This window comes from Lathyrus oleraceus, chromosome 6 (genome assembly GCF_024323335.1).
Source record: "Lathyrus oleraceus cultivar Zhongwan6 chromosome 6, CAAS_Psat_ZW6_1.0, whole genome shotgun sequence".
Lineage (NCBI taxonomy): Eukaryota > Viridiplantae > Streptophyta > Magnoliopsida > Fabales > Fabaceae > Lathyrus > Lathyrus oleraceus.
Genome location: NC_066584.1, coordinates 86,116,645 through 86,183,667, shown reverse-complemented (window position 1 = coordinate 86,183,667; position 67,023 = coordinate 86,116,645). Strand labels below are relative to the sequence as shown.

The 67,023-nt window shown below is 34.2% G+C and overlaps 3 protein-coding genes across 3 annotated transcripts; all 3 read left to right on the top strand.

The window, feature by feature from the left end:
- Positions 1–1,274: 1,274 nt before the first annotated feature.
- LOC127092516 (probable glutathione peroxidase 4) lies at positions 1,275–2,702 on the top strand. The gene is made up of 6 exons (XM_051031409.1): positions 1,275–1,378; positions 1,488–1,564; positions 1,658–1,719; positions 1,815–1,933; positions 2,136–2,306; positions 2,415–2,702. The coding sequence occupies exons 1-6, from the start codon at positions 1,325–1,327 to the stop codon at positions 2,445–2,447; spliced, it is 516 nt and encodes a 171-aa protein (XP_050887366.1). The 5' UTR covers positions 1,275–1,324; the 3' UTR covers positions 2,448–2,702.
- A 7,177-nt stretch (positions 2,703–9,879) lies between these two features.
- Positions 9,880–16,810, top strand: LOC127094145 (pollen-specific leucine-rich repeat extensin-like protein 2). The gene is made up of 5 exons (XM_051033009.1): positions 9,880–10,021; positions 10,113–10,229; positions 15,671–16,278; positions 16,507–16,633; positions 16,736–16,810. Exons 3-5 carry the CDS (start codon positions 15,671–15,673, stop codon positions 16,808–16,810), a joined length of 810 nt encoding a protein of 269 aa, XP_050888966.1. The 5' UTR covers positions 9,880–10,021; positions 10,113–10,229.
- Positions 16,811–16,815: 5 nt separating this feature from the next.
- Positions 16,816–21,186, top strand: LOC127094144 (uncharacterized). The gene is made up of 3 exons (XM_051033008.1): positions 16,816–17,013; positions 17,120–17,221; positions 20,764–21,186. The coding sequence occupies exons 1-3, from the start codon at positions 16,816–16,818 to the stop codon at positions 21,184–21,186; spliced, it is 723 nt and encodes a 240-aa protein (XP_050888965.1).
- The last annotated feature ends 45,837 nt before the right edge of the window (positions 21,187–67,023 follow it).

Sequence of the window (67,023 nt, the reverse complement as noted above, 5' to 3'; positions counted from 1 at the left end):
TGTTGTCCATCAATCATAATTTTGTAAATACATTGAATGAAAAAGGATAGTTGGAGTCTAGCATTTCAATAATACCCCAAATAATTGGTCTCGAGACTCACGGCTCGTTCTCACTAAACATTCATCATTCGTCTAAAAACATTCAAACACATCAAACTTATCTTTTTCTCGTCTCCGCATGATCAAAATCTTTTTACAAAAGAACATTGTTTACTCAGTCCTAACGTGTATACAAGCTAGCGCTTAAATCTCCACCCCGAGAACGCTAGCTAGCGTTTAACCGTTAGAACGTGATCTAAACACTTGTTTAATAAAACAAATAAGCCAAAACATAGTATTCTACCCGAACTCCGAAGCTTTGAGTTCCTCATTGTACCCAAGGATACGTAGGAGCGAGACCCGCAATCTCGTCAAACACCCTAATAAATACTTTTTTGCAACCCATTTTATTTTCCTTTTGCACTCTTATTTACTTGAAGAAAAACAATTAACATAAGTTAACATTCAATCGCAAGTTTAACTAAAAGGTTTCCGTTGAGTACAGCGGACGTGAGAGGTACTGATACCTTCCCATTGCGTAATCGACTCCCGAACCCGAATATGTTTGCGAAAACCACCTTCTTCTTTTTTAAGAGTTTTATCGATATTTTCTCTTTCCTTCTTTTGAATAAATAAAATTCGATAATGACTCTGTTCGATATCATTTTTCACGAGCACGTGAACGTCCGTGAAAGATCGTATTTATCGATATACAACACACAATTATTAATATAGTTATACATAAAATAAAGAAAATTAATCACCTTTAACTAGTTTTTCTTAATCAGTAAAAATAGTTAGTTTTCTTTTCATAGTTAGTTTTTCTTTTAATATTATACAAAATTAAAAAGAAATCCTAGCTTGGGATCTTTATTTATATGTAATAAAACTTTGATATGGCATATCCTCTTCTCTGACTTTTGAAGTATAATTAAAACAATCCAAAACAAATTAATAAACTATTTTTGTAATAATAGATTTCTTCATCCTAATCCAAAATCCAAGATCATGGTAGCCATGTTAGGATTCCAGGGTGTAAAGCTGACCAATCAATAGTTTTAAAAACATGAAGTGCGCAACATTAATGAAATAAACATTGATTCTGGTCCTGTTAAAAAACCAATTATCATTAAAATATTGGTAAATGTTGATTCATGTTTATCAATCAATTGAAAAATGTTGGAATTAAAAGCTTTTGTTGAATGCTATAAATAATTGAAATGTGTAGTATGCAAGACATACACATAATAAAACCAAAGTCTAACTCTTGAAGACAGACACAGAAATGGGTGCTTCACAATCAATTTCAGAAAATTCTATTCATGAATTCAAAGTAAAGGTATATAACTTTATATACTTTCGCTAAACAAAAACATTTAATAACTTTAACAAAAATATATTTTATCATGATAATTAACATCATATATTGGTGGTGATTAATGTGATAGGATGCTAGGGGCAAAGAAGTGAACCTTGGAAGCTATAGGGGGAAGGTTCTTTTAGTAATTAACGTTGCATCAAAATGGTTACTATCTTCATTTTCTAACTCTACTTTTCTTATTGTATCCTATTTAATTCCATGGCTAATCAATTTCATGCATGTTTGAAAAAAAAATAGTAACTTTGCTGAAGCGAATTACACTCAGTTAACTCAGCTTTACTCGCGATACAAGGACATGGGTATGGAAATTATATCGTTGTTTGATTCATGTATCAGACTCCACCGAAAAAGAATTTGAGAATACTAATTATATATGTCTGTTGATTGTTATTAGGTCTTGAGATATTGGCATTTCCATGCAACCAATTTTTGAGGAAAGAACCAGGAACTAGTCAGGAGGCTGAAGATTTTGCATGTAACACATACAAAGCTGAGTATCCCATTCTGGGAAAGGTATTGCTTCTTCTTTGATTATTTGTATTATTTGTCTTTTATCAGCACTGAAACAGACACCAGACAAAACATTAACACTAACACGACAAAACATTAACACTGACACATTGTAATCACACTTGTGAATGTCATGTCAGAGATACAGACGCGTATCAAACACTACTGATCTATCTATGCAATAATTTGTTTTAATATTGTGTAGATACGTGTGAATGGACAAGATGCAGCACCTGTATATAAATACTTGAAAGCACAAAAATGTGGAAGTTTGGGATCAAGGAGAATAAAGTGGAATTTCACTAAGTTTTTAGTTGATGAGAAAGGCCATGTGATCCAGCGATATAGTCCAACAACACAACCATTGGCCATCGAGGTAATTATGTTTCCTCTCAAATTTCTTATACATTCAATTATTAATTTATGCATTTTTATATATACTTGAGAAGTTAAATTAATTTGCTTTGTTACTTATCTTTGACAGAATGATATCAAGAAGGCATTGAAAGTGGCTTAAGAGAATGTACAAGTATTTCAAAGTATATTGCTTGTGTTGAAGATATATGAATTTTTGTATTAATTGCATATATTCACGTCTAAAGTTTGATATTATTTGATTGTATGAATATTTTTCTTTGTATGTTAAAGATGATTCCACTAGGGAATTGAAATCCATTCAATTTGTTTTTTTGTCAACTAAAAATCAACGTGGCTTGCGGTGGTGTAATGATTTACAAGTTGACTAATGTGAAAAATAAAACGTGTTTGCTCATTTTTACATGCCTGCTCACTTATTCTATGCTAGAGGTGTCAATTATTTTGGCCAAAAAGAATAAATAATTAAAAAGTATAAAATTAATATGAAGAACAAAAAGATGATTGCACTTGGTTTGAATCGCAGATTAAGTCTTTCTTTAAAATGTTTCACGATACAATTTAAAATTGTATAAAGTAGTCAATCAACAACGATTCTCTAGGATAAAATAATTGTGTTCTATACTTTACGATTACTACTTGTACAGTAGATAATCGGTTTAGAATTATATCATTTGATGATATAATGATCAGTCGAATACGATATAAATATCATTTTTAATATCTGATTTTATACTAGTCGTATATGACGACCCGAAGAAGTCACTAAAAAATAAAAGCAGAAAAAGAAAATTCTAGATGAAGTAGAGTTGTGAGAGAAGAAAGATTTCGGAATATAGAAATATGAAGTGAAGAGAATAAGATGAGAATGCCTCTATTTATAGGCGAAATTTCAACCCGAATAAAAGAAAATGTGACAGGAGTGGATGGGATTCAGATCCAAAACAAACAGTTAAGAAACTTGATTGGAAAGGAAACTAACTGTTATGAAACTTCCTCAATAAGAAAATTTGGAAACTTGAAACTTCCTCTATTTATAGGCGAAATTTCAACCCGAATAAAAGAAAATGTGAGGGGAGTGGATTGGATCCAGATCCAAAACAAACAGTTAAGAAACTTGGTTGGAAAGGAAACTAACTGTTATGAAACTTCCTCAATAAGAAAATAAGAAAATGTGGAAACTTGAAAGGCAAGGCAAATCATGGAAACTTGGTAAAAAAATATGGGACAACACATCAATAAATAATTAATATGCAGTACACTACTAATTAAATTAGTTAATATTAAATAATTTATCATCATTTCTAGTATCCAAATATAATGAATCACCCATATCTAAGTCCGAGCCGAATCAAATTGATGGCGGGCGCGCATGTGTGAGGATTCATGGTAGTGTGCCCTTACTTTTTCACAAAATTGCGTACTCCTTGGAAAACCCCAAAAGACAAACCTTCCATATATTTGCACTACTATAGCATGGTATCCCTCCGATGTATGATTTCAATGAATTTTTTCAAATTCCCCTCTACCCACACTAGCTCATACATGTGATTATTTATTACCAACTTAAAGCCAACAATCCCTTCTAATTCTCTAATTCCCCGCCAATTCTTTGATTTCCAACAACACTCCAAAGAGACACTTAAGTTTGATTTCACTAATTTATTTATAACCCATCACATAGTTTGCTTTAGGATAGGAGAGTAGTAAAAAGTACAAGGGTATGAAGAACAATCAAGTTGGAGAGAAAAGAAAAAAAAAGTTTTTAAAAAATCAAGTTATAATTGGTGAAACCAAAGAAAATAATATACTTTGACAAAAGAAAAAGAAAAAGAAAAAGAAAAAAACACTATTATAAAAAGCACATATTACCTCGAGCGCAAATGAAATTGTACCTCGATGATCCAAGCGAGGTAACGAAAGATATCATGAAAATTTGTCACTTTAACTCTCGGTTTCTGATTAACCGAGGAGATAGTTGTAATGGTCATTGGTTCGATCCCCAACAACATCATTTTTATATTTTCAAAACTAACGTCACATACCTCTTAGTTTATGACAAAAACCGAGGGGAAACATATTTTAAAAAAATACAAATTACATTATTTACACAGAATATTAAATTAAATTATTTACAAATTATATTGTTTACGCAAAATATTACGTTGTTTACACAAAATGTTAAAGTATAAATATATAACAAACTTTGAATCTGATTCATCTTCATTACTTTCAGTGAAGAGTAAATGATAGATCTTGGGAAAGATCAAATGTTGGATCCTCGTTTCATTGAATCTTAAGGAAAATCAAATGTTGAATATTTCATGTGTTTCTAATATAAAACAAAAAATGATTAGATAAATAAAATAGATATTCAGTTATATGATTATGTAAGAACACAAACCTTGAACCCAACTATTTTTTTGTTATTGCAATCCATCATAGGGAACTTTTCCAAGCTTCTATAAGCTTCACTGTTTTCATGACAAATGATTTCGCGCAGATCAATTTTTGATATTCAGAATGTTCTTATAATGTTCCATGAGCCTTCTCAATGAATGTCTTTTAGGTTTTCACGCGGATCATGAATGATAGTGTCTTGAATGTTGCTACTCACTAAATCGACGACAAAGATTTGTTTAAGGACTCTGAAAAACTCAATAAACACACTTAATTTTCCCTTCGATTATGACTTAAACCCGAGGTAAAAAAAATCTTTTAAATAAAAAATACAATAAATTTGATACTTTTAACCCCGATTTCTAAAAGAACCGAGGTAATAGATTACTTCTATTGCCAAAAAAAGGTGAATTGTAAAAAATTAAAGTAACATGTATTGTTTCCTTTTTCAATTTTTTACCATTCATCAATTTCTTTGTGTGTTGCAATATGATTATAAATAAATTTCTCAATTTTTTTCAACCGAAGAAATCAATATATATTATATAAATTCTTATTTGATTAAAAACATTGGAAAGTTATTCCATTAAACATTGGCATGAGGTGGAAACAATAACAACGACAACAACAAGAACAACAACAAAAATAATACTATTACGTGAGATAGATTGTAAGAACAAAAAATGAGTTGTTAAAGGTTGGTGCAAGAAGAACAATAACACATAATCAACTTTTTTTCTGTCTCGCAATTCATCTGAAAGAATGATGTTTAAGAGTATGGTGCGGTTGAACATGTGAGTTAGGTTTAGGGTAAAACTTAGTGAAAGAATCCTTTTATAATAAAATATGGGAATCATACCCCTCAGTTATTTGACAAACCGAGAGAATAAAATATTTAATAATAAAATAAAATCTTAAATAATAAGAAATATGTCACGGTTAAAGAAAAAAAATAAAAACTGCAGTTGTTGGGACTCAAAGCATGTATCCTGAATTAGTTTACCCCTCGGTTTTGTTCTTAAACCGAGAGAATAAATGATACTTTCTTGGAAAAAAAATTACTTACGTCTTGGAATTTTAACTCATATTTTTGTTGGGTGAAGTGAAAATTTTATCGTAAAATGTAATATTTGTAGTAGTGAAGAATCGAGTTGCCGATGTATACAAAAGAAAGTCCCCAAAAGGAATTGTTGTAAAGTGGAAAGAAAAGGAAAAACATTTTTTTGAAAAACAAAATGATAAACCTAAAAATAATTTTCTCTCTTATTTTTAGGTTTTTTGAATCCAAACAAAAACCAATATTTTTTGTAACCTCAATCACGTTACACCCAAAAGAAAGACCTGAGTGATCCATGACTGATAATTCTTGTGATATTGCTTATAGATAAAATGTATAATGTTTCTATATTTTATACATTTTTCAACAAAGAGGATAACACAAAACCTTTTTGAGAGATAAATCTGGTAGACTACGATTCTAATGATAAATTGATTGTTGATATAGACATGTTTTAAAATCTTACTTTGAAAAAGATTTTTTTTAACATTTATGCTATGATTTGATTATAATTATAATATTAATTATGAACTTGTATTATAAAAACAATCATGTCATAAAATAACATTTTTTCAAAAATTCATGATCAAGTCATTTAACTTCTTCTGAAACATGCATTTTGAACTTCTTCTGAACCATTTGAATGAATTTTCTCTTAGGTCAAACAAAAAGATAAGTTAGGAAAAGTTGATAAGTTCCAAAAATACGTTAAAAATATAGGCACTTATTAACTTGCTTTATAAGAAATCAAATGAAAAACCTTAATTTATCAATGAAAAGTTATAAAACACATGTCTCGATATTTTAACCGTGCATTGATTAAAATTAGGGAAAAAATGATAAAAAAAACCACCAAAACAACACAAGAGACCAAGCTAAAGACTTTTCCAACAAATCAAGGCTCACTAGGCCAAAAATATAAACGCGCTTAGCGAGCAAAGGTGCAACCTCGCAATGCCATGAAAAATAACTGCGCTTAGCGAGAAAAGGTGGTTCAAAGACTTCAGGGTTAAGCTATTTCAAGGTGAAGGAATGGTTTTGTGGGTGACCAAGCATGGGCGGTTTGCTTAGTGAGCATATCTGATAAGGCTAATCCTAGGATAACTGGAATTACTTAAACTATTATAAAGTAGGCACGCTAAGTGAGCATGGGTGGTGCATTTAGAGAGCATACCTTTCTCAACTTTATAAATAGGGGTTCCAGGAAGTTATTTGGGGAGATCAGAAGTTGGTGGATTCGAGGTGGTTCCTTAGAGAAACTAGGTTCTCACCACAAATTACAATAACAGCGAATAGGAGAAGAAGATTGATGGAGGAATCTCCAACATATATTTTTCAACTTCTTTCTTCTAGGGCTTGATTGAAAAGCTACGATGAGTAAACATAGCTAATTTTATCTTTTGTCGGGGTTAGATGTAGTTATCCTATTACTTATGTTTTGATCCTGACCATGGCGCTCTAAGTAATTCTTCTTAAATTTTAATGTTGATGGATTCTTTAATATTAATGCTTGTTTTAGATTAGATACTTAAAGCATATTGTCATATCCTAATTTTTAACCCTAAGATCCCACATCTCATTTACATATTTTGCATACAAACAAGGTCACATCTTGATCCTTCCCTCATCCATCTTCTGGTTTGCTTCTTGCAAAGATCACCAAGCACCTCTTTGTTTAATTTTGTGCTTATTTCTTATCTAACCACTAATCAAAATACCAAAAATATGTCTTGTTTACCTTAAGTTTATTGTGCAAGGTAGGGATTCTCAAGTCAAAAGCATCTCAAAGTTTATTGGCTTACTTCTCAAGAAAAGTCAAAGGTTCATGTGTTTATTTTGAAATCTTCATATTTGCTAACTTGGTTGTTCACGTGATATTTTTTTTAAATTTTCTTTAAATTCACTTGAATTTTTTATTTATTTAAAAGATAATAATTTTTTATTTAATGTTTTAAACATTTTTAATTTTTTTAAAATTGTTTTTTACCTGGGGAATGAATTTGTTGTAAAATGATTAATATTCTAGTTCGATCCATGACGACTCCCTAAACGAAAAGAGGTATTATATTGTTTAATTGAAACACATAATTTAAGAAAAATATTGCATAATAAATCAGTTTTATTTTTAATTTAAATATAATAATATTATAAAAAACCAGAATTTTAAGCAACACTATTATTTATTACAAATTGCTATACCAATAGCACACTCAACCTTGTGGTTGGAGCGCCCTTTTGCATAACAAATGTCTAAGGTTCAAACCAAAATTCATTCACATTGCAAGGGTGAAGTGTATTTAACCCATGGATTTCTTATTAATCGTGTAATTTTGATTAAAATGTTTGGTGAATTCAATCTCTTGTTTAATTAGGGGTAATAATTTGAAACTTTGTTTTGATGTTGTTGGTAATATTAAGTGAGTTTTTTTCTCATAGTTGGAGTTAATATTTTATTATTATTATAAAGGCGGCAATTATATAAATTAAGCTCTCTAATAAGTTTTAAGAGTTTTTGAGTAATTCAAGTGTTGTAACTGGTTAACACGGGATGTAACCAGTTACAAATGTGAAAATAAGTCAAATAAGCAGTAGAAAAGTGCTTATGCAGTTGGTGTAACCAGTTACACATTCATAGTAACTAGTTACCACTGGTAGTTAATTTCAATTTATTTTAGTTGTAACTAATTCCATGTTCGAGTTTTTGATTTTTCTGTTATATGACTTATGTAAATTGTGTCTCAATCATTGTGTAATACTTGTATATATGCCTTGGAGGCATCCTCGTCAATTGTTAATGAAAATATTCTCACCCTTAACTCTTTATCTCTCTCTCTCTCTCTTTCTCTCTCTCTCAATTACCTATCTCCCTCTCCAGAGTCTAATTTTCTCCATTATTCACTAATCTTGTGGTTGCAAGTTCTAACATTTGGCAAAAAAAGTCTGGTTCTGATCCACAAACACCTAGTGTTCAACATGAATTATGTCTCAAATAAAAGAATTCATGCAAACCTACCCATCTGTGATGCGAAGAATTACAACAAATAGTGCGAACAAATGAAATTTTGTTTGGCTATCAATATGTTCTTGAAGTGATAAAAAACAAGGTGAATCCACATGTCCAAAGTGCAACGGATGCATAACAAGCAACACATAAGGAAGAGAAGAAGAAAGATTTCAAGGCACTGTTTTTTATCCATCAATGTGTGGGTGGTGACAACTTGAGAAAGTTGGTAATTTCGAATCGTCAAAGCAAGCGTGTGAAATCTTGGAGAAGGCATACACAAGGGTTGACAAGAAGAAGGTGGTGAGGTTACAAATTCACAAGCGTCAACTTGAATTGATTCAAATGGAAGAAAAGGAGACAATCAACAATTTCACTATAAAAATCACTCGATTAGTGAATCAAAGTGAAGGCATGTGGAGAAACAGTCACAGAGCATTATGTTGTCGCAAAAATAATGTGTTCTTTAGCACCAAGATTTAAAAATGTTTGGTGAACACTACTAGAATAAGTCATTTTAGCCTCCTAGTTTAGAGTCGGCCACCGACACGGACACTATTAGTGTCGGCTAAGCCTACACTAACGGACTCTATCTACGTACATCATTTAAGACAAGTTATTTTTTTTATCAGTGTCGGCAAAACCGACACTACTTGTTATGTTACCTTTGAAGAATGTTTGATTAATTTATTTAGAGTCGGTGTGACCGACTCTATCTAGTAGCATTATTTTTTAATTAGTATTTATTTACTTAGAGTCCGCGTAGCTGACGCTATTATTATAACATATTATTTTTCCATTTATTTATCTATAATATGTATATATATTTAAGGTTTAAGTATTTTATTTATTAATTAGAGTCCGCTTGGCGGACGCTATGGAATTTTCTATTTCTGACCAAAAATTGCGCGACAGCTTATTTCCCTCTTTCCTTTTCCCTCGTCATTTTTCACTCTCCCTCCATTTCATTTCACAACACGAAAACCCTAATTCCATGCTAAATCGTGAATCCGTTTTTTTCCAATTTCGTGAACCGATTCGTGAATCCCTAATCCGTGAATCCATTGAAGAATCCCTAATTCAAAATCCCTCGTTAAAGGGTTTCTGAATCATCAAAGGTAATGCATATTCATCTCAAGTGATTTCCATGGAGTTTTGGTTTAATGAGTATGAGATAGTCATATGTTTTATGTTTTCTGAATGTAGGTTTTCCAGAACTATCGGCTTTGTGGATGCTGGAATCAACTTTTCTTTGCAAGTTTAGTATTGTTTCCAAATATGTTTAAAGTCTCCTTTAAGTTTGAAACTACAAAAATCAAATTATTTGCTAATTGGTTTTCTGAATGTAGGTTTTCAAGAATGCTCATCTTACTTAGTGGAGGCAGTAAGCAGTTGTTGAATGCAAGTTAATTTGGAACCGAAGCACTATATCATCCGGGATTTTGCAAAGACAACTCTTTCTCAAGGTTAGTCATCCCTATGTTAATTTGGAACCAGACTGAACTATTAGTGTTTGCAATAGTTAGTGTTTGCATCAGTTAGTATTTCTCAAGGTTGAGAATTATTTATGAATTGATTTTGTGGTTATGAGGAGGCTATGGAATTTCCTAAGTTCTGCTTAATTATTTCTTATGGGGTCAAACTAAAAGAGCTGAAAAAGTTTGTGCTGGTTTAGATTTGTTTTTGTGGAACCAAGGTTTCTGGTATGTTGATGATATTGATGCATGTTTTCATCCTTCCTCTTATCTTGAATGTCCTTCATGTGGTTCTCTTGATGATGTTGCCTCCGAGTAATTTCCAGTTGTTGCATTGTGTATTGATGATGCGGCTGCTTGAGTGCTTTATAGATGAACTCATATCTGTAGTTTAGTTTCCCTTTGTTGCTTGATGTATGTCCTCTAATGCTCTAGATTGTCCTGTTCTTGATGAGATATTTGCTGTTGAGCCTTCCTTGCTTCAGGCTGAAGGTGATGTTTTCATTGTGCCACCTGATTTGGCTGTTGTGCTTCTTGAATTATCTGCTGTGCCTGCATTCCATAACTGAATTATCTGCTTCTTGAATTATCCTGTTCTTGATTATCTGGCTGTTGTGACCTGATTATTAGTGCTTGTTTTCTAACTGTTGTTGATGTGTCTTAGTTAGTGCTTTGCTTGCTTCTAGTGACTGCAATTGAGAAGTGTTCCTTTGTTCTGTCTTGTGTTGTTGTCCTGTTGTGCATTCCACGAATTCGCGATATAGGGTTCGAAGAGGTTAGAATGGTGATTTATGTTAGAACGTTCGAAGAAGCCGCAAAGTTATGAGAGAGTGAGGTTATAGTCATTTTTCAATTCTGTTTGCAGGTGATTTGCTTGAGAAGTTTGTTGGGAAAAGTTGTTAGGTAACGGTTTAGAATTTGTTGTGAAATTCGGTTAGTTGATTTTGGTCATGAGAGAATGATGGTTCTGTTAGTTGGTTCCGTTAGTTGTGAAGAGTGAAGGTTCAGTTCTGTTATAGGTTGGGAAGAGGAGTTTTGAAGTTTGTTATTTTCGGAGCGGTTGTTGAAGAAACCTGGAAGTTAGAAGTTGGTTAGTGAGGTTCAGTTTCTATTAACAAAGTTAGTTATTAGTGAAAGTGGGATGCTTTCAAAACCGTGCGTCTCATTGACATTCATACGAAAATAACAATAAGTCAGTGTGGTTTACAAACCTGTGGAGAAACCAATAGGAACTAACTGAATTAATATTACTAATACCAAAATTCAATTACAGTGGTTTTAACGGAAATGTACAAGAAATCCAAGTGTATTCTAACTGACTTGCTAATTAACATGCCGCATCATACATTGACAAGCTTTTAACGACAATATAACCGGAATTTCAAGCATTTCACATAAGCAAATTAACAAATAAAAAAACAAACATAGACTAACAGGGAGAATAATTACTAATAATTTTTTAATAACAGGAAGTCACTAACCCAATCATTTCAATAACAGTTCCAAATTTCCACTTAACTGTTTCTTAGTGTCCTAACAGGAATTTTAACAAATTAACATCCTCACAGTCTTTTTTACTAACTGAAATTAACCTGCATAACTACATTCACATAAAACAAGGAGGGAAAATTTTACAATTTTCATTTCAGTTACATTCCACTTAAATCTCAATTTCGATTCAACTAACTTTTGAATTTCTAAACTAACTGAATTTACAATGGAATTTAATTTCAAAACAGAATTTGAGTTAAACATTTCACTCACCAAATCCACCTCTAACAGATTTTATAACTTCTCATAATAGATCCTAACTAACTAATAACCTCTAACAGAAACAAAATTGCTGCACAGTTTCTGTTATGAACTTCTTAGCTAATTAAGTGTTAGGAAATTAATTAGTTGAATGTGTTATTACTTATTAGTAATGTCAGCTGTGAACTATTGTTGAAAGTCTAATAGTTTGCTTCTGTTAATGTTAATGTTGAGTTGTTATGACTTAAATGAAACCATGATATGCTTTTATTGTGGACTGCTATTAGCGAACTGTTTGGTGATTACTGAATTTCTGTTAGGATGGAGTTAAGTTTCTGTTAGATTTCTTACTTGAGTTAAGTCTGCTATCAGTTAGTAGGTTGTTTTGAATTCTGTTATGACTGTTAATGTTTGTTAAATTTCGGTTAAGTGAAAATTGTGAGAGTTAATTAGTTAGGAAAACAGAATTGAAAAATGACTATAACCTCACTCTCTCATAACTTTGCGGCTTCTTCGAACGTTCTAACATAAATCACCATTCTAACCTCTTCGAACCCTATATCGCGAATTCGTGGAATTGTGAACCCTACAAATTTTTGAACTTTATTTTGATTTCGAACACGCATTGGCTATGTTGTGTTTTTCTCTTTTCGGTTTCCCTTGGATTGCGAATTGGTTATGTTGTAAATGAAATTCTAGCATCGGGATATAACCTTTCACCTTTGTGGCATTTGATTCGCATAGATTTTGTTTATATTTCGAATTAAGTTCTATTCTGTTGTTGTGATCACTGTCCCAGTGTTGTGTTTTTTTTTCTGGTTTCGAGGCGGTTGCTTTGTGTATCGGCTAGCTTATGCGTTTTGGTTGCGTATGTTTGTAGGTAGAAGTTTTGTTTTGGTTTGTATGTTGATTTGTGTTGGCATGGTAATAATTTGGTACTACTGTACATGACAGTCTATATAGTGACTACATCACAATTGGAAAAAGCGAAGTATTTTTTGGGATCTCCCATATTGGAAGGATAATTTGTTAAGGCATAACCTCGATGTGATGCACATAGAAAAAAACGTCTTCGATAATATATTTAATAATGTCATGAATGTTAAGGATAAAACAAAGGATAATGAAAAGGCAAGAGAAGACTTGGCTAAATTATGCTTTCGCGGGGACTTGGAGCTCCAACCCTTAGAAAACGGAAAGAATGGTAAACCAAAGGCTAGTTACACTCTAACCAAATCTGAAGCCAAGTTGGTTTGTAAATGGCTTAAGGAATTGAGAATGCCAGATGGCTATGCTTCAAACCTCAGTAGGTGTGCCAATGTAGAAAAGGGTACGGTGCATGGGATGAAGAGCCATGATTGTCATGTTTTCATGGAATGTTTACTCCCAATTGCATTCCATTCATTGCCAGATTTGGTTTGGAAACCATTAACTGAGCTAAGTCGATTCTTTAAAGATCTTTGTTGCAATACATTGAGGATGGACGACTTAATTAAGTTGGATGAGAATATTCCAATTATCATATGCAAGTTGGAAAGGATTTTTCCACCAGGTTTCTTTGACTCAATGGAGCATCTTCCAATCCATCTTGCCAAAGAAGCAATTCTAGGTGGTCTAGTACAGTACCGATGGATGTATCCATTCGAAAGGTAATTGTTGTGGTTGATTTTATTAAGTTATTGCATGTTTATCATAAATTAATAAACGTGGAATGATTGAATGTACAGATTTATGGGAGTCTCAAAGAGGGCAGTGACAAATAAGGCTAGAGTTGAAGGTTCCATATGCAGTGATTATATACATCGCGAGACAAATTACTTTTGCTCTCATTATTTCAACTCTTTCCGTTTGTTGCCAACCATAAATCTTAGTAACAAACCTCATTTAGACAATGATGACATTCTACCTACAATGTCCATTCTACAAAGTGGCGGTCGACCAAGTGGGAAGTCACGAAAATATTTTCTATCTGATAAGGAATGGAAGTCTTCACATGTGCATGTCTTGATAAATTGTGATGAGGTTAAACCATATCTTGAGTAAGTGTGCATCATAATATATTCAATCAAATTATTGATGCATATCATAATAGATATTTACTTATGAATCGTGTGATTTATTTCAGCATATTCTTAGAGAACCACTCTCTAGATATAGAAGATTCATCTGGGCGCATACATATAGAGTTTCCCATATGGCTGAAGAAATATGTAAATGAGGAGACAAATGGAGTTACTAACCAAGATATAATTGCCTTGTCTCGCAGTCCTGCATCAATGGCCATATCATGGAACATGTATTTTATCAATGGGTACAAGTTTCATACTGAAGGATGGAGCAAAGGTAGAAAAACTAGCAATTGTGGTGTGCACGTGAAAGGTCTTGCAGAAGGAGGAAATACTGATTTTTATGGAATAATCAAACATATCTTTGAGCTAGATTACTTTGGTCTGAAGCATAAGATTCCAGTTTTTTATTGTGAATGGTTTGATCCAACAAGGAATACGGGCACAAAGGTTCACCCACAATATAAAACTGTGGATATTAAGATGGATAAACGTTATCGTCCTTATGATCCTTTCATCCTTGCGCAAAATGCAAGACAAGTGTATTATGTCCCATATCCAGAAATGTGTAGAGATATGCGTGGATGGTGTGCGGCAATCACCACAAAACCAAGGGGTCGCGTAGAGATTGACAACATAGAGGATGAAGTACCTTATCAATCTGATGGGATGTTACCGACGCTACCCAATGTAGAAATTGAAGCAATATCTTGTTTGCGTGACATGTCACAATTAGATGTGTTTGAAGAGATTTTTGATTGCTCTACTAGTGAAGCAGATAGAGGGCATTGATGAAGATAAATTAAGTCGCTGTGCATTTATCTTTTCCCTGTAGAGAACTTTTTCTTTGTTTACCCCTCCTTTGTTAGCAGCATTCCTTTGTATTTGAAATGGCTCCATTTCTAATATCCTTGAATTACTTGATGCTTAGGCAGATATTTGCATCCTTGAATTACTCAACACTTTTTTTGATATTGGTGAACCTGAAAATACTGGTATGTATGATATGATTACAGGGTTTCTATAATGGAATATTTGAACACTGTAGATTTCCTTGATTAATTGATTTTCTGATGACTTGTGAGTACTTTCTATTTTGTCCTTTTTCGGTTGCATTTCTGTTTCCCACTTTGCAACCTTTTCCTTCAATCAGATGCAGGTAGGATATCGTACTAAACTTTTCATTTTGATATATCATTGTAACTTGATGCTGCCAAGTATAGACTGTTAAATTACATTTGCGAGGAATTATTTTATATTATCATATCCACTGTTGTGTAAATGTATCTTATGCATTCTTTCCAACATGATAGTTTTCACGCTCCTTTGTTGCATCTTCCAAATGTCTATGGTATCTTCTATGTAGTTCTATGCACATACCCAAGATATTTTGCAGGATGTGTGCTTTTTGTTGTTTTCAGAAGTGATGCTTTCACAATTGATGAAATAATTTGCAGTGACTTTACTATGCATTTGTTGAACTAAAATTAATTTAATATTATACTCGCCACATCTTTTCTTTTACTTTTAATTTTATCAGAAACTGCATTTGATAATGTTATGATACTGTTAAGAGTGTGAGACTGACTAATCCTTTTATTTTTATGACAACAGATGACTAAAAGAGGTGGAAAAGCTAAGGTATTAGCACCAGGAAAACTTCAAGAAGAACGAAATCGCATAATTAACAAGAAGCATATCGTTAGGAAACCTGCTCAAACAACATTGTCTATGCAGGATGCATCATCGGCACCAACACCAGCTCAGGCAGCACCGTCCGTGCAGGTTGCATCGTCGATGCCGACATCAGCTTCGAAAAAATCATCTGTGCAGGCTGCATCGTCGATGCCAACACCAGCTCAGGAAGCATCGTCCGTGCAGGTTGCATCATCAATGCCAACATCAGCTTCTAAAAAATCGTGTGTGCAGGCTGCATCGTTGATGCCAACACCAGCTCAGGCAGCATCGTCCGTGCAGGATGCATCGTCGATGCCAACACCAGCTCAGGCAGCATCGTCTGTGCAGGCTGCATCGTCGATGCCAACACCAGCTCCAACTGTAGTACCTGTTCATGCCACTACCTCTGAGAAATTCAGTTTTATGCCTACTCCAACTTTAAGCCATCAAACAATGGCTGGCCCTCAAAGTATAAACCTTCAAACAATGGCTAGCCCTTCAATTTGGCAGAGGAGGAAGATGTGGATGCTGATGAGGATGAGGCGGTGGGTCAAGAAACTATTACCCCTCTTGTGCCAACAATAGATGAGAATGGGAAAGTTATTATAAAACCATCTGGTACTGGGTAAGTCATATATATTCTCATAATTTAATAATTTAGTAGTTTTATTATTGTATTTTGTCTAAAATATATATAACCTGTTAAGAAAGTTGAGAATATTACTATCCATATGATTCTTAATAATTAGTAGTTTTATTATTGTATTTTGTAGGCTAGTTCCTGCCAAAGAAGTTGCTGGTGCCATTAATTATGCGATACGCAAACAATTTTATAAACCTATACATCATTGGTCTGCACTCGATCCTGATATGAAAGCTGATTGGTTTAAGTTGTTTGGAGTAAGTATTTATTGACTTTTGTCACTTAAGTTGATCAAATTATATTTAAAAAAGTAACTAATTGGTTATTAATATTAATTATGTGATTTTAATTATTTTTAGGAGAAGGTTTCGTGGGATCCTTTCGATCATGCATTTGTCTATAGTGCATTTGAAAAAAAAGAAGAAAACGATTAAACGACATGTTGGGGAAGGCGAGGAGAAAAGGGACTCGACCTTCATGGATTGGTGATGATGCTTGGGTTGAACTTCAAACTTATTGGAAAAAGACCGAGTTTTGGGCTGTGTCTTCTCAAAACAAGACCAATCGAGCTTCCGCAAGAGGCGGAGCAGTCCACACCACAGGCCGTAAGGCTCATATTGATGTTGCACTTCAACTTGTAAGTAATAAAATCCTAACAAATTATTATTATTATGAAGATTCTTTATATCTTGACAGTTTTACTCGTATTCTGTATTGATTATTGGATTATTTGATTTTTGTAGTCACGTGAACTTCAAAGGGATCTGCGTCCCGATGAGTTATTTTTAAAAACACACAAGAGGAAAAATGGTGAATGGGTTGACAGTCGTGCTGCATCTACTTATGTAAGTTCTCGTAAATTTTACTGCATCAATATTTGCATCCATGCTTTCAGAAGCAGACTTATTCAAATTAAACTCTCCAAAAAGGATCTAGTTATCCATTTTTATAGTCTAATGTAAGTTAGATATAATAGCACAAGTCCTATGTTTAACTATCAGTTTGAAATTCCTGCAATCAGTTTGCTGTGCTGTTTGATATTTATTTTACTTGCAGTCCTAATGTAACACCCTTCTAAAATACCCCAAATATTTAATTTACAACAACAAATATATAAATCAGAGTAATTATTGCAGTTAAGGGTGTCACACAACACTTCACACATTTCACCATAAAAATCAGTCATGCTCATTATTTAATTCAACATAAACACTTCTTGCAAAATACGCAGCAGATAGAGATCATTCAACATATGTAATACATTACACCTAAAATTATTCAACAAGTTAAAACATCCCGTCCCGATGTTACATCTATCAGAGCATGACCCACTAAGGAGACCACACTAGACTCCAAGCACTAGCTTCTACTCACTCACTGCTCGTTACCTGAAAAATAGTTGTAAGGGTGAGTTCCTCAATCGATATAATAAGCATTATAAATCATCATGTAATGCTAAGTAAATTTACACGTTAATCACCCTAATCATATCATGCATTCAGTAACGGCACATCAACTCAATTATCATACTCAATAACAACGTAAAATGCAACTCAATAACAACATAAAATGCAACTCAAATGAGACTCGACTCGTCATGCATGTGGTACCAATCGGAGTAAAACTCCCAACTTAAAATCATTGCCATTTTATTGGGCATCAAGGCATAAGCCTTCAACTTTCAACTTAAAATTTGCCAATCTAGGCCAACGTGGTGTGAGCAAAGCTCCGACTTAATGCATATGAATGTACATGGCATACACGACTTTACAATTCCGACAACATAATAATAATAGCAACACAACAAGGTTTTCAACATAATCAACTTATAATCAACTTTGGCTCATCAAGCCTACAACTCAGTATTTTTAACAACTTTCCGTACACGGAACAACTTAACAACTCAGTCATACTTGCATCGACACTTTATAACACAAACCAACAAATTTTACTCATCAAAATTGACTACAATATTACTTCATAACATAACTCAATCCCTACTATGTCACACACCAACCTAGGCAAATCACCAATTATGCTCACAACATTAAAATATCAATTTTTCACTTTTCCAACAGTGTTAACCGGTTAACGCCCTAGGTTAACCGGTTAACGCAGGACAAAACACACTTCCTGGAAAAACGCAACAGTGTTAACCGGTTAACGCCCTGGGTTAACCGGTTAACGCAGGCAAAACAACACATTTCCATAAAATATAACAGTGTTAACCGGTTAACGCCCTGGGTTAACCGGTTAACGCAGACAAAACAGCAGTTCCTGCGCTAACACAAGGCAGAATGCAGAGTTCTCCGCATTTTCCGCCGTTGGAGGACTTCCGGACCTCCGATTCAATTTCCGTAAAAAGCTATACGTTCGGGGGAACACGACTCACACAATTACGGACTCAATTACAGCTTTAATACAACTTATTCATCACAATATTTCAGCATTCAACATCCCAATTAGGGTCACTTCAACGGTTTATCACTACCCATGACATGTTAATCTATAATACCCATTAAACGACGATAAACCCCCCTTACCTGAGATAATCCGGCAATCTCTAAGCTTCAAGCTTTTCCGTTCTTCAACCTTTGCTCTCTAGCTCTTCCTCTTTGCCCTTTCTCCACTTTCCACTTTTCAGCCGCTTCTCTGTTTCACGTGAAAACTCTTTACCAAAAATGAAAACCCTTTTCTCTTATTCCAACTTATATATTTTCCACTAATTATTATTCCAAATAATAATAATAATAATAATCCAATAATTCAATTTATTTAATTAAATTAATAAATATATTATTAACTTAATTTAAATAATTCTCTTATTTTATTCGGGGTGTTACACCTAACACTAACAGTCCTAACACTAACAAATATTTGCTGCAACAAGTATAGATATCAGTTTTACTTGCAGTCCTAACACTAACAAATATTTGCTGCAACAAGTATAGATATCATTGATTCAAGTCAAAAACAGAAGTGTGATTACTCATTAGAACACCTTTTAATATATCCAACTATTTATCTGAATGAAAATGAATAGTACATCATACGATTCCATATACACATTATGTTACTGGTTTTTCATAATACAACATCCATTAATTAAAGAGAGATGATTTGGTGAGAGCATAATAAAACTAATGATAAACTAGGCTTCCAATTAAACAATATAACAGTAAAATAAAACGAAAAAACAGGCAAATGGCATAAATTTAAGAAAAGTAATAAATCCATTAGAAATATCCGAACAAAAATCTCAAACAACAACTGCAAAATCAAAAAGACAGGGATTTGAACAATAGAAAAACACAGTTATACTGTAAAATTCTAATCCACCACCTAAAACAGAGATGTTCCCTTTCCCTTCTTATCACCACCAATTTCAAAATGCTTGCACCTCTGCAAAAAAAAACTCCTAACACTAACAGAAATCAAACATTCAATTAACCATATGCTAACCACTAATTCGAACTATTTTTTTTACTTGCAGTCCAATTAAGGTTGGTATATAATTCTAATAGAGTTTCAAAACTGCTAACTCTATCCATGTAAACTAACTCTAACTTTTGTGATAATTCGTTCTATTAATCAACAAGGAGCATAGTTAGTAATATTTTTTATTAGTTTTTTTGTTTGGTTGTTACACTGTGAGTGAAGTTAGGAAAGAGTTGTTAAAATGCAATTAATTATAACTTCTGTTAGATGACAGTTGGAATGTTAATTCGGTTAGAGTTAATTTGTTAGATGTTTGGACAAGTTGAATTCTGCTAGGGAATCGATTCCATTGAAAATGAAATTCTGTCACATATATTACCTTCTAGATGCATGAGTTTACTAAGTCGATTTTGATCAAATGGAAACTAGCTTAATTAGTTCAGTCACATGAAAATGCTAGCAATCTTGTGGTGCAAATTGATTTGATTCATGATTTATGAAAACCTACTGTTAATTGATTATGCATTATTGTCACACTTATTTGAATATTAAATAGGATGGTTATTACTGTTGGCATTTTATTGAATTACGAAGTTATTGAATCAATTAGGAAATGAATGTGATTGAACAAATTTGGTTAAGTTGTTGTTGCTGCAGTTTTTTGAAATTGAAACGCAGGTTGAAAATCAATTAGGAAACTAACTATTACTAACTATGTAACTCAAACAAACTTAGCATTATAAATAGTTAACTGATTCAACCTTTTACAACATTTAACAAATTCTAACAATTCTTAACAGAGCACTAACTTCTAACCAACATATCATCTCTAAATTCTTAACAGAGCACTAACTTAGCATTATAATGTTTTGTTATGCAGAAGACTTTTAAAGAGAAGTTTGATGCAGAACTTCAGCCAACTGAAGAAGGGAAATGAGAGGTTGTTCAGGTGTTAGATGGAGAGCGTGTAAATCAGCTATGGACAGAGGCTGCTGGGGGCCGTAACCGTGGTCGGGTTTATGGCGCTGCAGATTTAGCTATTAATCTAAAACGTGGATCAAAAAGTTTTACCCAACAATCTCAAACTCCTCAACACTCTATGTTTGGGATGTCATTAGAAGCTGAAAGAGCAGCTAGAATTAGAGCTGAACAAATTGCCGAGGCTGCAACGACCCAATTACAAGAGGCTAACGAAGCAATGCGAGCTGCTACCGAGGCTGCAAAAGCTGCTACCGAGACTGCACAAAGGATGGAGAGGGAGATGAATGCTTGGAAGGAATTTATGATGAAGAAATTTGACACTTCAACTTTTGTATCACATTCTCATCATTATGATGACGATTTGGATGATCAATCATTAGATGAAGATTGATCTTGTACTTTTAGTAGAACGAATTAATCTCGGATGTGATTACTTTTTGTGTATGTTTTTTGAAAGTTAATGTGGGTAGAACTTTTGTAGTTACTTTCACGAATGTTTAAAATTTTTCCAAATGTTTTACCATAAATATGATATTGTGGATTGAAAAAATTTGTTCGAGTGAGGTTGTCATGTTGCAACCCGTTATTGTCCTTTTTTGTTGACTTTAGAGTCGGTGTATGCAAGGCTAAATATTAGTATAGACTTTTCTATGTTGACTTTAGTGTCGGTGACACGGACGCTATCTGTTGACTTTTTTTGTTGACTTTAGAGTCGGACCGGCCAACGCTAAACATAATATTGACTTTTCATGGTTTTGAAACAACATAGCGTCGGTTCCATTAGTGTCCGCTTTATGCAAGGCTAAATATTAGTATAGACTTTTCTATGTTGACTTTAGTGTCGGTGATACGGACGCTATCTGTTGACTTTTTTTGGTGACTTTAGAGTCGGACCGGCCAACGCTAAACAATATATTGACTTTTCATGGTTTTGAAACAACATAGCGTCGGTTCCATTAGTGTCCGCTTTAGCCTCCGTCTCCCCGAGGCTACGTAGCGTCGGTGTATCTTTAGCCGACGTTACACAGTAGCTTCGCAACTTTTATTCAAGGCCCGACACCGACGCTAAACCGACGCTAACCACATATTAGTGTCTGTTTTTTCACCGTTAGCGTCTGTAAATGGCCGACGCTAAAAACAGTTTTTCTAGTAGTGGAATTCAATCTCTTGTTTAATTAGGGGTAATAATTTGAAACTTTGTTTTGATGTTGTTGGTAATATTAAGTGAGTTTTTTTCTCATAGTTGGAGTTAATATTTTATTATTATTATAAAGACGACAATTATATAAATTAAGCTCTCTAATAAGTTTTAAGAGTTTTTGAGTAATTCAAGTGTTGTAACTGGTTAACACGGGATGTAACCAGTTACAAATGTGAAAATAAGTCAAATAAGCAGTAGAAAAGTGCTTATGGAGTTGGTGTAACCGGTTACACATTCATAGTAACTAGTTACCACTGGTAGTTAATTTCAATTTATTTCAGTTGTAACTAGTTCCATGTTCGAGTTTTTGATTTTTCTGTTATATGACTTATGTAAATTGTGTCTCAATCATTGTGTAATACTTGTATATATGCCTTGGAGGCATCCTCATCAATTGTTAATGAAAATATTCTCACCCTTAACTCTCTCTCTCTCTCTCTCTCTCTCTCTCTCTCAATTACCTATCTCCCTCTCCAGAGTCTAATTTTCTCCATTATTCACTAATCTTGTGGTTGCAAGTTCTAACATTTGGCAAAAAAAGTCTGGTTCTGATCCACAAACACCTAGTGTTCAACATGAATTATGTCTCAAATAAAAGAATTCATGCAAACCTACCCATCTGTGATGCGAAGAATTACAACAAATAGTGCGAACAAATGAAATTTTGTTTGGCTATCAATATGTTCTTGAAGTGATAAAAAACAAGGTGAATCCACATGTCCAAAGTGCAACGGATGCATAACAAGCAACACATAAGGAAGAGAAGAAGAAAGATTTCAAACTGTTTTTTATCCATCAATGTGTGGGTGGTGACAACTTGAGAAAGTTGGTAATTTCAAATCGTCAAAGCAAGCGTGGGAAATCTTGGAGAAGGCATACACAAGGGTTGACAAGAAGAAGGTGGTGAGGTTACAAATTCACAAGCGTCAACTTGAATTGATTCAAATGGAAGAAAAGGAGACAATCAACAATTTCACTATAAAAATCACTCGATTAGTGAATCAAAGTGAAGGCATGTGGAGAAACAGTCACAGAGCATTATGCTGTCGCAAAAATAATGTGTTCTTTAGCTCCAAGATTTAAAAATGTTTGGTGAATTCAATCTCTTGTTTAATTAGGGGTAATAATTTGAAACTTTGTTTTGATGTTGTTGGTAATATTAAGTGAGTTTTTTTCTCATAGTTGGAGTTAATATTTTATTATTATTATAAAGACGAAAATATATAAATTAAGGTCTCTAATAAGTTTTAAGAGTTTTTGAGTAATTCAAGTGTTGTAACTGGTTAACACGGGATGTAACCAGTTACAAATGTGAAAATAAGTCAAATAAGCAGTAGAAAAGTGCTTATGGAGTTGGTGTAACCGGTTACACATTCATAGTAACTAGTTACCACTGGTAGTTAATTTTAATTTATTTCAGTTGTAACTAGTTCCATGTTCGAGTTTTTGATTTTTCTGTTATATGACTTATGTAAATTGTGTCTCAATCATTGCGTAATACTTGTATATATGCCTTGGAGGCATCCTCATCAATTGTTAATGAAAATATTCTCACCCTTAACTCTCTATCTCTCTCTCTCTCTTTCTCTCTCTCTCTCTCAATTACCTATCTCCCTCTCCAGAGTCTAATTTTCTCCATTATTCACTAATCTTGTGGTTGCAAGTTCTAACATTTGGCAAAAAAAGTCTGGTTCTGATCCACAAACACCTAGTGTTCAACATGAATTATGTCTCAAATAAAAGAATTCATGCAAACCTACCCATCTGTGATGCGAAGAATTACAACAAATAGTGCAAACAAATGAAATTTTGTTTGGCTATCAATATGTTCTTGAAGTGATAAAAAACAAGGTGAATCCACATGTCCAAAGTGCAACGGATGCATAACAAGCAGCACATAAGGAAGAGAAGAAGAAAGATTTCAAGGCACTGTTTTTTATCCATCAATGTGTGGGTGGTGACAACTTGAGAAAGTTGGTAATTTCAAATCGTCAAAGCAAGCGTGGGAAATCTTGGAGAAGGCATACACAAGGGTTGACAAGAAGAAGGTGGTGAGGTTACAAATTCACAAGCGTCAACTTGAATTGATTCAAATGGAAGAAAAGGAGACAATCAACAATTTCACTATAAAAATCACTCGATTAGTGAATCAAAGTGAAGGCATGTGGAGAAACAGTCACAGAGCATTATGCTGTCGCAAAAATAATGTGTTCTTTAGCACCAAGATTTAAAAATGTTTGGTGAATTCAATCTCTTGTTTAATTAGGGGTAATAATTTGAAACTTTGTTTTGATGTTGTTGGTAATATTAAGTGAGTTTTTTTCTCATAGTTGGAGTTAATATTTTATTATTATTATAAAGACGAAAATTATATAAATTAAGGTCTCTAATAAGTTTTAAGAGTTTTTGAGTAATTCAAGTGTTGTAACTGGTTAACACGGGATGTAACCAGTTACAAATGTGAAAATAAGTCAAATAAGCAGTAGAAAAGTGCTTATGGAGTTGGTGTAACCGGTTACACATTCATAGTAACTAGTTACCACTGGTAGTTAATTTTAATTTATTTCAGTTGTAACTAGTTCCATGTTCGAGTTTTTGATTTTTCTGTTATATGACTTATGTAAATTGTGTCTCAATCATTGCGTAATACTTGTATATATGCCTTGGAGGCATCCTCATCAATTGTTAATGAAAATATTCTCACCCTTAACTCTCTATCTCTCTCTCTCTTTCTCTCTCTCTCTCTCTCAATTACCTATCTCCCTCTCCAGAGTCTAATTTTCTCCATTATTCACTAATCTTGTGGTTGCAAGTTCTAACATTTGGCAAAAAAAGTCTGGTTCTGATCCACAAACACCTAGTGTTCAACATGAATTATGTCTCAAATAAAAGAATTCATGCAAACCTACCCATCTGTGATGCGAAGAATTACAACAAATAGTGCAAACAAATGAAATTTTGTTTGGCTATCAATATGTTCTTGAAGTGATAAAAAACAAGGTGAATCCACATGTCCAAAGTGCAACGGATGCATAACAAGCAGCACATAAGGAAGAGAAGAAGAAAGATTTCAAGGCACTGTTTTTTATCCATCAATGTGTGGGTGGTGACAACTTGAGAAAGTTGGTAATTTCAAATCGTCAAAGCAAGCGTGGGAAATCTTGGAGAAGGCATACACAAGGGTTGACAAGAAGAAGGTGGTGAGGTTACAAATTCACAAGCGTCAACTTGAATTGATTCAAATGGAAGAAAAGGAGACAATCAACAATTTCACTATAAAAATCACTCGATTAGTGAATCAAAGTGAAGGCATGTGGAGAAACAGTCACAGAGCATTATGCTGTCGCAAAAATAATGTGTTCTTTAGCACCAAGATTTAAAAATGTTTGGTGAATTCAATCTCTTGTTTAATTAGGGGTAATAATTTGAAACTTTGTTTTGATGTTGTTGGTAATATTAAGTGAGTTTTTTTCTCATAGTTGGAGTTAATATTTTATTATTATTATAAAGACGACAATTATATAAATTAAGCTCTCTAATAAGTTTTAAGAGTTTTTGAGTAATTCAAGTGTTGTAACTGGTTAACACGGGATGTAACCAGTTACAAATGTGAAAATAAGTCAAATAAGCAGTAGAAAAGTGCTTATGGAGTTGGTGTAACCGGTTACACATTCATAGTAACTAGTTACCACTGGTAGTTAATTTCAATTTATTTCAGTTGTAACTAGTTCCATGTTCGAGTTTTTGATTTTTCTGTTATATGACTTATGTAAATTGTGTCTCAATCATTGTGTAATACTTGTATATATGCCTTGGAGGCATCCTCATCAATTGTTAATGAAAATATTCTCACCCTTAACTCTCTATCTCTCTCTCTTCTTCTCTCTCTCTCTCTCAATTACCTATCTCCCTCTCCAGAGTCTAATTTTCTCCATTATTCACTAATCTTGTGGTTGCAAGTTCTAACATTTGGCAAAAAAAGTCTGGTTCTGATCCACAAACACCTAGTGTTCAACATGAATTATGTCTCAAATAAAAGAATTCATGCAAACCTACCCATCTGTGATGCGAAGAATTACAACAAATAGTGCAAACAAATGAAATTTTGTTTGGCTATCAATATGTTCTTGAAGTGATAAAAAACAAGGTGAATCCACATGTCCAAAGTGCAACGGATGCATAACAAGCAACACATAAGGAAGAGAAGAAGAAAGATTTCAAGGCACTGTTTTTTATCCATCAATGTGTGGGTGGTGACAACTTGAGAAAGTTGGTAATTTCAAATCGTCAAAGCAAGCGTGGGAAATCTTGGAGAAGGCATACACAAGGGTTGACAAGAAGAAGGTGGTGAGGTTACAAATTCACAAGCGTCAACTTGAATTGATTCAAATGGAAGAAAAGGAGACAATCAACAATTTCACTATAAAAATCACTCGATTAGTGAATCAAAGTGAAGGCATGTGGAGAAACAGTCACAGAGCATTATGCTGTCGCAAAAATAATGTGTTCTTTAGCACCAAGATTTAAAAATGTTTGGTGAATTCAATCTCTTGTTTAATTAGGGGTAATAATTTGAAACTTTGTTTTGATGTTGTTGGTAATATTAAGTGAGTTTTTTCTCATAGTTGGAGTTAATATTTTATTATTATTATAAAGACGACAATTATATAAATTAAGCTCTCTAATAAGTTTTAAGAGTTTTTGAGTAATTCAAGTGTTGTAACTGGTTAACACGGGATGTAACCAGTTACAAATGTGAAAATAAGTCAAATAAGCAGTAGAAAAGTGCTTATGGAGTTGGTGTAACCGGTTACACATTCATAGTAACTAGTTACCACTGGTAGTTAATTTCAATTTATTTCAGTTGTAACTAGTTCCATGTTCGAGTTTTTGATTTTTCTGTTATATGACTTATGTAAATTGTGTCTCAATCATTGTGTAATACTTGTATATATGCCTTGGAGGCATCCTCATCAATTGTTAATGAAAATATTCTCACCCTTAACTCTCTCTCTCTCTCTCTCTTTCTCTCTCTCTCTCAATTACCTATCTCCCTCTCCAGAGTCTAATTTTCTCCATTATTCACTAATCTTGTGGTTGCAAGTTCTAACATTTGGCAAAAAAAGTCTGGTTCTGATCCACAAACACCTAGTGTTCAACATGAATTATGTCTCAAATAAAAGAATTCATGCAAACCTACCCATCTGTGATGCGAAGAATTACAACAAATAGTGCAAACAAATGAAATTTTGTTTGGCTATCAATATGTTCTTGAAGTGATAAAAAACAAGGTGAATCCACATGTCCAAAGTGCAACGGATGCATAACAAGCAACACATAAGGAAGAGAAGAAGAAAGATTTCAAGGCACTGTTTTTTATCCATCAATGTGTGGGTGGTGACAACTTGAGAAAGTTGGTAATTTCGAATCGTCAAAGCAAGCGTGGGAAATCTTGGAGAAGGCATACACAAGGGTTGACAAGAAGAAGGTGGTGAGGTTACAAATTCACAAGCGTCAACTTGAATTGATTCAAATGGAAGAAAAGGAGACAATCAACAATTTCACTATAAAAATCACTCGATTAGTGAATCAAAGTGAAGGCATGTGGAGAAACAGTCACAGAGCATTATGTTGTCGCAAAAATAATGTGTTCTTTAGCACCAAGATTTAAAAATGTTTGGTGAATTCAATCTCTTGTTTAATTAGGGTAATAATTTGAAACTTTGTTTTGATGTTGTTGGTAATATTAAGTGAGTTTTTTTCTCATAGTTGGAGTTAATATTTTATTATTATTATAAAGACGACAATTATATAAATTAAGCTCTCTAATAAGTTTTAAGAGTTTTTGAGTAATTCAAGTGTTGTAACTGGTTAACACGGGATGTAACCAGTTACAAATGTGAAAATAAGTCAAATAAGCAGTAGAAAAGTGCTTATGGAGTTGGTGTAACCGGTTACACATTCATAGTAACTAGTTACCACTGGTAGTTAATTTCAATTTATTTCAGTTGTAACTAGTTCCATGTTCGAGTTTTTGATTTTTCTGTTATATGACTTATGTAAATTGTGTCTCAATCATTGTGTAATACTTGTATATATGCCTTGGAGGCATCCTCATCAATTGTTAATGAAAATATTCTCACCCTTAACTCTCTATCTCTCTCTCTCTCTCTCTCTCTCTCTCAATTACCTATCTCCCTCTCCAGAGTCTAATTTTCTCCATTATTCACTAATCTTGTGGTTGCAAGTTCTAACATTTGGCAAAAAAAGTCTGGTTCTGATCCACAAACACCTAGTGTTCAACATGAATTATGTCTCAAATAAAAGAATTCATGCAAACCTACCCATCTGTGATGCGAAGAATTACAACAAATAGTGCAAACAAATGAATTTTGTTTGGCTATCAATATGTTCTTGAAGTGATAAAAAACAAGGTGAATCCACATGTCCAAAGTGCAACGGATGCATAACAAGCAACACATAAGGAAGAGAAGAAGAAAGATTTCAAGGCACTGTTTTTTATCCATCAATGTGTGGGTGGTGACAACTTGAGAAAGTTGGTAATTTCGAATCGTCAAAGCAAGCGTGGGAAATCTTGGAGAAGGCATACACAAGGGTTGACAAGAAGAAGGTGGTGAGGTTACAAATTCACAAGCGTCAACTTGAATTGATTCAAATGGAAGAAAAGGAGACAATCAACAATTTCACTATAAAAATCACTCGATTAGTGAATCAAAGTGAAGGCATGTGGAGAAACAGTCACAGAGCATTATGTTGTCGTAAAAATAATGTGTTCTTTAGCACCAAGATTTAAAAATGTTTGGTGAATTCAATCTCTTGTTTAATTAGGGGTAATAATTTAAAACTTTGTTTTGATGTTGTTGGTAATATTAGTGAGTTTTTTTCTCATAGTTGGAGTTAATATTTTATTATTATTATAAAGACGACAATTATATAAATTAAGCTCTCTAATAAGTTTTAAGAGTTTTTGAGTAATTCAAGTGTTGTAACTGGTTAACACGGGATGTAACCAGTTACAAATGTGAAAATAAGTCAAATAAGCAGTAGAAAAGTGCTTATGGAGTTGGTGTAACCGGTTACACATTCATAGTAACTAGTTACCACTGGTAGTTAATTTCAATTTATTTCAGTTGTAACTAGTTCCATGTTCGAGTTTTTGATTTTTCTGTTATATGACTTATGTAAATTGTGTCTCAATCATTGTGTAATACTTGTATATATGCCTTGGAGGCATCCTCATCAATTGTTAATGAAAATATTCTCACCCTTAACTCTCTCTCTCTCTCTCTCTCTCTCTCTCTCTCTCTCTCAATTACCTATCTCCCTCTCCAGAGTCTAATTTTCTCCATTATTCACTAATCTTGTGGTTGCAAGTTCTAACATTTGGCAAAAAAAGTCTGGTTCTGATCCACAAACACCTAGTGTTCAACATGAATTATGTCTCAAATAAAAGAATTCATGCAAACCTACCCATCTGTGATGCGAAGAATTACAACAAATAGTGCAAACAAATGAAATTTTGTTTGGCTATCAATATGTTCTTGAAGTGATAAAAAACAAGGTGAATCCACATGTCCAAAGTGCAACGGATGCATAACAAGCAACACATAAGGAAGAGAAGAAGAAAGATTTCAAGGCACTGGTTTTTATCCATCAATGTGTGGGTGGTGACAACTTGAGAAAGTTGGTAATTTCGAATCGTCAAAGCAAGCGTGGGATATCTTGGAGAAGGCATACACAAGGGTTGACAAGAAGAAGGTGGTGAGGTTACAAATTCACAAGCGTCAACTTGAATTGATTCAAATGGAAGAAAAGGAGACAATCAACAATTTCACTATAAAAATCACTCGATTAGTGAATCAAAGTGAAGGCATGTGGAGAAACAGTCACAGAGCATTATGTTGTCGCAAAAATAATGTGTTCTTTAGCACCAAGATTTAAAAATGTTTGGTGAATTCAATCTCTTGTTTAATTAGGGGTAATAATTTGAAACTTTGTTTTGATGTTGTTGGTAATATTAAGTGAGTTTTTTCTCATAGTTGGAGTTAATATTTTATTATTATTATAAAGACGACAATTATATAAATTAAGCTCTCTAATAAGTTTTAAGAGCTTTTGAGTAATTCAAGTGTTGTAACTGGTTAACACGAGATGTAACCAGTTACAAATGTGAAAATAAGTCAAATAAGCAGTAGAAAAGTGCTTATGGAGTTGGTGTAACCGGTTACACATTCATAGTAACTAGTTACCACTGGTAGTTAATTTCAATTTATTTCAGTTGTAACTAGTTCCATGTTCGAGTTTTTGATTTTTCTGTTATATGACTTATGTAAATTGTGTCTCAATCATTGTGTAATACTTGTATATATGCCTTGGAGGCATCCTCATCAATTGTTAATGAAAATATTCTCACCCTTAACTCTCTCTCTCTCTCTCTCTCTCTCTCTCTCAATTACCTATCTCCCTCTCCAGAGTCTAATTTTCTCCATTATTCACTAATCTTGTGGTTGCAAGTTCTAACATTTGGCAAAAAAAGTCTGGTTCTGATCCACAAACACCTAGTGTTCAACATGAATTATGTCTCAAATAAATAAATTCATGCAAACCTACCCATCTGTGATGCGAAGAATTACAACAAATAGTGCAAACAAATGAAATTTTGTTTGGTTATCAATATGTTCTTGAAGTGATAAAAAACAAGGTGAATCCACATGTCCAAAGTGCAACGGATGCATAACAAGCAACACATAAGGAAGAGAAGAAGAAAGATTTCAAGGCACTGTTTTTTATCCATCAATGTGTGGGTGGTGACAACTTGAGAAAGTTGGTAATTTCGAATCGTCAAAACAAGCGTGTGAAATCTTGGAGAAGGCATACACAGGGGTTGACAAGAAGAAGGTGGTGAGGTTACAAATTCACAAGCGTCAACTTGAATTGATTCAAATGGAAGAAAAGGAGACAATCAACAATTTCACTATAAAAATCACTCGATTAGTGAATCAAAGTGAAGGCATGTGGAGAAACAGTCACAGAGCATTATGTTGTCGCAAAAATAATGTGTTCTTTAGCACCAAGATTTAAAAATGTTTGGTGAATTCAATCTCTTGTTTAATTAGGGGTAATAATTTGAAACTTTGTTTTGATGTTGTTGGTAATATTAAGTGAGTTTTTTTCTCATAGTTGGAGTTAATATTTTATTATTATTATAAAGATGACAATTATATAAATTAAGCTCTCTAATAAGTTTTAAGAGTTTTTGAGTAATTCAAGTGTTGTAACTGGTTAACACGGGATGTAACCAGTTACAAATGTGAAAATAAGTCAAATAAGCAGTAGAAAAGTGCTTATGGAGTTGGTGTAACTGGTTACACATTCATAGTAACTAGTTACCACTGGTAGTTAATTTCAATTTATTTCAGTTGTAACTAGTTCCATGTTGAGTTTTTGATTTTTCTGTTATATGACTTATGTAAATTGTGTCTCAATCATTGTGTAAAACTTGTATATATGCCTTGGAGGCATCCTCATCAATTGTTAATGAAAATATTCTCACCCTTATCTCTCTCTCTCTCTCTCTCTCTCTCTCTCAATTACCTATCTCCCTCTCCAGAGTCTAATTTTCTCCATTATTCACTAATCTTGTGGTTGCAAGTTCTAACATTTGGCAAAAAAAGTTTGGTTCTGATCCACAAACACCTAGTGTTCAACATGATCTATGTCTCAAATAAAAGAATTCATGCAAACCTACCCATCTGTGATGCGAAGAATTACAACAAATAGTGCGAACAAATGAAATTTTGTTTGGCTATCAATATGTTCTTGAAGTGATAAAAAACAAGGTGAATCCACATGTCCAAAGTGCAACGGATGCATAACAAGCAACACATAAGGAAGAGAAGAAGAAAGATTTAAAGGCACTGTTTTTTATCCATCAATGTGTGGGTGGTGACAACTTGAGAAAGTTGGTAATTTCGAATCGTCAAAGCAAGCGTGTGAAATCTTGGAGAAGGCATACACAAGGGTTGACAAGAAGAAGGTGGTGAGGTTACAAATTCACAAGCGTCAACTTGAATTGATTCAAATGGAAGAAAAGGAGACAATCAACAATTTCACTATAAAAATCACTCGATTAGTGAATCAAAGTGAAGGCATGTGGAGAAACAGTCACAGAGCATTATGTTGTCGTAAAAATAATGTGTTCTTTAGCACCAAGATTTAAAAATGTTTGGTGAATTCAATCTCTTGTTTAATTAGGGGTAATAATTTAAAACTTTGTTTTGATGTTGTTGGTAATATTAGTGAGTTTTTTTCTCATAGTTGGAGTTAATATTTTATTATTATTATAAAGACGACAATTATATAAATTAAGCTCTCTAATAAGTTTTAAGAGTTTTTGAGTAATTCAAGTGTTGTAACTGGTTAACACGGGATGTAACCAGTTACAAATGTGAAAATAAGTCAAATAAGCAGTAGAAAAGTGCTTATGGAGTTGGTGTAACCGGTTACACATTCATAGTAACTAGTTACCACTGGTAGTTAATTTCAATTTATTTCAGTTGTAACTAGTTCCATGTTCGAGTTTTTGATTTTTCTGTTATATGACTTATGTAAATTGTGTCTCAATCATTGTGTAATACTTGTATATATGCCTTGGAGGCATCCTCATCAATTGTTAATGAAAATATTCTCACCCTTAACTCTCTCTCTCTCTCTCTCTCTCTCTCAATTACCTATCTCCCTCTCCAGAGTCTAATTTTCTCCATTATTCACTAATCTTGTGGTTGCAAGTTCTAACATTTGGCAAAAAAAGTCTGGTTCTGATCCACAAACACCTAGTGTTCAACATGAATTATGTCTCAAATAAAAGAATTCATGCAAACCTACCCATCTGTGATGCGAAGAATTACAACAAATAGTGCAAACAAATGAAATTTTGTTTGGCTATCAATATGTTCTTGAAGTGATAAAAAACAAGGTGAATCCACATGTCCAAAGTGCAACGGATGCATAACAAGCAACACATAAGGAAGAGAAGAAGAAAGATTTCAAGGCACTGTTTTTTATCCATCAATGTGTGGGTGGTGACAACTTGAGAAAGTTTGTAATTTCGAATCGTCAAAGCAAGCGTGTGAAATCTTGGAGAAGGCATACACAGGGGTTGACAAGAAGAAGGTGGTGAGGTTACAAATTCACAAGCGTCAACTTGAATTGATTCAAATGGAAGAAAAGGAGACAATCAACAATTTCACTATAAAAATCACTCGATTAGTGAATCAAAGTGAAGGCATGTGGAGAAACAGTCACAGAGCATTATGTTGTCGCAAAAATAATGTGTTCTTTAGCACCAAGATTTAAAAATGTTTGGTGAATTCAATCTCTTGTTTAATTAGGGGTAATAATTTGAAACTTTGTTTTGATGTTGTTGGTAATATTAAGTGAGTTTTTTTCTCATAGTTGGAGTTAATATTTTATTATTATTATAAAGACGACAATTATATAAATTAAGCTCTCTAATAAGTTTTAAGAGTTTTTGAGTAATTCAAGTGTTGTAACTGGTTAACACGGGATGTAACCAGTTACAAATGTGAAAATAAGTCAAATAAGCAGTAGAAAAGTGCTTATGGAGTTGGTGTAACCGGTTACACATTCATAGTAACTAGTTACCACTGGTAGTTAATTTCAATTTATTTCAGTTGTAACTAGTTCCATGTTCGAGTTTTTGATTTTTCTGTTATATGACTTATGTAAATTGTGTCTCAATCATTGTGTAATACTTGTATATATGCCTTGGAGGCATCCTCATCAATTGTTAATGAAAATATTCTCACCCTTAACTCTCTATCTCTCTCTCTCTTTCTCTCTCTCTCTCAATTACCTATCTCCCTCTCCAGAGTCTAATTTTCTCCATTATTCACTAATCTTGTGGTTGCAAGTTCTAACATTTGGCAAAAAAAGTCTGGTTCTGATCCACAAACACCTAGTGTTCAACATGAATTATGTCTCAAATAAAAGAATTCATGCAAACCTACCCATCTGTGATGCGAAGAATTACAACAAATAGTGCAAACAAATGAAATTTTGTTTGGCTATCAATATGTTCTTGAAGTGATAAAAAACAAGGTGAATCCACATGTCCAAAGTGCAACGGATGCATAACAAGCAACACATAAGGAAGAGAAGAAGAAAGATTTCAAGGCACTGTTTTTTATCCATCAATGTGTGGGTGGTGACAACTTGAGAAAGTTTGTAATTTCGAATCGTCAAAGCAAGCGTGGGAAATCTTGGAGAAGGCATACACAAGGGTTGACAAGAAGAAGGTGGTGAGGTTACAAATTCACAAGCGTCAACTTGAATTGATTCAAATGGAAGAAAAGGAGACAATCAACAATTTCACTATAAAAATCACTCGATTAGTGAATCAAAGTGAAGGCATGTGGAGAAACAGTCACAGAGCATTATGTTGTCGCAAAAATAATGTGTTCTTTAGCACCAAGATTTAAAAATGTTTGGTGAATTCAATCTCTTGTTTAATTAGGGGTAATAATTTGAAACTTTGTTTTGATGTTGTTGGTAATATTAAGTGAGTTTTTTTCTCATAGTTGGAGTTAATATTTTATTATTATTATAAAGACGACAATTATATAAATTAAGCTCTCTAATAAGTTTTAAGAGTTTTTGAGTAATTCAAGTGTTGTAACTGGTTAACACGGGATGTAACCAGTTACAAATGTGAAAATAAGTCAAATAAGCAGTAGAAAAGTGCTTATGGAGTTGGTGTAACCGGTTACACATTCATAGTAACTAGTTACCACTGGTAGTTAATTTCAATTTATTTCAGTTGTAACTAGTTCCATGTTCGAGTTTTTGATTTTTCTGTTATATGACTTATGTAAATTGTGTCTCAATCATTGTGTAATACTTGTATATATGCCTTGGAGGCATCCTCATCAATTGTTAATGAAAATATTCTCACCCTTAACTCTCTATCTCTCTCTCTCTTTCTCTCTCTCTCTCAATTACCTATCTCCCTCTCCAGAGTCTAATTTTCTCCATTATTCACTAATCTTGTGGTTGCAAGTTCTAACATTTGGCAAAAAAAGTCTGGTTCTGATCCACAAACACCTAGTGTTCAACATGAATTATGTCTCAAATAAAAGAATTCATGCAAACCTACCCATCTGTGATGCGAAGAATTACAACAAATAGTGCAAACAAATGAAATTTTGTTTGGCTATCAATATGTTCTTGAAGTGATAAAAAACAAGGTGAATCCACATGTCCAAAGTGCAACGGATGCATAACAAGCAACACATAAGGAAGAGAAGAAGAAAGATTTCAAGGCACTGTTTTTTATCCATCAATGTGTGGGTGGTGACAACTTGAGAAAGTTGTAATTTCGAATCGTCAAAGCAAGCGTGGGAAATCTTGGAGAAGGCATACACAAGGGTTGACAAGAAGAAGGTGGTGAGGTTACAAATTCACAAGCGTCAACTTGAATTGATTCAAATGGAAGAAAAGGAGACAATCAACAATTTCACTATAAAAATCACTCGATTAGTGAATCAAAGTGAAGGCATGTGGAGAAACAGTCACAGAGCATTATGTTGTCGCAAAAATAATGTGTTCTTTAGCACCAAGATTTAAAAATGTTTGGTGAATTCAATCTCTTGTTTAATTAGGGGTAATAATTTGAAACTTTGTTTTGATGTTGTTGGTAATATTAAGTGAGTTTTTTTCTCATAGTTGGAGTTAATATTTTATTATTATTATAAAGACGACAATTATATAAATTAAGCTCTCTAATAAGTTTTAAGAGTTTTTGAGTAATTCAAGTGTTGTAACTGGTTAACACGGGATGTAACCAGTTACAAATGTGAAAATAAGTCAAATAAGCAGTAGAAAAGTGCTTATGGAGTTGGTGTAACCGGTTACACATTCATAGTAACTAGTTACCACTGGTAGTTAATTTCAATTTATTTCAGTTGTAACTAGTTCCATGTTCGAGTTTTTGATTTTTCTGTTATATGACTTATGTAAATTGTGTCTCAATCATTGTGTAATACTTGTATATATGCCTTGGAGGCATCCTCATCAATTGTTAATGAAAATATTCTCACCCTTAACTCTCTCTCTCTCTCTCTCTCTCTCTCAATTACCTATCTCCCTCTCCAGAGTCTAATTTTCTCCATTATTCACTAATCTTGTGGTTGCAAGTTCTAACATTTGGCAAAAAAAGTCTGGTTCTGATCCACAAACACCTAGTGTTCAACATGAATTATGTCTCAAATAAAAGAATTCATGCAAACCTACCCATCTGTGATGCGAAGAATTACAACAAATAGTGCGAACAAATGAAATTTTGTTTGGCTATCAATATGTTCTTGAAGTGATAAAAAACAAGGTGAATCCACATGTCCAAAGTGCAACGGATGCATAACAAGCAACACATAAGGAAGAGAAGAAGAAAGATTTCAAGGCACTGTTTTTTATCCATCAATGTGTGGGTGGTGACAACTTGAGAAAGTTTGTAATTTCGAATCGTCAAAGCAAGCGTGGGAAATCTTGGAGAAGGCATACACAAGGGTTGACAAGAAGAAGGTGGTGAGGTTACAAATTCACAAGCGTCAACTTGAATTGATTCAAATGGAAGAAAAGGAGACAATCAACAATTTCACTATAAAAATCACTCGATTAGTGAATCAAAGTGAAGGCATGTGGAGAAACAGTCACAGAGCATTATGTTGTCGCAAAAATAATGTGTTCTTTAGCACCAAGATTTAAAAATGTTTGGTGAATTCAATCTCTTGTTTAATTAGGGGTAATAATTTGAAACTTTGTTTTGATGTTGTTGGTAATATTAAGTGAGTTTTTTTCTCATAGTTGGAGTTAATATTTTATTATTATTATAAAGACGACAATTATATAAATTAAGCTCTCTAATAAGTTTTAAGAGTTTTTGAGTAATTCAAGTGTTGTAACTGGTTAACACGGGATGTAACCAGTTACAAATGTGAAAATAAGTCAAATAAGCAGTAGAAAAGTGCTTATGGAGTTGGTGTAACCGGTTACACATTCATAGTAACTAGTTACCACTGGTAGTTAATTTCAATTTATTTCAGTTGTAACTAGTTCCATGTTCGAGTTTTTGATTTTTCTGTTATATGACTTATGTAAATTGTGTCTCAATCATTGTGTAATACTTGTATATATGCCTTGGAGGCATCCTCATCAATTGTTAATGAAAATATTCTCACCCTTAACTCTCTCTCTCTCTCTCTCTCTCAATTACCTATCTCCCTCTCCAGAGTCTAATTTTCTCCATTATTCACTAATCTTGTGGTTGCAAGTTCTAACATTTGGCAAAAAAAGTCTGGTTCTGATCCACAAACACCTAGTGTTCAACATGAATTATGTCTCAAATAAAAGAATTCATGCAAACCTACCCATCTGTGATGCGAAGAATTACAACAAATAGTGCGAACAAATGAAATTTTGTTTGGCTATCAATATGTTCTTGAAGTGATAAAAAACAAGGTGAATCCACATGTCCAAAGTGCAACGGATGCATAACAAGCAACACATAAGGAAGAGAAGAAGAAAGATTTCAAGGCACTGTTTTTTATCCATCAATGTGTGGGTGGTGACAACTTGAGAAAGTTTGTAATTTCGAATCGTCAAAGCAAGCGTGGGAAATCTTGGAGAAGGCATACACAAGGGTTGACAAGAAGAAGGTGGTGAGGTTACAAATTCACAAGCGTCAACTTGAATTGATTCAAATGGAAGAAAAGGAGACAATCAACAATTTCACTATAAAAATCACTCGATTAGTGAATCAAAGTGAAGGCATGTGGAGAAACAGTCACAGAGCATTATGTTGTCGCAAAAATAATGTGTTCTTTAGCACCAAGATTTAAAAATGTTTGGTGAATTCAATCTCTTGTTTAATTAGGGGTAATAATTTGAAACTTTGTTTTGATGTTGTTGGTAATATTAAGTGAGTTTTTTTCTCATAGTTGGAGTTAATATTTTATTATTATTATAAAGACGACAATTATATAAATTAAGCTCTCTAATAAGTTTTAAGAGTTTTTGAGTAATTCAAGTGTTGTAACTGGTTAACACGGGATGTAACCAGTTACAAATGTGAAAATAAGTCAAATAAGCAGTAGAAAAGTGCTTATGGAGTTGGTGTAACCGGTTACACATTCATAGTAACTAGTTACCACTGGTAGTTAATTTCAATTTATTTCAGTTGTAACTAGTTCCATGTTCGAGTTTTTGATTTTTCTGTTATATGACTTATGTAAATTGTGTCTCAATCATTGTGTAATACTTGTATATATGCCTTGGAGGCATCCTCATCAATTGTTAATGAAAATATTCTCACCCTTAACTCTCTATCTCTCTCTCTCTCTCTCTCTCTCTCTCTCAATTACCTATCTCCCTCTCCAGAGTCTAATTTTCTCCATTATTCACTAATCTTGTGGTTGCAAGTTCTAACATTTGGCAAAAAAAGTCTGGTTCTGATCCACAAACACCTAGTGTTCAACATGAATTATGTCTCAAATAAAAGAATTCATGCAAACCTACCCATCTGTGATGCGAAGAATTACAACAAATAGTGCAAACAAATGAAATTTTGTTTGGCTATCAATATGTTCTTGAAGTGATAAAAAACAAGGTGAATCCACATGTCCAAAGTGCAACGGATGCATAACAAGCAACACATAAGGAAGAGAAGAAGAAAGATTTCAAGGCACTGTTTTTTATCCATCAATGTGTGGGTGGTGACAACTTGAGAAAGTTGTAATTTCGAATCGTCAAAGCAAGCGTGGGAAATCTTGGAGAAGGCATACACAAGGGTTGACAAGAAGAAGGTGGTGAGGTTACAAATTCACAAGCGTCAACTTGAATTGATTCAAATGGAAGAAAAGGAGACAATCAACAATTTCACTATAAAAATCACTCGATTAGTGAATCAAAGTGAAGGCATGTGGAGAAACAGTCACAGAGCATTATGTTGTCGCAAAAATAATGTGTTCTTTAGCACCAAGATTTAAAAATGTTTGGTGAATTCAATCTCTTGTTTAATTAGGGGTAATAATTTGAAACTTTGTTTTGATGTTGTTGGTAATATTAAGTGAGTTTTTTTCTCATAGTTGGAGTTAATATTTTATTATTATTATAAAGACGACAATTATATAAATTAAGCTCTCTAATAAGTTTTAAGAGTTTTTGAGTAATTCAAGTGTTGTAACTGGTTAACACGGGATGTAACCAGTTACAAATGTGAAAATAAGTCAAATAAGCAGTAGAAAAGTGCTTATGGAGTTGGTGTAACCGGTTACACATTCATAGTAACTAGTTACCACTGGTAGTTAATTTCAATTTATTTCAGTTGTAACTAGTTCCATGTTCGAGTTTTTGATTTTTCTGTTATATGACTTATGTAAATTGTGTCTCAATCATTGTGTAATACTTGTATATATGCCTTGGAGGCATCCTCATCAATTGTTAATGAAAATATTCTCACCCTTAACTCTCTATCTCTCTCTCTCTCTTTCTCTCTCTCTCTCAATTACCTATCTCCCTCTCCAGAGTCTAATTTTCTCCATTATTCACTAATCTTGTGGTTGCAAGTTCTAACATTTGGCAAAAAAAGTCTGGTTCTGATCCACAAACACCTAGTGTTCAACATGAATTATGTCTCAAATAAAAGAATTCATGCAAACCTACCCATCTGTGATGCGAAGAATTACAACAAATAGTGCGAACAAATGAAATTTTGTTTGGCTATCAATATGTTCTTGAAGTGATAAAAAACAAGGTGAATCCACATGTCCAAAGTGCAACGGATGCATAACAAGCAACACATAAGGAAGAGAAGAAGAAAGATTTCAAGGCACTGTTTTTTATCCATCAATGTGTGGGTGGTGACAACTTGAGAAAGTTTGTAATTTCGAATCGTCAAAGCAAGCGTGGGAAATCTTGGAGAAGGCATACACAAGGGTTGACAAGAAGAAGGTGGTGAGGTTACAAATTCACAAGCGTCAACTTGAATTGATTCAAATGGAAGAAAAGGAGACAATCAACAATTTCACTATAAAAATCACTCGATTAGTGAATCAAAGTGAAGGCATGTGGAGAAACAGTCACAGAGCATTATGTTGTCGCAAAAATAATGTGTTCTTTAGCACCAAGATTTAAAAATGTTTGGTGAATTCAATCTCTTGTTTAATTAGGGGTAATAATTTGAAACTTTGTTTTGATGTTGTTGGTAATATTAAGTGAGTTTTTTTCTCATAGTTGGAGTTAATATTTTATTATTATTATAAAGACGACAATTATATAAATTAAGCTCTCTAATAAGTTTTAAGAGTTTTTGAGTAATTCAAGTGTTGTAACTGGTTAACACGGGATGTAACCAGTTACAAATGTGAAAATAAGTCAAATAAGCAGTAGAAAAGTGCTTATGGAGTTGGAGTAACCGGTTACACATTCATAGTAACTAGTTACCACTGGTAGTTAATTTCAATTTATTTCAGTTGTAACTAGTTCCATGTTCGAGTTTTTGATTTTTCTGTTATATGACTTATGTAAATTGTGTCTCAATCATTGTGTAATACTTGTATATATGCCTTGGAGGCATCCTCATCAATTGTTAATGAAAATATTCTCACCCTTAACTCTCTCTCTCTCTCTCAATTACCTATCTCCCTCTCCAGAGTCTAATTTTCTCCATTATTCACTAATCTTGTGGTTGCAAGTTCTAACATTTCGCAAAAAAAGTCTGGTTCTGATCCACAAACACCTAGTGTTCAACATGAATTATGTCTCATATAAAAGAATTCATGCAAACCTACCCATCTGTGATGCGAAGAATTACAACAAATAGTGCGAACAAATGAAATTTTGTTTGGCTATCAATATGTTCTTGAAGTGATAAAAAACAAGGTGAATCCACATGTCCAAAGTGCAACGGATGCATAACAAGCAACACATAAGGAAGAGAAGAAGAAAGATTTCAAGGCACTGTTTTTTATCCATCAATGTGTGGGTGGTGACAACTTGAGAAAGTTTGTAATTTCGAATCGTCAAAGCAAGCGTGGGAAATCTTGGAGAAGGCATACACAAGGGTTGACAAGAAGAAGGTGGTGAGGTTACAAATTCACAAGCGTCAACTTGAATTGATTCAAATGGAAGAAAAGGAGACAATCAACAATTTCACTATAAAAATCACTCGATTAGTGAATCAAAGTGAAGGCATGTGGAGAAACAGTCACAGAGCATTATGTTGTCGCAAAAATAATGTGTTCTTTAGCACCAAGATTTAAAAATGTTTGGTGAATTCAATCTCTTGTTTAATTAGGGGTAATAATTTGAAACTTTGTTTTGATGTTGTTGGTAATATTAAGTGAGTTTTTTTCTCATAGTTGGAGTTAATATTTTATTATTATTATAAAGACGACAATTATATAAATTAAGCTCTCTAATAAGTTTTAAGAGTTTTTGAGTAATTCAAGTGTTGTAACTGGTTAACACGGGATGTAACCAGTTACAAATGTGAAAATAAGTCAAATAAGCAGTAGAAAAGTGCTTATGGAGTTGGTGTAACCGGTTACACATTCATAGTAACTAGTTACCACTGGTAGTTAATTTCAATTTATTTCAGTTGTAACTAGTTCCATGTTCGAGTTTTTGATTTTTCTGTTATATGACTTATGTAAATTGTGTCTCAATCATTGTGTAATACTTGTATATATGCCTTGGAGGCATCCTCATCAATTGTTAATGAAAATATTCTCACCCTTAACTCTCTCTCTCTCTCTCTCTCTCAATTACCTATCTCCCTCTCCAGAGTCTAATTTTCTCCATTATTCACTAATCTTGTGGTTGCAAGTTCTAACATTTGGCAAAAAAAGTCTGGTTCTGATCCACAAACACCTAGTGTTCAACATGAATTATGTCTCAAATAAAAGAATTCATGCAAACCTACCCATCTGTGATGCGAAGAATTACAACAAATAGTGCGAACAAATGAAATTTTGTTTGGCTATCAATATGTTCTTGAAGTGATAAAAAACAAGGTGAATCCACATGTCCAAAGTGCAACGGATGCATAACAAGCAACACATAAGGAAGAGAAGAAGAAAGATTTCAAGGCACTGTTTTTTATCCATCAATGTGTGGGTGGTGACAACTTGAGAAAGTTTGTAATTTCGAATCGTCAAAGCAAGCGTGGGAAATCTTGGAGAAGGCATACACAAGGGTTGACAAGAAGAAGGTGGTGAGGTTACAAATTCACAAGCGTCAACTTGAATTGATTCAAATGGAAGAAAAGGAGACAATCAACAATTTCACTATAAAAATCACTCGATTAGTGAATCAAAGTGAAGGCATGTGGAGAAACAGTCACAGAGCATTATGTTGTCGCAAAAATAATGTGTTCTTTAGCACCAAGATTTAAAAATGTTTGGTGAATTCAATCTCTTGTTTAATTAGGGGTAATAATTTGAAACTTTGTTTTGATGTTGTTGGTAATATTAAGTGAGTTTTTTTCTCATAGTTGGAGTTAATATTTTATTATTATTATAAAGACGACAATTATATAAATTAAGCTCTCTAATAAGTTTTAAGAGTTTTTGAGTAATTCAAGTGTTGTAACTGGTTAACACGGGATGTAACCAGTTACAAATGTGAAAATAAGTCAAATAAGCAGTAGAAAAGTGCTTATGGAGTTGGTGTAACCGGTTACACATTCATAGTAACTAGTTACCACTGGTAGTTAATTTCAATTTATTTCAGTTGTAACTAGTTCCATGTTCGAGTTTTTGATTTTTCTGTTATATGACTTATGTAAATTGTGTCTCAATCATTGTGTAATACTTGTATATATGCCTTGGAGGCATCCTCATCAATTGTTAATGAAAATATTCTCACCCTTAACTCTCTCTCTCTCTCTCTCTCTCAATTACCTATCTCCCTCTCCAGAGTCTAATTTTCTCCATTATTCACTAATCTTGTGGTTGCAAGTTCTAACATTTGGCAAAAAAAGTCTGGTTCTGATCCACAAACACCTAGTGTTCAACATGAATTATGTCTCAAATAAAAGAATTCATGCAAACCTACCCATCTGTGATGCGAAGAATTACAACAAATAGTGCGAACAAATGAAATTTTGTTTGGCTATCAATATGTTCTTGAAGTGATAAAAAACAAGGTGAATCCACATGTCCAAAGTGCAACGGATGCATAACAAGCAACACATAAGGAAGAGAAGAAGAAAGATTTCAAGGCACTGTTTTTTATCCATCAATGTGTGGGTGGTGACAACTTGAGAAAGTTGGTAATTTCGAATCGTCAAAGCAAGCGTGGGAAATCTTGGAGAAGGCATACACAAGGGTTGACAAGAAGAAGGTGGTGAGGTTACAAATTCACAAGCGTCAACTTGAATTGATTCAAATGGAAGAAAAGGAGACAATCAACAATTTCACTATAAAAATCACTCGATTAGTGAATCAAAGTGAAGGCATGTGGAGAAACAGTCACAGAGCATTATGCTGTCGCAAAAATAATGTGTTCTTTAGCACCAAGATTTAAAAATGTTTGGTGAATTCAATCTCTTGTTTAATTAGGGGTAATAATTTGAAACTTTGTTTTGATGTTGTTGGTAATATTAAGTGAGTTTTTTTCTCATAGTTGGAGTTAATATTTTATTATTATTATAAAGACGACAATTATATAAATTAAGCTCTCTAATAAGTTTTAAGAGTTTTTGAGTAATTCAAGTGTTGTAACTGGTTAACACGGGATGTAACCAGTTACAAATGTGAAAATAAGTCAAATAAGCAGTAGAAAAGTGCTTATGGAGTTGGTGTAACCGGTTACACATTCATAGTAACTAGTTACCACTGGTAGTTAATTTCAATTTATTTCAGTTGTAACTAGTTCCATGTTCGAGTTTTTGATTTTTCTGTTATATGACTTATGTAAATTGTGTCTCAATCATTGTGTAATACTTGTATATATGCCTTGGAGGCATCCTCATCAATTGTTAATGAAAATATTCTCACCCTTAACTCTCTATCTCTCTCTCTCTCTCTCTCTCTCTCTCTCTCTCTCTCTCAATTACCTATCTCCCTCTCCAGAGTCTAATTTTCTCCATTATTCACTAATCTTGTGGTTGCAAGTTCTAACATTTGGCAAAAAAAGTCTGGTTCTGATCCACAAACACCTAGTGTTCAACATGAATTATGTCTCAAATAAAAGAATTCATGCAAACCTACCCATCTGTGATGCGAAGAATTACAACAAATAGTGCAAACAAATGAAATTTTGTTTGGCTATCAATATGTTCTTGAAGTGATAAAAAACAAGGTGAATCCACATGTCCAAAGTGCAACGGATGCATAACAAGCAACACATAAGGAAGAGAAGAAGAAAGATTTCAAGGCACTGTTTTTTATCCATCAATGTGTGGGTGGTGACAACTTGAGAAAGTTGGTAATTTCGAATCGTCAAAGCAAGCGTGGGAAATCTTGGAGAAGGCATACACAAGGGTTGACAAGAAGAAGGTGGTGAGGTTACAAATTCACAAGCGTCAACTTGAATTGATTCAAATGGAAGAAAAGGAGACAATCAACAATTTCACTATAAAAATCACTCGATTAGTGAATCAAAGTGAAGGCATGTGGAGAAACAGTCACAGAGCATTATGTTGTCGCAAAAATAATGTGTTCTTTAGCACCAAGATTTAAAAATGTTTGGTGAATTCAATCTCTTGTTTAATTAGGGGTAATAATTTGAAACTTTGTTTTGATGTTGTTGGTAATATTAAGTGAGTTTTTTTCTCATAGTTGGAGTTAATATTTTATTATTATTATAAAGACGACAATTATATAAATTAAGCTCTCTAATAAGTTTTAAGAGTTTTTGAGTAATTCAAGTGTTGTAACTGGTTAACACGGGATGTAACCAGTTACAAATGTGAAAATAAGTCAAATAAGCAGTAGAAAAGTGCTTATGGAGTTGGTGTAACCGGTTACACATTCATAGTAACTAGTTACCACTGGTAGTTAATTTCAATTTATTTCAGTTGTAACTAGTTCCATGTTCGAGTTTTTGATTTTTCTGTTATATGACTTATGTAAATTGTGTCTCAATCATTGTGTAATACTTGTATATATGCCTTGGAGGCATCCTCATCAATTGTTAATGAAAATATTCTCACCCTTAACTCTCTCTCTCTCTCTCTCTCTCTCTCAATTACCTATCTCCCTCTCCAGAGTCTAATTTTCTCCATTATTCACTAATCTTGTGGTTGCAAGTTCTAACATTTGGCAAAAAAAGTCTGGTTCTGATCCACAAACACCTAGTGTTCAACATGAATTATGTCTCAAATAAAAGAATTCATGCAAACCTACCCATCTGTGATGCGAAGAATTACAACAAATAGTGCGAACAAATGAAATTTTGTTTGGCTATCAATATGTTCTTGAAGTGATAAAAAACAAGGTGAATCCACATGTCCAAAGTGCAACGGATGCATAACAAGCAACACATAAGGAAGAGAAGAAGAAAGATTTCAAGGCACTGTTTTTTATCCATCAATGTGTGGGTGGTGACAACTTGAGAAAGTTGGTAATTTCGAATCGTCAAAGCAAGCGTGGGAAATCTTGGAGAAGGCATACACAAGGGTTGACAAGAAGAAGGTGGTGAGGTTACAAATTCACAAGCGTCAACTTGAATTGATTCAAATGGAAGAAAAGGAGACAATCAACAATTTCACTATAAAAATCACTCGATTAGTGAATCAAAGTGAAGGCATGTGGAGAAACAGTCACAGAGCATTATGCTGTCGCAAAAATAATGTGTTCTTTAGCACCAAGATTTAAAAATGTTTGGTGAATTCAATCTCTTGTTTAATTAGGGGTAATAATTTGAAACTTTGTTTTGATGTTGTTGGTAATATTAAGTGAGTTTTTTTCTCATAGTTGGAGTTAATATTTTATTATTATTATAAAGACGACAATTATATAAATTAAGCTCTCTAATAAGTTTTAAGAGTTTTTGAGTAATTCAAGTGTTGTAACTGGTTAACACGGGATGTAACCAGTTACAAATGTGAAAATAAGTCAAATAAGCAGTAGAAAAGTGCTTATGGAGTTGGTGTAACCGGTTACACATTCATAGTAACTAGTTACCACTGGTAGTTAATTTCAATTTATTTCAGTTGTAACTAGTTCCATGTTCGAGTTTTTGATTTTTCTGTTATATGACTTATGTAAATTGTGTCTCAATCATTGTGTAATACTTGTATATATGCCTTGGAGGCATCCTCATCAATTGTTAATGAAAATATTCTCACCCTTAACTCTCTCTCTCTCTCTCTCTCAATTACCTATCTCCCTCTCCAGAGTCTAATTTTCTCCATTATTCACTAATCTTGTGGTTGCAAGTTCTAACATTTGGCAAAAAAAGTCTGGTTCTGATCCACAAACACCTAGTGTTCAACATGAATTATGTCTCAAATAAAAGAATTCATGCAAACCTACCCATCTGTGATGCGAAGAATTACAACAAATAGTGCGAACAAATGAAATTTTGTTTGGCTATCAATATGTTTTTGAAGTGATAAAAAACAAGGTGAATCCACATGTCCAAAGTGCAACGGATGCATAACAAGCAACACATAAGGAAGAGAAGAAGAAAGATTTCAAGGCACTGTTTTTTATCCATCAATGTGTGGGTGGTGACAACTTGAGAAAGTTGGTAATTTCAAATCGTCAAAGCAAGCGTGGGAAATCTTGGAGAAGGCATACACAAGGGTTGACAAGAAGAAGGTGGTGAGGTTACAAATTCACAAGCGTCAACTTGAATTGATTCAAATGGAAGAAAAGGAGACAATCAACAATTTCACTATAAAAAATACTCGATTAGTGAATCAAAGTGAAGGCATGTGGAGAAACAGTCACAGAGCATTATGCTGTCGCAAAAATAATGTGTTCTTTAACACCAAGATTTAAAAATGTTTGGTGAATTCAATCTCTTGTTTAATTAGGGGTAATAATTTGAAACTTTGTTTTGATGTTGTTGGTAATATTAAGTGAGTTTTTTTCTCATAGTTGGAGTTAATATTTTATTATTATTATAAAGACGACAATTATATAAATTAAGCTCTCTAATAAGTTTTAAGAGTTTTTGAGTAATTCAAGTGTTGTAACTGGTTAACACGGGATGTAACCAGTTACAAATGTGAAAATAAGTCAAATAAGCAGTAGAAAAGTGCTTATGGAGTTGGTGTAACCGGTTACACATTCATAGTAACTAGTTACCACTGGTAGTTAATTTCAATTTATTTCAGTTGTAACTAGTTCCATGTTCGAGTTTTTGATTTTTCTGTTATATGACTTATGTAAATTGTGTCTCAATCATTGTGTAATACTTGTATATATGCCTTGGAGGCATCCTCATCAATTGTTAATGAAAATATTCTCACCCTTAACTCTCTATCTCTCTCTCTCTCTCTCTCTCTCTCTCTCAATTACCTATCTCCCTCTCCAGAGTCTAATTTTCTCCATTATTCACTAATCTTGTGGTTGCAAGTTCTAACATTTGGCAAAAAAAGTCTGGTTCTGATCCACAAACACCTAGTGTTCAACATGAATTATGTCTCAAATAAAAGAATTCATGCAAACCTACCCATCCGTGATGCGAAGAATTACAACAAATAGTGCAAACAAATGAAATTTTGTTTGGTTATCAATATGTTCTTGAAGTGATAAAAAACAAGGTGAATCCACATGTCCAAAGTGCAACGGATGCATAACAAGCAACACATAAGGAAGAGAAGAAGAAAGATTCCAAGGCACTGTTTTTTATCCATCAATGTGTGGGTGGTGACAACTTGAGAAAGTTGGTAATTTCGAATCATCAAAGCAAGCGTGGGATATCTTGGAGAAGGCATACACAAGGGTTGACAAGAAGAAGGTGGTGAGGTTACAAATTCACAAGCGTCAACTTGAATTGATTCAAATGGAAGAAAAGGAGACAATCAACAATTTCACTATAAAAATTACTCGATTAGTGAATCAAAGTGAAGGCATGTGGAGAAACAGTCACAGAGCATTATGCTGTCGCAAAAATAATGTGTTCTTTAACACCAAGATTTAAAAATGTTTGGTGAATTCAATCTCTTGTTTAATTAGGGGTAATAATTTGAAACTTTGTTTTGATGTTGTTGGTAATATTAAGTGAGTTTTTTTCTCATAGTTGGAGTTAATATTTTATTATTATTATAAAGACGACAATTATATAAATTAAGCTCTCTAATAAGTTTTAAGAGTTTTTGAGTAATTCAAGTGTTGTAACTGGTTAACACGGGATGTAACCAGTTACAAATGTGAAAATAAGTCAAATAAGCAGTAGAAAAGTGCTTATGGAGTTGGTGTAACCGGTTACACATTCATAGTAACTAGTTACCACTGGTAGTTAATTTCAATTTATTTCAGTTGTAACTAGTTCCATGTTCGAGTTTTTGATTTTTCTGTTATATGACTTATGTAAATTGTGTCTCAATCATTGTGTAATACTTGTATATATGCCTTGGAGGCATCCTCATCAATTGTTAATGAAAATATTCTCACCCTTAACTCTCTCTCTCTCTCTCTCTCAATTACCTATCTCCCTCTCCAGAGTCTAATTTTCTCCATTATTCACTAATCTTGTGGTTGCAAGTTCTAACATTTGGCAAAAAAAGTCTGGTTCTGATCCACAAACACCTAGTGTTCAACATGAATTATGTCTCAAATAAAAGAATTCATGCAAACCTACCCATCTGTGATGCGAAGAATTACAACAAATAGTGCGAACAAATGAAATTTTGTTTGGCTATCAATATGTTCTTGAAGTGATAAAAAACAAGGTGAATCCACATGTCCAAAGTGCAACGGATGCATAACAAGCAACACATAAGGAAGAGAAGAAGAAAGATTTCAAGGCACTGTTTTTTATCCATCAATGTGTGGGTGGTGACAACTTGAGAAAGTTGGTAATTTCAAATCGTCAAAGCAAGCGTGGGAAATCTTGGAGAAGGCATACACAAGGGTTGACAAGAAGAAGGTGGTGAGGTTACAAATTCACAAGCGTCAACTTGAATTGATTCAAATGGAAGAAAAGGAGACAATCAACAATTTCACTATAAAAATCACTCGATTAGTGAATCAAAGTGAAGGCATGTGGAGAAACAGTCACAGAGCATTATGCTGTCGCAAAAATAATGTGTTCTTTAGCACCAAGATTTAAAAATGTTTGGTGAATTCAATCTCTTGTTTAATTAGGGGTAATAATTTGAAACTTTGTTTTGATGTTGTTGGTAATATTAAGTGAGTTTTTTTCTCATAGTTGGAGTTAATATTTTATTATTATTATAAAGACGACAATTATATAAATTAAGCTCTCTAATAAGTTTTAAGAGTTTTTGAGTAATTCAAGTGTTGTAACTGGTTAACACGGGATGTAACCAGTTACAAATGTGAAAATAAGTCAAATAAGCAGTAGAAAAGTGCTTATGGAGTTGGTGTAACCGGTTACACATTCATAGTAACTAGTTACCACTGGTAGTTAATTTCAATTTATTTCAGTTGTAACTAGTTCCATGTTCGAGTTTTTGATTTTTCTGTTATATGACTTATGTAAATTGTGTCTCAATCATTGTGTAATACTTGTATATATGCCTTGGAGGCATCCTCATCAATTGTTAATGAAAATATTCTCACCCTTAACACTCTCTCTCTCTCTCTCTCTCTCTCTCTCTCTCAATTACCTATCTCCCTCTCCAGAGTCTAATTTTCTCCATTATTCACTAATCTTGTGGTTGCAAGTTCTAACATTTGGCAAAAAAAGTCTGGTTCTGATCCACAAACACCTAGTGTTCAACATGAATTATGTCTCAAATAAAAGAATTCATGCAAACCTACCCATCTGTGATGCGAAGAATTACAACAAATAGTGCAAACAAATGAAATTTTGTTTGGCTATCAATATGTTCTTGAAGTGATAAAAAACAAGGTGAATCCACATGTCCAAAGTGCAACGGATGCATAACAAGCAACACATAAGGAAGAGAAGAAGAAAGATTTCAAGGCACTGTTTTTTATCCATCAATGTGTGGGTGGTGACAACTTGAGAAAGTTGGTAATTTCAAATCGTCAAAGCAAGCGTGGGAAATCTCGGAGAAGGCATACACAAGGGTTGACAAGAAGAAGGTGGTGAGGTTACAAATTCACAAGCGTCAACTTGAATTGATTCAAATGGAAGAAAAGGAGACAATCAACAATTTCACTATAAAAATCACTCGATTAGTGAATCAAAGTGAAGGCATGTGGAGAAACAGTCACAGAGCATTATGCTGTCGCAAAAATAATGTGTTCTTTAGCACCAAGATTTAAAAATGTTTGGTGAATTCAATCTCTTGTTTAATTAGGGGTAATAATTTGAAACTTTGTTTTGATGTTGTTGGTAATATTAAGTGAGTTTTTTTCTCATAGTTGGAGTTAATATTTTATTATTATTATAAAGACGACAATTATATAAATTAAGCTCTCTAATAAGTTTTAAGAGTTTTTGAGTAATTCAAGTGTTGTAACTGGTTAACACGGGATGTAACCAGTTACAAATGTGAAAATAAGTCAAATAAGCAGTAGAAAAGTGCTTATGGAGTTGGTGTAACCGGTTACACATTCATAGTAACTAGTTACCACTGGTAGTTAATTTCAATTTATTTCAGTTGTAACTAGTTCCATGTTCGAGTTTTTGATTTTTCTGTTATATGACTTATGTAAATTGTGTCTCAATCATTGTGTAATACTTGTATATATGCCTTGGAGGCATCCTCATCAATTGTTAATGAAAATATTCTCACCCTTAACTCTCTCTCTCTCTCTCTCTCTCTCTCTCAATTACCTATCTCCCTCTCCAGAGTCTAATTTTCTCCATTATTCACTAATCTTGTGGTTGCAAGTTCTAACATTTGGCAAAAAAAGTCTGGTTCTGATCCACAAACACCTAGTGTTCAACATGAATTATGTCTCAAATAAAAGAATTCATGCAAACCTACCCATCTGTGATGCGAAGAATTACAACAAATAGTGCAAACAAATGAAATTTTGTTTGGCTATCAATATGTTCTTGAAGTGATTAAAAACAAGGTGAATCCACATGTCCAAAGTGCAACGGATGCATAACAAGCAACACATAAGGAAGAGAAGAAGAAAGATTTCAAGGCACTGTTTTTTATCCATCAATGTGTGGGTGGTGACAACTTGAGAAAGTTGGTAATTTCAAATCGTCAAAGCAAGCGTGGGAAATCTCGGAGAAGGCATACACAAGGGTTGACAAGAAGAAGGTGGTGAGGTTACAAATTCACAAGCGTCAACTTGAATTGATTCAAATGGAAGAAAAGGAGACAATCAACAATTTCACTATAAAAATCACTCGATTAGTGAATCAAAGTGAAGGCATGTGGAGAAACAGTCACAGAGCATTATGCTGTCGCAAAAATAATGTGTTCTTTAGCACCAAGATTTAAAAATGTTTGGTGAATTCAATCTCTTGTTTAATTAGGGGTAATAATTTGAAACTTTGTTTTGATGTTGTTGGTAATATTAAGTGAGTTTTTTTCTCATAGTTGGAGTTAATATTTTATTATTATTATAAAGACGACAATTATATAAATTAAGCTCTCTAATAAGTTTTAAGAGTTTTTGAGTAATTCAAGTGTTGTAACTGGTTAACACGGGATGTAACCAGTTACAAATGTGAAAATAAGTCAAATAAGCAGTAGAAAAGTGCTTATGGAGTTGGTGTAACCGGTTACACATTCATAGTAACTAGTTACCACTGGTAGTTAATTTCAATTTATTTCAGTTGTAACTAGTTCCATGTTCGAGTTTTTGATTTTTCTGTTATATGACTTATGTAAATTGTGTCTCAATCATTGTGTAATACTTGTATATATGCCTTGGAGGCATCCTCATCAATTGTTAATGAAAATATTCTCACCCTTAACTCTCTCTCTCTCTCTCTCTCTCTCTCAATTACCTATCTCCCTCTCCAGAGTCTAATTTTCTCCATTATTCACTAATCTTGTGGTTGCAAGTTCTAACATTTGGCAAAAAAAGTCTGGTTCTGATCCACAAACACCTAGTGTTCAACATGAATTATGTCTCAAATAAAAGAATTCATGCAAACCTACCCATCTGTGATGCGAAGAATTACAACAAATAGTGCAAACAAATGAAATTTTGTTTGGCTATCAATATGTTCTTGAAGTGATAAAAAACAAGGTGAATCCACATGTCCAAAGTGCAACGGATGCATAACAAGCAACACATAAGGAAGAGAAGAAGAAAGATTTCAAGGCACTGTTTTTTATCCATCAATGTGTGGGTGGTGACAACTTGAGAAAGTTGGTAATTTTGAATCGTCAAAGCAAGCGTGGGAAATCTTGGAGAAGGCATACACAAGGGTTGACAAGAAGAAGGTGGTGAGGTTACAAATTCACAAGCGTCAACTTGAATTGATTCAAATGGAAGAAAAGGAGACAATCAACAATTTCACTATAAAAATCACTCGATTAGTGAATCAAAGTGAAGGCATGTGGAGAAACAGTCACAGAACATTATGCTGTCGCAAAAATAATGTGTTCTTTAGCACCAAGATTTAAAAATGTTTGGTGAATCCAATCTCTTGTTTAATTAGGGGTAATAATTTGAAACTTTGTTTTGATGTTGTTGGTAATATTAAGTGAGTTTTTTTCTCATAGTTGGAGTTAATATTTTATTATTATTATTATAAAGGCGGCAATTATATAAATAAAGCTCTCTAATAAGTTTTAAGAGTTTTTGAGTAATTCAAGTGTTGTAACTGGTTAACACGGGATGTAACTAGTTACAAATGTGAAAATAAGTCAAATAAGCAGTAGAAAAGTGCTTATGGAGTTGGTGTAACCGGTTACACATTCATAGTAACTAGTTACCACTGGTAGTTAATTTCAATTTATTTCAGTTGTAACTAGTTCCATGTTCGAGTTTTTGATTTTTCTGTTATATGACTTATGTAAATTGTGTCTCAATCATTGTATAATACTTGTATATATGCCTTTGAGGCATCCTCATCAATTGTTAATGAAAATATTCTCACCCTTAACTCTCTCTCTCTCTCTCTCTCTCTCTCACTCACTCAATTACCTATCTCCCTCTCCAGAGTCTAATTTTCTCCATTATTCACTAATCTTGTGGTTGCAAGTTCTAACATTTGGCAAAAAAAAGTCTGGTTCTGATCCACAAACACCTAGTGTTCAACATGAATTATGTCTCAAATAAAAGAATTCATGCAAACCTACCCATCTGTGATGCGAAGAATTACAACAAATAGTGCAAACAAATGAAATTTTGTTTGGCTATCAATATGTTCTTGAAGTGATAAAAAACAAGGTGAATCCACATGTCCAAAGTGCAACGGATGCATAACAAGCAACACATAAGGAAGAGAAGAAGAAAGATTTCAAGGCACTGTTTTTTATCCATCAATGTGTGGGTGGTGACAACTTGAGAAAGTTGGTAATTTTGAATCGTCAAAGCAAGCTTGGGAAATCTTGGAGAAGGCATACAGAAGGGTTGACAAGAAGAAGGTGGTGAGGTTACAAATTCACAAGCGTCAACTTGAATTGATTCAAATGGAAGAAAAGGAGACAATCAACAATTTCACTATAAAAATCACTCGATTAGTGAATCAAAGTGAAGGCATGTGGAGAAACAGTCACAGAGCATTATGCTGTCGCAAAAATAATGTGTTCTTTAACACCAAGATTTAACAATGTGATTGTAGCGATTGACGAATCGAAGGATCTTGCGACGATGAGCAAAGAGGACCTGTAAAGCGCTCTTAAGCCTCATGAGCAAAGGATGGAGGAGATAAATAATGATAAGTCAAAGGCAAAGATCACTTTGAAAGCTCGCTTCAACAAGAAGGACATGAGATCGAATGTAAAATGACCCATGAATAGTAAAGGGAATTTTCATAATTTTAGTGGAAGAGAGTTCCAAAATTCCAAGAATTCGACTTGTCAAAAGGGTGAGAGCAGTTGCAAAAAAAAGTGGTGGTTAAGGAAACTTTAGAGGTGAAAATGAGAGGTTTGGCAAAAGCAAGGAGAAGTGCTTTAAGTGTCAAAAGTTCGGTCATTTTGCAAGAGAGTGCAATACGAACAAAAAGGTGTGAAGTCATGGCTTCTTGATGATTTTGATGATTACAACATCTCTCAACAATTCTCATGTGAAAAGATCAAAAAGCTGTCAAAGACTTGAAGTGAATTGAAATGGAGTAAAGATTCAAGTGAAGTATATCATTTCAAAGGATCAAGTATCATCATTGGTATATCTAAAACTTTCACTAATATGATATACAAGTGTTCAAATATTTATTCCATGATATCTTGGTTCATATAGAAAATTAGAATGTATTGCATTTCATTTTTCACATTCTGCCAAATTCTATTTTTCAAAACTGGGTTTCAGTAACCGGTTACCCACCGAGCAGTAACCGGTTACCACTGTTGTTTTTCAAATATTTTTTGGACGTTGGAAGCAAGTAACCGGTTACCCACCGAGCAGTAATCGGTTACCACTGACGAATTTTGGCAGATTGGTGCATTTCTTCATTCAAATGTTTTCTTTGCATTCCTTTGAATCAATGCATCCTTTCATTCATCATACTCTTTCAAAAAGGTGTTTGTAGCAATATATAAACATCATTACTCATTTTTTATGACCACCTCATTTCTTGCAAACACTTTCAATTAATCATTCTTATAAAAACTCAGATTTTTATCAAGTGTCCAAAAACTTTCTTAAAAAAGTATTCTTTGCATTAAACCTTCATATACCTTGCTAAGAATACATATCATTTGGTTTGAACACTTGTATACTACATTGAGTGATTGATATCCAAAGGGGAAGATTAATCCAAGTGATTAATATATTCAAGATTCATCATCAACTTTTTAATTAAGTTCAGATTTTTGTATCATACCTTGTTGTCCAGGATTGTTGGAAACAAGTGAAGTGTTGAAGAGGATTGTTCTTCATACACTTGATTACCTATTGGTTAGATAGTAAGCATCACCATTGGTGTGAGTAGGCTGTACAATAATTCTAACTATAGTGAAATCTCTTTCGAGTCGAAAGGGGAGTGGAGTACCTTCGGAGTGTGAAGGGAACCACTATAATTTCCGGTGTCCTTTTACTTTCCGCAATTTATTTTTTCAGCACTTAAACGAAAAATAACCAAGAACCGGAAACAAGATTGAAGAAATTTTTTACCACCTAATTCACCCCCCCCCCCCCCCTCTTAGGCGCATTTACAACTTAGATTTGGCATCAGAGCAAGTTATAGGTAACTTGATCCTAAAGATTCAGATGGCTTCCGCAAATAATGATCGTGTATTTAAAGATGGTGGTAGTAGTAACAAGCCTCCTTTGTTTTCCAGTCAATATTTCGAAGCCTCATTTAGAAGCACAAGGAAGTGACATATGGGAGGCGGTTCAAAATGGTCCTTTTATTCCTACAACGATTGTCAACAGTGCTAGTTCAACAAAGCCACAAGGATCATGGGATGATGATGATAAGAAAAGGGTTCTCTATGATAAAAAGGCGATTAATATTTTACAAAGTGCACTTGGAATGGATGAATTCTTCCGCGTCTCAACATGTACAACGGCAAAGGAAATATGGGATACTCTTGTAGAAACTCACGAAGGAACGGCCGAAGTCAAGAGATCTAGATTGAACACGTTAAATCAAGAGTACGAGTTATTCCGAATGCAACCGGGAGAATCAATCCTCAACTTGCAAAAAAGATTCGTGCATTTGACAAATCACTTGAAAGCACTTGGTAAGACACTAACTAATGGTGAACTTAATCTTAAAGTGCTTAGGTCTTTAACAAGAGAATGGCAACCCAAAGTGACGGCGATTTCCGAAAAGAAAAGTTTATCAACAACGACATCCGCTACTTTATTCGGAAAGCTTCAAGAATATGAGATGGAACTTGGACTATTGGATAAATATGAGGTCCAAGAGAAGAAATCCAAGAGCATTGCCTTAAATGTTGATTCCAAAGTTGTGAAGAAAGAAGACAATACCGAAGAGGACGAAAACTTTATGCTTCTTGTAAAAAGACTAGGAAAATATTTTGGTGCAAAAAATAATATTGGAAACTCTAGTTACACAAGAAGAAAGAAGTTCTCAAAGAACAAAGAAAGAGAAGCATCAACATCCAATGAAGACATTACATGCTATGAATGTGGAAAACAAGGCCACATCAAACCGGAATGTCCCAAACTCGCAAAGAATCGTGACAACAAAGGAAAGAAGGATTACAATAAGAAGGCCTAAATTGCTTGGGATGACAATGAAATAAGTTCTTCATCGGATTCCGATAGTGATCAAAGCGTAAATCTAGCATTGATGGCATCACATCACTCCGACGATGAAGGCGATGAGGTTAGTAGTAACTTTTCAATTTTTGATAATAATGCTCAAGGAGCAATTGATAAACTTTTAAGTGAATGCAAAATTCTATACAAAACCATTTCATCTCAAAAGAATCAAATATCAACTTTGGAAGAAAATATTGAGAAAATGAAAAATAATCTCAAAGATGAAAAGGAAGAATTAATCAAGAATTTTGCATGCACTAAATGTGAGTCACTTGCTTTTCAAATAGTTCAATTGAAGAGAGTTATTGAAAGATATGAAAAAGGTCAAATCGGATTGGAACATGTTCTTAGTAGTCAAAGATACTCAAATGATAAAAGTGGTTTAGGTTATTCAAATTTTGCTAAACAAACTTCTAACAAGACCATTTTTGTAAAAGCTAAAGAACAAATTCCTTTAGATAAAAGTAACAAGCCTAAAGTGGTTCATCAATATAATAATAGGAAAAGGAACAAATCTTATTATAAAAAGAAATATTATTCCCCTAGATATAAAAGCAACTTTGAGCCTACATGTTTCTATTATGGTATTAAAGGTCATACTCCTAATGCATGTTATGTTAGAAACTTTAGTGTTGCTCAAAGCCATTATGTATGGGTTAAGAAAGGAACTAACTTTGAAGAACCCAAAGCAATTTGGGTACCTAATAAAACTTAACCCTTTTTTGTAGGTATGCTTGAAGACCTCCTCAAATCAATGGTATCTTGATAGTGGGTGTTCAAGGCACATGACGGGTGACTTAAACAAATTTTCACATCTAACGCTTAAGGCCAAAGGATATGTTACTTATGGTGACAACAACAAAGGAAGAATCCTTGGCGTAGGCATCATTGGTTCACCGCCTTCAACAACTATAGAAGATGTCCTATTTGTAGAAGGTCTAAAGCATAGTCTCCTTAGCATTAGCCAATTGTGTGACCGAGGTTTCAAAGTCAACTTCACTAAAGATGAATGTTTGATTGAAAATGAAGTTACTCATGAAGTTATGCTAAAAGGTAAAAGAGTTAATAATATATTTCAAATCTCTTTAGATAACTTGTCTTTGAATGTTAGGTGTCTCTTGGCAAACAACAATGAATCATGGTTATGGCACAAGAGGTTTGCTCATATTCATATGGAGCACTTGAATAAATTGATCAAGCATGACTTAGTCATTGGATTGCCGAAGATCAAATTCATCAAAGATGGGTTGTGTGGTGCTTGTCAAAAAGGAAAGCAAACTAAGTCAACTTTCATTTCCAAGAATGTGGTGTCCACAACTAGGCCACTACAAATTGTTGCACATGGATCTCTTTGGTCCATCGAGAACAAAAAGCTTCGGAGGTAACGTTTATGCATTAGTTATTGTTGACGATTTCTCTAGATATACTTGGACATTGTTTTTAGTGCAGAAAAGTGATGCCTTCAAAGCATTCAAGAAGTATGCCAAGCAAATTTAAAATGGGAAGTCTCTTTCAATTATCTCCATTAGAAGCGATCATGGTGGAGAATTCCAAAATGCCTCATTCGAAGAATTTTGTGAAGAACATGGAATCTCACACAACTTCTCCGCACCAAGAACTCCACAACAAAATGGTGTCGTAGAAAGGAAGAATAGGTCATTAATAGAACTTGCAAGGACAATGCTAAGTGATTCAAATCTTCCTAAGTATTTTTGGGCGGATGCGGTGAGCACGGCATGTTTTGTAAGTAACCGTGTTAATATTCGGCCTTTTCTCAAGAAAACCCCTTATGAACTTTTCAAAGGGAGAAAACCAAATATTTCTTTCTTTCATATTTTCGGGTGTAAGTGTTTTGCCCTCAACAACGACAAAGACAACCTTGGTTATCATTTTTGTGAATGAATGCTTACTATGTTTGTGAATGTATGACTTTTTTTTATCAAGTCTTTTCCCAACCTTTTTGCTAGTGACAAAGGGGGAGAAAAATTGCTTGTTGTTCTTGTTTCTCTAACATTTTGTAGGAAAGATACACATTTCCAAAGCTTTGCTCATATTCCAAAAGAAAGGGGGAGCACTTGCATAGGGGGAGATATCCTTGGATTTGAGAAACAAGTTTAGAATCAACTTTCAAGTAGTGAGTTGTCATCATCAAAAAGGGGGAGATTGTGAAGTCATGGCTTCTTGATGATTTTGATGATTACAACATCTCTCAACAATTCTCATGTGAAAAGATCAAAAAGCTGTCAAAGACTTGAAGTGAATTGAAGTGGAGTAAAGATTCAAGTGAAGTATATCATTTCAAAGGATCAAGTATCACCATTGGTATATCTAAAACTTTCACTAATATGATATACAAGTGTTCAAATATTTATTCCATGATATCTTAGTTCATATAGAAAATTAGGATGTACTGCATTTCATTTTTCACATTCTGCCAAATTCTATTTTTCAAAACTGGGTTTCAGTAACTGGTTACCCACCGAGCAGTAACCGGTTACCACTGTTGTTTTTCAAATATTTTTTGGACGTTGGAAGCAAGTAACCGGTTACCCACCGAGCAGTAACCGGTTACCACTGACGAATTTTGGCAGATTGGTGCATTTCTTCATTCAAATGTTTTCTTTGCATTGCTTTGAATCATGGCATCCTTTCATTCATCATACTCTTTCAAAAAGGTGTTTGTAGCAATATATAAACATCATTACTCATTTTTTATGACCACCTCCTTTCTTGCAAACACTTTCAATTAATCATTCTTATAAAAACTCAGATTTTTATCAAGTGTCCAAAAACTTTCTTAAAAAAGTATTCTTTGCATTAAACCTTCATATACCTTGCTAAGAATACATATCATTTGGTTTGAACACTTGTATACTACATTGAGTGATTGATATCCAAAGGGGAAGATTAATCCAAGTGATTAATATATTCAAGATTCATCATCAACTTTTTAATTAAGTTCAGATTTTTGTATCATACCTTGTTGTCCAGGATTGTTGGAAACAAGTGAAGTGTTGAAGAAGATTGTTCTTCATACACTTGATTACCTATAGGTTAGATAGTAAGCATCACCATTGGTGTGAGTAGGCTGTACAATAATTCTAACTATAGTGAAATCTCTTTCGAGTCGAAAGAGGAGTGGAGTACCTTTGGAGTGTGAAGGGAACCACTATAATTTTCGGTGTCCTTTTACTTTCCGCAATTTATTTTTTCAGCACTTAAACGAAAAATAACCAAGAACCGGAAACAAGATTGAAGAAATGTTTTACCACCTAATTCCCCCCCCCCCCCCCCCTCTTAGGCGCATTTATAACTTACAAAAGGAACCTCAAGGAGATGAAGTCAAGGTTTCAAGACAAGAGTTTGATGAGGAGAATAAACTTTTGGTCATGATCACGGAAGGTGAATGCAGTAGCAGCAGGTTGCGAGAAAACAACAACAATAATTATGGGAATGCTAAAAAACCAGGTTGTAATCGGTTACGAGAAAGTTGTAACTGGTTACATGTAGAAGAAAATGTCATGGTGACCGCGAGAGAAGGAGTCCATTGTAGCTAAGAATGGTATTTGGACTCAGTATGTTCTACTCATATGACGGGGAGGAAGGATTGGTTTGTTAAAATCAACGGTGCCAAAGTGAAGTTCGTAGATGACACCACTCTAGCGACTGATGGGATCGGAGATGTTTTGATCATGAGAAGGGATGGTGGACATTCATTGATCAAATATATATTGTGTATTCCAGGAATCAAATGTAACCTTATAAGTATTGGCCAATTTCTTGAGAAGGGTTACAAGATTCACATGGAAAACAAAAGGTTGTGTGTTATGGATGCAAACAAGGTTTTGGTCCTTAAAACTCCTATGGCTATCAATAGAACCTTCATGGTTTAGATGAAGGTTATTGTAATACCCCAAAATTTGCCCTTCATTTTTCCTGGAAGCATACGCTTTACACCTCATGCATGCATTCATTTTTAGCTTATTTAGCATTTGCATTTCATCATGGCAATCGGAATCGGATCCAAGAAGCTTGAACATCATCCAGGACACTTTGTGGGCTCTATTCAGATGATCAGTCAACACAAGGGAAAGACTTGAGTTACTTCCAACAGGGGTCTATTCGTCAGTCAAAACGTTAATCTTGAAGGAGCAAAGGTTTGTTCATGAGCTGTCATGCTCGCTAGGCGAAGCCCACATGTTTTTGAAGAAAAAAAAACGAAAAACGAACGAAAAACGAAAAAAAAAACAATAAATAAATAAATAAATAAATAAAAAATCTTGGACTTGGACCTCTCTCATTTGAGCCCACAGGTCCACAAAAATCAGGTTATAAATTCAGAGTTTCAGTGAAACAAAATTTCATTCTATTCCTATTACCCTGTCTAGGAAAAAGATAGTGAGAGAAGAACCCTGGGAAAAAGATAGTGAGAGAAGAGCTAACAGAGTTCAGAGCAACCTCCAGGCAACTTTGAAAGGTTCATTCTGACTCACACACTTTCAACTCAAGCGAACCCTAACATTGGTTTGCAAATCCAGTCGTGCCATTTGATTTTAATCGATCTCTCCAATCAGGTTTGCCTTATTCCCATAATTTTATGCTCTTAATTTGAAACATCTGAATGTATGAGGTATTATGGGTGAATTTGATACCCTTTTGATGCATGTGTTTGACCAGAGGTTTAGGCTTCCTACCCTTGGTTGCTTTTTGTGAATTGAAAGGGCATGATTCATGTGGTTACATTTTGATTTTGGGGAAACTCTCGGTTACCCTATTTTGTTTCTCTAACCTGTTTGTTGAGTTTTGTTTTGTGAGGGCTCATATGACTCTTGCAGAGATGGTTTGCCTGGTGTTCCACTTTATTTGTGGGATACCGCCTGGAGGTTTCATTCCGATTACCTGTACTGACTCACTTTTTTGATGGTGTTTAGCTTGGAAGGATCCCTGGGTTTCCCATTCCTCTAATTGCTGTTACTTCGGATCTTTATCCGCGTGGTACTTTTACATTTTTCCCACATTTTACTGCTTTCCTAGCTGGAAGACCTCGATAGGAGGCAATGTTTTTGTGTGTTTATTTTTTTTACAGGTTCCTTCGTCCAGGACTCTTTTTGCATGAGCATCCCAAACCCTAACCCTTCATTGATTTTTCTTCTCCTAAACACACGTTTACTCCTTCTACTACAGGCGAGTAAGTCTCCAAAGGTCGAGCATCCGGTAGATTGCGTAGTAACATCGTTCGTCCAAAACCCAATCCATAACCCCGTAGTTAGCCGAACTACGGATTGCTCTGATTCTCATTCCAGATGAGATACGTAGGCATAAGACGCGATGTCTTAGCGAGCACACATCCCCCCAACCCATAGGTTAGCCGAGCTACGAAGACTCTGATTCTCATATTCAGATGAGATACGTATGCAGTGGATGCGACATCCGCGCGAGTCATTTTCATTTAACCCCTTTTTAGTAAACAGCACAAGATAAACTCACACCCTTTAGACAAGAACTACAAAAGTGGATCCCGTAGAGTACTACGGATGCGTAGGGGTGCTAATACCTTCCCTTCGCATAATCGACTCCCGAACCCAAGATTTGGTTGCGAAACCCTGTCTTGTCCTTTCCTTTTTCCAGGTTTACTTCGAGCGTTTCCTTTCCCTCCTTTGGGATAAATAACGCACGGTGGCGACTCTTCTGTCATTTTCTTTCGCCGGTTGTTTTTTCGCACACTGTATTTTTCAGGTTGCGACAGTTATGTTGCATAAATGTATTGCTACAATGGCAGGTCTAGAAGAGTGGATATGACATTATAGTCTTGGGCATGTCAATTTCCAAGATCTCAAAGACTTACAAAATAACGGAATGGTAACGAGGTTGTCATTGATTAATATACCGGCTGAAATTTGTGAAGAATGTATGCAAGAGAAGTAATATAAGGGTAAATTCAGCAAGGATGCATGTTATAGAACAAAGAATCACCTTGAGGTGGCGTATTCGAATGTGTGTGGACCGATGCAAGTAAATTCCATTGGTGGAAATATATACTTTGTCACATTCATCGAGATCATAGTAGAAAGTTATGGACATATCTAATCAAGAGTAAGGATGAGGTATTTGAAGTGTTTAAAAATTTCAAGTCCATGGTTGAGAGGCAAAGTGATCACAAGCTCAAATGGCTCAAAACGGATGGTGAAGGCGAATATGTCCCAAAAGACTTTAAGAGGCTTTGTGATCAAGAGGGATAGTACATGAGTTTTACCACCTTATACACCGTAATAAAATGGTTCTATCAAAAGGAAGAATCGAGCAATCATGAACTTGGTGAAAAGCATGTTAAAGAGGAAGAACTTGCTAAAAGAGTTTTGAGGAGAAGCGATATCTACAACTGCCTATTTATTGAATATGTATTCAACAAAGAAGCTTGAGAAGGTGACACTAGAGGAAACATGGTCGAGATTCAAACTGAATCTGAACCATTTGATAGTTTTTGGTTTCGTAGCATATCAAGATACTTCGGGGCAACTTAGAAAGAAGTTGGATGATAAGTGAGAGTTGATGATACTTGTAGGATATCACTCTACTGATGGTTACAAGTTGTTTGATGCAGCAAACAGGAGGGTTGCGATCAGCCAAAACGTGATTGTTGATGAAATCAAGGTTATGCAGCATCCTGTAACCGGTTACGTAAAAGCTATAATAGGTTACAACTTTCAAATTTCAGATTTTGCAGATACGTGAAGTGCAAAAACACCCATTGTCGAAGCCCGAATTAAAGAGAATGTGATAAGATCAACAAGGAAAAAAGGTTTTCCTCAAAGACTCCAAGATTGTGAGATGTTATGAGACAACGAAGTCAATGATGATGGTGATTTAGTTCATTTAACACTTATCTGAACCTGTTAAAAAGAAAGAGGCTTAAAGTTATCCAAAATGGATTTATGCTATGAAGGAGGAGTTGGAATATATTGAGAAGAACAATACTTGGTGTAGCGGTAAATTCATGACCACCAAGTTATGGATAAACTTGACGTCAACAAAACTAAAGTCGCCACCGCACTTTTATTGTTTCCAAAGGAAAAGGGAAAAGTATGAACAAAACCCAAAGATAAGAAGTTTTCAAATCAAAACTAATAAAATTCCAGAGATTACAGATACAAAGTTTTCTAATCATTAAATAATGTCTAAGTTTGAAATCATAAGTAAAGAAGGTTTTTTTTAAAAAGGGGGGGGGGGGGATTTTGAAATTTAAGAAAGTGGGAGGAGATGTAGAGGTTATCCTAAGCATAAATTTAAAAGTTAAGAGTTGAAAAGATCTGACCAATGACATGTAATCTAACAGACAAGAATGTCATATAGAAAAATCATTTTCCCTTTGGACTTTGAATCAAGCAATAATCAATAAGTGTCATACCCCGATTTTGGTCCTGAATTTTTTATGTTTTTAATTTTGTTTAGCATGTTTGGCCCAACCTTACTTTGGTCTTATATGAGGATTGGTTTTGGTCCAAAGTTATGTTGTTGTTCATGTGATTGTTAATACTCATAACCAATCTTCTCGTGTCACAAGCCAATGGCCAATCATGCCACTTGATTCATGAATATCCCTTTCAAACCCCAATCTTGTGCCTTTGTTTGTCCGTCTTTTGATGCCAAAAGTAAGAAAGTTGAAAGGACTTGCATCTCGAAAGAAAGCAAGTATTTGTCATCGGAAAGCTATTCTGAGCTTCATAACTGAACTTGATATCACTGAGCTGCCTCTTTTCTTTGCATTACTGATAAAGCCTTTGCAAATAGTAAAGAAAACCGATGGGCCTGCTAACTTGTTTTGGACTTTACCTATAGGCTGCACTAGTGAATTTCAAGCGTCTTCTTTGTTAGAATACTTTACTTTAGACGATGTTGCAACCTTATCCTGGAAAAAGAAATACGGCTTCTTGCATGTCATAAGAGATGTTGTTGGAGTTTTTGATGAATTGCATATTGGACCCTTTCTTGAGTTACGGTGGGGTGTTGTTCGAGTATTGGAAAATTGCACTTCAAGCCTTGACAATCAATTGGATTATGAAAACAATTCTGCCCATAGAGTTTTACTTTCAAATATTTAAGTGCTTATGGACAGCATTTGTTGTTTATTTGAAAATGATAATGCATCCAAGAGAATACTGATCAAATCTCCTGACGAAACATTGATAAGAATTTTCAAATTTTTACCCAAGTACATCATATTACATACAAGCACAATCTTAATGAATATATCAAAACTCCATCGAGAATCTAAATTCCAGCATACCAATAATTCATTCCAAAAAAAAAAGTTTAACAACACATTAATATCATTACAGAAGGTTTCAACATTCCTAATAGACTTCTCCTGAGGATTTTCATTTCCTTAAGGCATACTGTTTATACAAACAAAAACAAGTTGGACGAAGCTTTGCAGTCTTTACAAAAAAAGCATGAAAGAAGTGACGAAAATATGCTTCTGAAGTCTCTGGAAGACCCTCAACATTGTAACCATCACTGCCAGGTTCTTTTAGGACAGAGAAAATAGAGGACAAAGCCGCATCAATTTTCAACAAATTTGTGAGTTTTCAAAGAGAATCTAAATCCAGTTCAATTCGAACCGAAAATTCTCAGTGGTATATCAGATGGATCATTTTGCAGCAGCTGAAGAACAATTAGCTTCTCAGAGACTTAGGCAAAAACTTGAGGAAGTGAATGTAGCTGCTCAAACTCAGCTTGCCCTGTTCAAGACCATGTCAACTACACTCTTCAGAAAGCCTATTTTAAATGTGCATATGTGTGCTTTGATAGAAGCAGAAGGCAGGAGGAGATAAGCCATTGTGTTGAAAATTGCAGTATTCCTATTACTAATGTGCAACAAACGTTTGATAATGAAATGGGCAAAGTTGGGAAGTTGTGAGTCCTGCAATTGTAAAAACAATCATAGCCCTGCAATTAAAAAAAACCAAACACCAGTTTCACAACAAGAGATGGTGATGATAAGCAAGTTCTTAAGATTAATTCAAAGGCCGCTGTCGTATTTGTCATATCAGCATCTACCTTTCTTGTTCTGCTGTTCTTCTTCATGACAGCATGGTTTATGTGGGTGCTCATCATACTTTTCTGCATTTCTGGTGTTCAGGGGATGCACAATTGCATTACAAGCCTCACTTTAAGGAAATGGCCATGGATTAGTCCTGCGTCCATTAGTACCTGTCATTAGCACAACCAAGCTTAGTCATTACAAACAAGTTTTCTAACCTACAAAAGTTGAATTATTTGAAGAAATACCTATTGGATTAGGTGTATTGAATATTCAGTTTGAAGGAATATTGAATGATGGAATGAAAGGTTGAAGAGTTGTTCGCTGCAAAACTGCAAATTGAGGAACTAGAGTCTCAGGCAGCATGTCGACAGAAGGAGATATTTGCACTGAATGCCAAATAAGCAACCTGCAGCAATTGCAATCCTCCGTGAGCATAGTCCATAAGCATTCCAATTCGTCACCATGCCCTGTCCACCTGCATTACCAATGTAAACCAAACCATACAACAGTCATTCAATAATTACACGCATTGAATCAAATGATGATGCAAATGATGCTCACCTTGAACTGCACTGTGTTGAATCAGCATTTGTGTAAATAATTTTACCAAAGAAGAAGCTCTATTGAAGGCCTTGAATAATGGACGTCCTAGAAAAAAACAGGAACCATTTGAACATCAAGCCACAATGAAACCAGAAAATTCATTTTTACTAGAGGAATTCACTGCAGTAACACAAAATTAGTCAAAGTTGGTTGAATTCCAAAAAAAATCCCAAAATTGGCATAAGGACAAAAACATAGAAGAAAGCAAAACCCAGTTTACCTGTTCCAACCCAAGCATCGATTAGGGCGACCAAAACCTGACCATCCAGAAGGGGGTTTTGCAGGATACTCTTTTGAGCTCCATATGCCATCCTGAAAACCCTAATTCGTAGGGGATAAATAGAGAGGGATTAGTGAGGCGATCGGGGAGAGAATTCGAAAACGGAAAGTGGAGGCGGAAAAGAATCTCAAAAAAAACCTAAATCCCAAAATCAGACCTGGTTTGAAGAGGCGGAGGAGGGAGTTTTAGGCTTCATCGTCTCCGTTTGTTTTCGCCAAAGGTGAGCCTCTTTCTCCTTGTTTCTCCTTAAAAACCTTGGACCCTTGCATTTTAGAGTGAGAGAGATTGTGTGGTACGCGAGAGATGGAGAGCGGCGGTGAGTGAGGTTAAGCGATCGAGAGATTGAGAGAGATAAGTGAGAGAGTGAAGGCTGAGGACGTCGGCGGCAAGAGAGCAATGGGGGAGGAATTCGCTGAGAGCGATTGTTTGGAGTGGTGAGAAGCGCAGAGTGAGAGAGACGGAAGCACTATTGCATTTTGTTTTTCCTTTTTCTTTTCTTCAATTTATTATTAAACAGAATAAGTATTTTTTTTTATTACAAAAAAAAAACATTAAAAAATTCGTTTAATTTTTCTAGGTTATTA

Coding starts and splice junctions, on each gene's coding strand:
- LOC127094145 (XM_051033009.1), top strand. CDS start 15,671: ATGACTAAAAGAGGTGGAAAAGCTAAGGTATTAGCACCAGGAAAACTT. Junction 16,279..16,506: donor ATGCTGATGAGGATGAGGCG/GTGGGTCAAGAA, acceptor TGTATTTTGTAG/GCTAGTTCCTGCCAAAGAAG. Junction 16,634..16,735: donor ATTGGTTTAAGTTGTTTGGA/GTAAGTATTTAT, acceptor AATTATTTTTAG/GAGAAGGTTTCGTGGGATCC.
- LOC127092516 (XM_051031409.1), top strand. CDS start 1,325: ATGGGTGCTTCACAATCAATTTCAGAAAATTCTATTCATGAATTCAAA. Junction 1,720..1,814: donor CTCGCGATACAAGGACATGG/GTATGGAAATTA, acceptor GATTGTTATTAG/GTCTTGAGATATTGGCATTT. Junction 1,934..2,135: donor AGTATCCCATTCTGGGAAAG/GTATTGCTTCTT, acceptor AATATTGTGTAG/ATACGTGTGAATGGACAAGA.
- LOC127094144 (XM_051033008.1), top strand. CDS start 16,816: ATGTTGGGGAAGGCGAGGAGAAAAGGGACTCGACCTTCATGGATTGGT. Junction 17,014..17,119: donor TTGATGTTGCACTTCAACTT/GTAAGTAATAAA, acceptor TGATTTTTGTAG/TCACGTGAACTTCAAAGGGA. Junction 17,222..20,763: donor GTCGTGCTGCATCTACTTAT/GTAAGTTCTCGT, acceptor GAGGTTGTTCAG/GTGTTAGATGGAGAGCGTGT.